Source organism: Lepidochelys kempii, chromosome 1 (assembly GCF_965140285.1).
Source record: "Lepidochelys kempii isolate rLepKem1 chromosome 1, rLepKem1.hap1, whole genome shotgun sequence".
In the NCBI taxonomy this organism is placed as follows: domain Eukaryota; kingdom Metazoa; phylum Chordata; order Testudines; family Cheloniidae; genus Lepidochelys; species Lepidochelys kempii.
In genome coordinates this window covers 192,230,640-192,291,640 of record NC_136380.1, presented here as the reverse complement: position 1 = coordinate 192,291,640, position 61,001 = coordinate 192,230,640, and the positions used below count along the sequence as shown (strand labels likewise).

General features: G+C 44.2%; 1 protein-coding gene and 1 long non-coding RNA gene across 2 annotated transcripts; one reads left to right on the top strand and one right to left on the bottom strand.

The window, feature by feature from the left end:
- Positions 1-4,975: 4,975 nt before the first annotated feature.
- LOC144929163 (uncharacterized) lies at positions 4,976-23,387 on the bottom strand. Its single transcript, XR_013634464.1, has 4 exons — positions 23,193-23,387; positions 16,873-16,922; positions 5,700-5,734; positions 4,976-5,018 (listed from the first exon to the last, which is right to left on the bottom strand). It is a non-coding gene; the product is annotated as an uncharacterized LOC144929163 (long non-coding RNA).
- A 5,650-nt stretch (positions 23,388-29,037) lies between these two features.
- On the top strand, positions 29,038-42,856 carry LOC140895656 (OX-2 membrane glycoprotein). The gene is made up of 5 exons (XM_073305905.2): positions 29,038-29,119; positions 30,780-31,115; positions 39,470-39,775; positions 40,314-40,459; positions 42,522-42,856. Exons 1-5 carry the CDS (start codon positions 29,071-29,073, stop codon positions 42,624-42,626), a joined length of 942 nt encoding a protein of 313 aa, XP_073162006.1. The 5' UTR covers positions 29,038-29,070; the 3' UTR covers positions 42,627-42,856.
- The last annotated feature ends 18,145 nt before the right edge of the window (positions 42,857-61,001 follow it).

Below are 61,001 nucleotides of genomic sequence, written 5' to 3'. Positions count from 1 at the left end.
TTTGCACTGCTGCTTGGTCCTGTGATGCATTGTCTGCGGTGACTGTACCTGCCCTTGGGCCCTGCAGGGAAGCAGCACAATTGATAATCTTTCTTTGCCTGTTTTCCACCTGGGTTCGGTGAGAGGAGCGAGAGCAGTGTTGGAGTGAGAATTAATGGGAGACTCACCACTCTCCAGTCCTCCCCTTATCCCAGCCAGCTTTGCCATACTTGGAGAAAGGAGTAGCTCCCAACTGTTGTAGTACAGAGAGGGGGAGTTGGGCCAGTAAGAGTGCTGTGGGGGAAATGCACCAGGATCCTAACATGGAGTAAGGCTTATATACAGTAAACCTGAAGGGCTGTGCACAAAAGGGGCTGTCAGCAGTCTTCACACAGTCAGGCCTCCATTATAAAATAGATCCTCCAACTGTGCACTTCATTTACATGAGTAACAGATTTTTTTTTAAAATGATCTTTACCTTTTCCTTTGAGTTTAAGTTTAAACCATACAAGACAATAACAGGGCAGATGAATGGGTTTTAATGTTATCCAACATGAAAATATACAATAATTTGGCTAGTATATTTTTTAAAATGCTTTACTAATTTGAATGTAATGTCCAAGATCCTGGAACCAAAATGAAAGGGGACGAGAAAATTTAGTCCTGATAACTCTGTCTATTGTCCTCTGTACAACAATCAATGGTAGCATGTTCTCTACGGTGCTCTAAATGCAGCTCTCCTCTCTGCTGGTGTGCAGAAACTCCAGATGCAGATAAGACTGCCTTGCCTTAGCAATGTCTGTGCCATGCTGGCTGAGTTTCCATGACTCATGAGTCCTAGCTGTCTTTCAAAGAAGTAGCACGGAGATGTGACAATATTAAGATGAATGAGCTGCAAACGAGGGAGGAGTTAGGCACAGAAATGCTAGAGGTATTGTCAGCAGTTATGTACATGGGAAGTTCAAAACCAGAAAAAAGACACAATATGTGTTTTTCCAGATGTGTTCTAATACAGAATTTGAAGGCATTCAAATGTCCAGGCAAGGATACAGGGGGCTTAGTGTCACAGCATTAACTCTTCTAATCTGTTTAATACTTGGTTTTCAGTCTCGCTGAAATTGCAAGACAAAATGAGTTCAGCTGTCTCATCTAGTTGACTGTAAACCTTTATCCATCTCAAAAATGTCATATTTGTGTGTCTCTGGAAAAATCCCAGGACTGGAACAGTAGGGAGGTAGGGCTTCTGCTGGCCAGGACTAGTTACATTTTCAAAACTGCGGGCAGAAGTTATGACTCCATCTGTAGGCTGTGCTGCAATATGCAAATCTGCAATATGGTGCTGCAAGCCAGGAGTGCAGTGAATTGCAAGAGCTGTGTCCCAGCGGAGCTCCTATTGGAAATGACAGGGATAGCACATGTGCATTTGAAGGCAGCATTAGGTTCCATGGTAAGACTTCATCTTCTTTTAGGTGGTGGCAGTGAGTATGACTAGCGATAGCATTATTTGCACATGAATCCTCAGCAGTGTAATTTTATTTCTTCATTCAAATGCAACTTCATTAAGACTTCTCTGAGATCTGGGTCACAGGTTGTAAAACCACTGTACGGATGGTCAAATTAACCACCACAGCTCTGTACCCACACCATCCTACAGCAAGATCAGCCAGTGCAAGGGCACTCTAGGTCTTTGTTTTATAATTTAAGTAAACAAGCATTCTGGTGAGGTTTTACCAGAGTCACTGAAATTTTCACCAACAGTTGGGTCACTGGAAATGTTCACTAGTCCCCTTCTAAAATAAATTGTGCAATTATTTAAAACTCTGCAAAGAGGACTGAAAGCCTTAGCAGCTTCTAATAATGAAGCTCCTAAATTACTATACCATCTTGCAATGGGCAGATATTGTTGATTTGTGTTGCTTTGTTACCCAACTAGTCCCAACATCATGTTGTGTAAATTTCATTGTGTTAAATCTTTTATGGTAAAGTGTCACTTGAACAGTGAATGGCAGGACTACCCCAAAGTGTAGGCTGTGTATGTTAAAGGGATGCCCCTGGGTTTATTGTAACTGTTGATGTTACTGGGAAAATGGTTTGGAAGACGCATCCTAGTTGCTTAGAATATGCAGGCTCCTTTGGTGCAGTAAAGAGAGGAGCAGATTTCCTAACTTATCAGGACATAATCATATTCATTGTCCTGGTGACCGGTAAAAGTCACTTTCTTGGCAGGCATGCAGATTAAGGTATATTCAGTTTCATGGTTGCTGTTTATCATGGGGAGGTTTTCCTTAAGGCCATGATTGATGGTGGCGTAGCATATCTCATTAGGATGAGTCAAGTCTCTTTCTTCAAGATTAGCCTGATAATGAGAAGAGAGAGCAGTATTGAAAATCTCTTGCCCTGCACTGAAACTGAAGACTATACAGTGAGTGAGACTCATGTGGTAGCCCTGTTGCTAGCCCAGTACTGAGTGACTGACAACAATATTCACTGTTGTGGCCAAATCTGCAATCACTTCCGTATTGTGTAAACTGCAGCTTACCATGCGTAGGAGCATCCAATTATGCATGCTTGTTGTCTAATGGAATGTAAAATTGCAGACCTGATCTTCAGGGTCATTAAAGTTTCCCATCTTGTTTTGGGGGGCAGTCAGACAGTTACCCCCAGTGGTAAAGAGCTCAATTGTGCTTCAGAAGTAGTTGCACTTGGAAGACTATTCAAATACTGCTTATGCATATGCAGGGATAAATTCAGAGGTGAACACAGTCTAAGCTGGTGTAACTTACACCATCTCTGTGTTCCCCACAATCAATATATACATTAGCCTAACTTACACTTAGTCTAGGGGCCATTTAGAATAATTTAAGAGAGACACACCCATTTACTAGCATCTAACATACACCTAACTCCTTTACACATCACCTCTGTGTTTGACCTTCTGAGTACGGGGAAGCCAAAACTGGTGCAGCTTGCAGGCTGTTGTGCAGAGGCTTGTGCTATAAGTTATTCAAGATTACAAGAGTCTAGCTGTCCCTGTAACACAGAACTGCTTGTACAAGTCAGCAAAAGTCAAGGACGAAGACTGACTTAATCCAAACCAAAAAGCCTCTTGATGCCACCCAAGGACTGGAGTGAGATCAAATCAGGTAAACAAGAGGAGTGTTGGCCTGGAAACCATGTAGGTGTGTCATAAATTGGACCTAGCTAGTAGACAAAATAATGAAGAGATGGGTATTCCTTCCATCACTCCTTTCAGGGTTGTTAATAAAAGGATTTCAGGGGAAGAATCAAGTTGGTGGACTGGGAGGCAAGGAAGGAGCAAACTTCACCATAATGACTACGATCACCACCATCTCCTGGGACCCCCAGGTCTTTGTTGTCCTGACCAGATTGAGCCAGAGGGAGGGATACTGATGATACTGCCACTTGACTGGCTCTGGCTAAATCCCAGACGCCACCTGGAATGTGAGACTTTGGTTCCTGCTGTCCTCCATTCCCCCATGTGTCCTTTTTCTTCCCCACCTTGTTTCTTCTCTTTTCTAGCCCTCTTCTTTTGCCTTCTCTTTGATAAGTCTGGATTAGCTGGCCACTACTGCATATTTTGGAACATTTCTGTAAGCTTATGACAGAGAGCTAAAAGTAATGCCCTAAACAGACCATTGCTGGTATGAGTTTTCCAGATCTTGGAGTGGGCCTACGGGGCCTATGTTTGCTTGAGTAGTGAGAATGAAAGTAAGTCAGTACACAAGACAAAAGCTGCATTTTTCTCTCTTTGCTGTTCTTTTTTCTCCCTTTTTTTGGTGTGTTCTTCTTGTGTGCCTTAAAGGATTGGACTTTACAGCAACAGCTTCAGCCCATCTCAATTAACTTCCTCTCTTTTCTCCCCAAAAGGAGTTATTTGCCCTCTTTAATTCCATCTAAGAGCCTGTCAGGCAGGGGATTTTCCTTCTAAAAGCTTTATACAGGGAAAGAGAAAGGGAACAAGGGCTATTAACATGAAAGCCTTGTTTAATACTTCAGTTAAGGCCTTTGTAATACGTTTTTCTGTATCTTAAATAAAAGATTAAGGTTTTTAATAGTATGGTGGCCATGGGAGTAAGCAGGCAGAGGTCTCTGTGCTTGGAACTCCAATCTGTTTAACTGTTTAGTGTTGTACAGCAACAGGGTCATGTTAGTACTGTTGACTGGTTGGACTCATTAATTCTATCAAAATTAACTTAACAAGGCCAAGGGACCGGAAGAGTGAAGAGAAGCAGGAAAAGCCACTAACAAGAGAACAAAAGGCGTAGGTAGAAATATCACTTGCTCCTCCTCTGTCTATTCCGCATGCTCATTTCTCTGTGTGTAAAAAGAAAAGGAGTACTTGTGGCACCTTAGAGACTAACCAATTTATTTGAGCATAAGCTTTCGTGAGCTACAGCTCACTTCATCACGTGCATCCGATGAAGTGAGCTGTAGCTCACGAAAGCTCATGCTCAAATAAATTGGTTAGTCTCTAAGGTGCCACAAGTACTCCTTTTCTTTTTGCGAATACAGACTAACACGGCTGCTACTCTGAAATCTGTTCTGTGTGTGTGTGTGTGTGTAAACAGATAATAGATGAAAGAGGTTTAACTTATCCCAGGGGGGATATGTGAGGGGGCAAAAGTATTCAGGGCTGGGCATTGCGGGGAAACATATTTAGTTGTAAACGAGATCTGAAATCATTAAGCAGCACTAAACATGGACCTCTATGGTGCCAGTTTTAGTCATTTGTATGACTAGAACTGTACTTAAGTAGGTCCTACTCAGTTAGGTGCTTTCTGTAGCCACCCTTTATATTATAGAGATAGAATGGTAGTCTGTCCTCCACTATGCTAATGTCTTCAAGGAATCATCCTCCATGTTCTCTATCAACAGGTATGAACTGATGAAGAAAACACAATCCCTGAAGGCTTTCCTAGGTTTTATACAATATTGGACACAGAAGCGGATCATCTTTGTGTTTGTACAATACCTACCATAGCAGGGTCTTGGTCTGCGACGGGGGTTCCTAGATGAGACTGCAATACAAATAATTAGTAGTACATATTTGGTTAAGAGCTACTTTTTACAGCTACTTTTTTGTTTAATGTAGCTGTCTGACTGGATTGCACATGCTCAGTAAAGTTGCTTCCCTAAATGGGTACTGTGGCAGAGTGTATTAATCAGAGGGTGGCTGGAATCCGGGACACAGTAAATTATTCTCTTCGTAGCTGGCTTTGTCTGGTAGTGTGAAGACTGGAAGCAGCAGCAGCATGCCTCCTGCTTGACTGTGAAATGAGAATATGCAGATTCTATGGTACCCATGAGTCATTATCACCAAAACCTACAGGCTTTTTCCTATACTTTCTCCTCTTCACCCTCAGCCCCCTGATCAGAATATCAGCCCTGACTAATTCTGCATAGTAATGTGAGATGGACCAGTTCCCTTATGCTTTAATCCAGCTGTTTTCTGCTCATCTGCGGAAAACCTACTGAAGGGTACAACTTCAACCCATCCTTCCCCATGACAAGGTTCTAAAGACCTCCCAGATCTGGTCTGTTTACTCCCCTTTTCTCCCACCTTGGGTATTAGGGAAGTCCTACCAAGGATTTAGCCAGCCACTCAAAGATTTCATACTTTACTCTTATACTGGAAGGTTTAATCAAAAGCTTTCCAGCTCCAAGGCATTGTCTTAAAACTGCAGAAAAGCTTTCATTACCTTACTGGCAGCTAGGTCACTTCTGTGGGCCTGTGCTGGAGAGAGAAAAGCAAAACGTGTAAATTTCAAGCCTTTGGCACAGGCACATCATGGAGGCAGGAGAGACAAAAGTGTGAGAGACTGGCTATCAAAGGGACAAGGAGAACTCTGTTCTATAACAGGACTCTCACAGATACAGACCTTGCTTCATCAACACAATCCCTGGAAAACTACCAACCTGTGTGAAACTGACCGTGGAAAGAGATTAGAAACTTGTCACAGACGGATGAATAAAATTCACATGTATAAGCAGTTTTAGTTACCTTTTTCTGAGCTTAGTGTGGACTTCAGACTGCTCTCACTGCATTATAAAACACAGCTCAAAGCCTTTTGATGCTTTCCCTTTTGTTTTTGACTGGGCAGGCTCAGAGACTGCCCCTGATAGAGATGGGGATCCTCTGTACTTTCCTAGCTCAAGTGATGCTCTGTAGTTCGTGTTGCATAATCTTGTCATCCTCAGTAACGCAAGATTGTTCCTTTTGACTATATAGTTTTATCCTGCCTACGTTTGTGTAGTAAATATGGATCTAAGCCTGGTAGTGTATGGGATGTTCTATATGGCAGTGAGTATGTTAGCCGTTCTGCACAGTGGTTTGGTGGACTGTATGCAGAGTTCATCCTGGTGACTGTTTCTGTTCCAATTGTTGATGTATAAATGGGGAATTGTCAACATCATCTTTATCAACTGATTTACACTTCAGTACATGTGGTTTGTTTCTTGTTCTTAGGCTTGCTAGACTATTTGCTGTTTCTGTAAACTTGGAAAGCCAAACTTTCAGTTTTGGGCACCTAAAATATACATCAAGTCTAGTATAAGTCAGTACAGTATTAAGGCACTGAAAACAGGTATTTAGGCTCTGGCATGTATCTTTGAGTGGCTTGCTATATCCTTCGTAGGACAGGCTAATGTTTTCTTTCTGATCTCCTTATACTGTACTCACTTTGGTGCCTACATGTGGATATCTTCCCCCTTTGAAATTTGGTTTCACTGTGTTTTATCAATACTAATATTTTGCACTTTAGCAGCACCTTCCATCTAAAGATCTCAGACACGTTAGTAATATTACTATTAGTACTTACTTGCTGAGCACCAAATTGGGGTTGCCACTGCACAGAATTAAGTGGAGACATAATTTCTGCCCTCAGCAATTAGTCTAAGTAAAGCAGTAAGAATTCCAGTGCATTTGCGGTGGGGAAAGATCATGCCTCTTGAAAAGAACAGGTAATAGATTTCAGGTAAGTCATGTAACCTCACTATGTGTCAGAGAGAAACAGTGGCAGAGTCTGAGCTGAAACTCAGATGATCTGACTCATGTTCGAGCCACTAGACAATTCTTCCCCTTTTCTACATTTCAATTATGAAAAAATGTTACTCAGAGACCTGATAGTCTGTGAATCCTCAAATGATTTTGATTCTTAGAGTAAGGTTTTGACCATGAGACTATTTTGTCCAAACCTAAAATTCAGGGAATCTCACTTAAAACTCTTTTTTAATTGCATCTTTTACCATGCATTCCTTTTCAGGACCTGAAACTTAACTTTGGTGCCCTTAAAAGTCAACCCATCTTAAAGAAAAGGTTTTCATAACACCGTGAGTCATCAACACTGTGAATTTTGTCCTGTTTAGGGGTTTGTTCTAAAAGACTTGCACAATTCTAAATGTGCTCACATGCTGACATGCATATGCTCAGGCATGTACTTAAAGTGCCAAAACACTCATCCATATTTACAGTAATATTAATATCACTAGCTCTTGTGTAACCCTTCTGCCCGTCAGAGTTGGCAGCAACAAGGGCCGGGTTCAATATCTAGGGGTTCCATTCCAATAACACAATGCAAACTGGCTCGAGCCCCCACCCAGTGACCTGGGACAAATATATACCACCCCCGCTGGGCGCCTCCAAGAGGCAATACTTCCCCTCTCGCAAGCACATAGTCTGAGTGTAGCAAAAGTCTTTTAATAACAGAGAGAAACAATGTGGCATTATGTTGGGGAAACACCACCAACCGGATTCATAACACAACCCATGAGCAAAAACAACCCACCCCAGGCAAATCGGGGCATGCCCTTTTCCCTTTGGTTCTTGAGTCCAGCAACCCCAAAAGTCCAATGCCCCAAAAGTCTCTGTCCCTGGTCAGGGCAGCCCCAGAGTTCGAAAGTTTATCGGCGGAGCTTTACCTCCCAACCTGGGTGGAAATGGGACGGGGGTAAGAGGCACCTTACGTGATCTGAAGCTGACCGCCCCATAGCTCCATAGCGGCGCTCCGCTCCGCTCCGCCAGCCGCCCCACAAAACTCCTTCGCGCAGCTGCACTCCGCTCCACCAGCCGCCCCACGAACTCCTTCACTCAGCTGCGCTCCGCTCCGCCAGCCGCCCCACGAACTCCTTCGCTCAGCTCCACGGCCCACAAGCAGCTCCTGCCATCCACACACTGCTCCGTGTCGAACTGCTTCGCCAGCCGGCCCGCAAACTGCTCCACAATATATCTTCAGGCTCCCCCACTACTTAACACAACACTCAGTGATTTCAGCGCTTAGGTGAATTCAGCTTATAATAGGGGAGCCCCAGTGCTGGTGCACTGTCAGCCCAAAGTGAGCTCAGCAGCCTGTAACTAGACTTCTAATGAAATCAAAATTAGCTCTGATATTCCACAGTGGAGAGAGGAGGAAGTGCAATTAGCATGTAAGGCCCTCACCAAGGGGCCCATGCCACCAAGTATTAATACTTGTCCCCAGCCTCTCTCCATTCACACAGTTTTGGAACCCATGACCCTTGCCTAGCGAGTGCTACTTAGATGATGGTGAATCCCTCCATCGTAACAAAAGGCCACGTACAGTTCCAAGCACAGTTCCCATAATCAGGGTAATAACAATTTATTCTTCCTGCCCCAATAACAGAGACACTGGGGATCCCACAGCAGCCAAAGTGACCATTTGGGCAGCTATGGTCTCATTCTAGGCGTGGTGGGTGTGCCTATGCAAATGAGATCGGCCCCTGAAATTCTTTTCCACAACTTGCCACACCTCACCACCAGATGTCAGGGTGGAGCTCATCCTGACACTGCTTACATCCTCCCCCCAGCCGAGACTTTGTCGTCCCGACAAATCACACTCCCTTTATACCAACTCATTGGTTTCCTCCAAAGGGCCTCAGGAAGCCCACTTTAGCTTCCACAAGCCTGTGTGCTAAATGTATTGGCTCCTCACTAGTCACCCCAGGTGCATCATAAGTTAACCGTTTCACTGGTCTTATCACCCTGTCTCGTCTATTGAGAATCTCTGTTGCCGAAGTAAGGGGAACATCCTCTTGAGTGACGGATGGAGAGGCTTCCCTGGAGGGTCCCTCGGCTACTGGCGTAGGCCCCTGCACTCCTAGTTCTAACGCTGGAGGGTCCAAGGTGCCCAGGACATCCTCTACCTGTCTGTCCCCATTGTCCAATAAGCTGTGTGTGTCATCACAGGGGGGTCTCATCAGCAGCACCGGGGTATCAGAAAGGGGCCTAAATAGTTCCGCCATTGGGTTTAGGGCGGAAGAGGGAAAACTCTCGTTTGGTTCAGCTGATCGAGACTGAAATCTTGTCTCCATCCCAGGATACACCAGGGTTGTGTCTTCCTCCTCAGACTCACTCTCAGATGTGCAGAATAGGGGTAAGTTAGCTGCAGGGGGCCCACTGTCTGTGTTGGATGGCGGCTTTGGTCTAGCACCTCTGTTCTGCCCGGCGGCCCTGCCGTGGCCCATCTCACAAGGGGTGCTTACCAATTCCCCCACAGGGAGCAAAAGGTTTCTATGCACCGTCTTTATTTGCCCTGGACCGTCTTCAGGTTTGATCTTGTAGACCGGCAGATCTCCCAGCTTTTCCATCACCAGGTAAGGTATTGCCTTCCATCTGTCAGCTATCTTGTGTTTGCCAGCAATACCCAAATTTCGCAGCAGGACTCTGTCCCCCGGCTGGAGCTCCTGCGAACGCACTCTAGCATCATATCGATGTTTGTTGCGGTCTGCGTTCTTCCGAGCCGCAGCGGTAGCTAAGCGATAAGCATCCCGCAGCTTTTCTTTTAGTCGGGATACATATTGCTGATGAGTTTCATAGCTATCTCCATCCTCTGATACACCAAAGCACAAGTCTATGGGTAATCTTGGTTCTCGCCCAAACATCAAGAGATATGGGGTGACTCCCGTAGCATCGTTCTTTGTGGCATTGTAGGCATGCACCAGAAATGCGACATGCTGGCTCCAGGTTGCCTTCTGCTCTGGTCGCAAAGTTCCCAACATATCTAATAGGGTTCGATTGAACCTCTCTGGCTGAGGATCACCTTGGGGGTGATAAGGCGTTGTCCTAGACTTTTTAATTCCTGCTATCTTCAGCACCTCCTTCAGAAGGTGACTCTCAAAATCCCGCCCCTGATCAGAGTGTATCCGAGCCGGGAATCCATAGACTGAGAAATATTTGTCCCACAATACTCGAGCAACGGTGGTGGCCCTCTGATCACGTGTGGGATATGCTTGTGCATACCGTGTAAAATGGTCAGTCACTACTAGAATGTTTCCAACATTCCTCTTGTCTACCTCTACAGACAAGAAATCAATGCATACCAACTCCAAAGGTTTGTTGCTGGTGATGTTCTTGAGATATGCAGCCCTCGTGGGCAGAGTTTTCCTTTGAACACATCGAGCGCAAGTCTCACATTTCCTGCGAACATCTTCAGCCATTCGGGGCCAATAGAACCTACTACGAATAAGTTCCAGGGTCCTCTCCATCCCTAAATGCCCAAAGTCATCATGCAGGGCCCTCATGGCCAGGGCTCTGTACTTTTTTTGGCAGTACTAGTTGTGCTCGTTGTTTTTGTAAAGGGTCAGTGGTCATTCGGTGTAGCACTCCCTGAATCAGTTTTAGTTTGGTCCATTCTCTCAATAGTAGTTTACCCTCCGGGTTAGGTGGGACAACCGCAGTTGGGCTTCGCCCCTCCCTTTTGGCAAGTAGTGTATCACGAATGTCAATATCTTGCCGCTGGGCTTCTTGCCAGTCAGCCGCATTGAGCATGGGCAAAGGAGATTGGTCTAATGCAATATAGTTCACCGAAGCAGAAGGCATGCATTCAGGGGGCAGGCCCAAAGCTTCTGCAACACATCCCTGAAAGTCTTCACGGGCCTCTGGCTCTCGGCGACTCACACTGCAAATAGCTCTCACTCCATCTGTGGGTATCACAGCAACTTCTGGAGCCTGCGGACGCCTGGACAATGCATCTGCATCTACATTGCTTCTCCCTGATCGGTACTGAATGCTGAACTCATAGCTAGCCAAGGCGGCCACCCATCTCTGCCCTGTAGCATCCAGCTTAGCACTTGTTAACACATAAGTCAGTGGATTGTTGTCTGTCCACACCTGGAACTGAGCACCATACAAGTAGTCTCGAAATTTCTCAGTGATGGCCCATTTCAAGGCCAAAAACTCCAGCTTGTGGGTGGGATAGCGAGTTTCACTATCAGACAATCCTCGGCTGGCAAAGGCTACAGGTTTACATTTGCCTTCCACTTCCTGGTACAGGACTGCTCCCAGACCCTCCAAACTGGCATCAGTATGCAGGATAAATGGTTTGCTTGGGTCAGCAAAAACTAGGACTGGAGCATGAGTTAGGCAAGTAATGATTTCTTGAAAAGCCCTTTCACATCTCTCATCCCACCGTGGCCCAAATGGTGCAAAGGGGCCATTGTGTCTCTGCACAGGAGGCTTTGGGGACCTCCCCTTATTCTTGGACTTAGATTTGTTCTTGCTGGACTGATGTCCCCTGGTAAGATCATTCAGAGGCTTTACAATCGTAGCATAGTTTTTCACAAATCTGCGGTAGTAGCCACTAAATCCAAGGAAGGTCTTGAGTTCTCTGTAGTTACTTGGACGTGGCCATGTAGTGAGTGCTTCTATTTTATCAGGATCAGTACTCACACCTTCTTGGGACACAATGTGACCCACGTACTTCACTGAGGTTCTGCAGAACTGGCATTTGTCAATTGAAAGCTTCAGACCATAATCCTCCAACCTATCAAGCACTTTAAGAAGTCTTTCTTCATGCTCCTCTAAGGTTCTTCCAAACACAATCAGGTCATCCAAATAAACTAACACTTGCAGTAAATTCATGTCTCCCACAACTTTCTCCATGAGACGTTGAAAGGTGGCAGGTGCTCCAGAAATCCCTTGGGGCATGCGTTCGAACTGATAAAACCCTAATGGGCAGATGAAGGCTGTCTTCTCCTTATCTTCTTCTCCCAGAGGGATCTGGTAGTATCCACTTCGAAGATCCAACACAGAGAACCACTGGCTTCCCAGCAAACAGTCTAAGGCGTCTTGCACTCGAGGCATAGTGTACTGGTCGACCACCGTACGGCTGTTTAGGGTGCGGTAGTCAATACACATCCGGATTTTCCCATTCTTTTTGCGGACTACCACGATGGGTGAGGCGTATGGGCTGCGGGACTCTGTAATGATGCCATTCGCAGCCAGCTCCTGAAGATGATGTCGCACATCTTCCATCTCAGAGAGAGCAATCTTCCTAGATCTCTCCCTGAAAGGTCGAGAGTCATGTAGTCTGATATTGTGCTCTACTCCTTTTGCACATCCCACATCCCACTCATGCAGTGAGAACACCTTGGATCTTTCACAAAGTTTCTTCCTCAGGCGATCTTTCCAGTCCTCGGACACTGGTGAATCTCCAAAGTCAAACTTTGCTGGGTCTATTGCCGGAACTGGAGTTTCATACTGGGGTTTTACAATCGACTCAGGCTCAAAGAGGTCTGCTATCTTTTGTCCTTGCTTCACAAAAATATCACGACTCGTTTCATTAGCAATCAGTATAGTCACCCTTTCCTGGGCTTCAGCAGGTAGGGTTATGACTCCACTGGGGACCAGCACTCCTTCAGGGAGCTCTCCTCCCATCGGCTGCTCTATCATTGCTAACGTCCCTTTACTGCCTTTCAGACAGGTACTCATGACAAGCACTTCTTGCTCCGTCCTTGCAGGCACTACTAAGGGGGTTGTGCCCGCGTACTTCAGTGCCCCAAGCGGTAGCTCAGATGTGTCCCTTTTAGCGCTCTCAATTTTCCTATAGGCTTCAGCACAAAGCGTATGGATCATCAGGGTATTCAGGTACTGGTCCCCAGCCCGCCTTCTGCAGTAATCTGCGAGTACCTTGAAGAGACTGGAGTTGGTCCCTATCAGCACAGACACATCAGAAGTCCCTTTAGGGTCAGGGCATATTAAGGCAGCTGTGTCTACCTCTTCTCTCACCCCAGCAACCTCCTCTGGGAATTCCAGGTGCACTATGACATACCCTTGATAGGGGTATTCATCCATGCTGAGGCCACATAGGCCAAGGCCAGTCAGTGGCTGTATAGGCAGGTGCCTAAGCATCTGTTGGTAGAATGACTGAAATATAATAGTCACTTGAGATCCAGTGTCAAGCACTGCTTTACACTCCACCCCTTCGATCCTCACCATGACCTCTGCTCGAGGCCCTATCAGTCCTGCAGGGATCCCAGCTGGACAGTCTTTTCTGGGGGAATCTTCAAATCCTGCAGACCTGGGGGGTCCCCGTCCCCAGACCCTCTGGCAGCTACCGGATCTCTCCCAACTGATCCTCAGCTTTCCATACACTAAGGAGGGGTTTTCTTCATTACGGCACTTGGCAGCACTGTGTCCATCCTGACCACATCGGTAGCAGAAGAATTGACCTTTCCCCCTTCGCCTGGGGGGGATGGTGGCTCTAAGTGCGGGCTTCTCAATCGCCACAGTTTGAGGCTTCTTATTCCTAGAAGTCTTAACTCGGTCAACGGTACTTTGCAGCTCAGCTATCCATTCCGTCAGGACCTGTATTTGTTGGGCAAGTTCCTCTCTGGTGCTCACCATCAGTACACTGGCCATTTGCAGTGGTGTTGTGCTGGCTGGCTCCGATGTTTGGGCTTCCCAAAACTCACTGGCAGCCTGCCTTTCTTCCTCCTCTCGGACCTCTTTTATCAGCTGGGAGTAACTTGGGGGATGTTCCCGTCGTTCTCTTAGCCGGAGATGAAGTAGAATCGGGTTCTGATACTGAGTTCCTCTTACAATTTGAGCCAGTCTGGTCTGATCCATCTGCTCAGCAGTCACTGCTCCCCTCATGACAGCTCTCTGAAGCAGTCTCTCCAGTCTCTGTATGTAGGCTGAAGCCTTCTCGCCCTTTTGTTGTCGGGAATTAAGGAACTTACAGTAGCTGTCTTCAGGGCCCTCTACGCTCCCAAAGTTGTGTTCAAGGGCCTCTAGGCAGTCCTTCACACTGACCCCAGGGTCAATGAGCTTCAGGGTGCGAATCACATCTAATGCTGGGCCGCCAAGGCTCTCTATAAGGCATCTTCGCTTTTCTGCATCTGGTACGGCCCACTCTTGCAGCATTTCAGTGGTATGCTCTAACCAGGGTTCAAACTCCTCCTCCCCAGCAAATAATCTTAACTTACGACAAGAGTCTGACTCAGCATGGGGCAGCACAACCTTTTCCAATATTTGCCCCAGAGCTTTTGTCCAATCATCAGCCGAGGCTGCAGCCTCCGAGCTAGAAGCTGCTGAGCCAGGGCCCAACAAACCTGACATATTAGCCATTATACAAACAGTAATTTCCTCAAAATATAAGCACAAACAAAAAAAATATATAAATTGTTTCCCAATGTAGTGGATCACTCAACAGGTGCTTGCGAGGGGTACTGACCCAGGCGATCCCGGACGAGCCCCCAAAAATGTAACCCTTCTGCCCGTCAGAGTTGGCAGCAACAAGGGCCGGGTTCAATATCTAGGGGTTCCATTCCAATAACACAATGCAAACTGGCTCGAGCCCCCACCCAGTGACCTGGGACAAATATATACCACCCCCGCTGGGCGCCTCCAAGAGGCAATACTTCCCCTCTCGCAAGCACATAGTCTGAGTGTAGCAAAAGTCTTTTAATAACAGAGAGAAACAATGTGGCATTATGTTGGGGAAACACCACCAACCGGATTCATAACACAACCCATGAGCAAAAACAACCCACCCCAGGCAAATCGGGGCATGCCCTTTTCCCTTTGGTTCTTGAGTCCAGCAACCCCAAAAGTCCAATGCCCCAAAAGTCTCTGTCCCTGGTCAGGGCAGCCCCAGAGTTCGAAAGTTTATCGGCGGAGCTTTACCTCCCAACCTGGGTGGAAATGGGACGGGGGTAAGAGGCACCTTACGTGATCTGAAGCTGACCGCCCCATAGCTCCATAGCGGCGCTCCGCTCCGCTCCGCCAGCCGCCCCACAAAACTCCTTCGCGCAGCTGCACTCCGCTCCACCAGCCGCCCCACGAACTCCTTCACTCAGCTGCGCTCCGCTCCGCCAGCCGCCCCACGAACTCCTTCGCTCAGCTCCACGGCCCACAAGCAGCTCCTGCCATCCACACACTGCTCCGTGTCGAACTGCTTCGCCAGCCGGCCCGCAAACTGCTCCACAATATATCTTCAGGCTCCCCCACTACTTAACACAACACTCAGTGATTTCAGCGCTTAGGTGAATTCAGCTTATAATAGGGGAGCCCCAGTGCTGGTGCACTGTCAGCCCAAAGTGAGCTCAGCAGCCTGTAACTAGACTTCTAATGAAATCAAAATTAGCTCTGATATTCCACAGTGGAGAGAGGAGGAAGTGCAATTAGCATGTAAGGCCCTCACCAAGGGGCCCATGCCACCAAGTATTAATACTTGTCCCCAGCCTCTCTCCATTCACACAGTTTTGGAACCCATGACCCTTGCCTAGCGAGTGCTACTTAGATGATGGTGAATCCCTCCATCGTAACAAAAGGCCACGTACAGTTCCAAGCACAGTTCCCATAATCAGGGTAATAACAATTTATTCTTCCTGCCCCAATAACAGAGACACTGGGGATCCCACAGCAGCCAAAGTGACCATTTGGGCAGCTATGGTCTCATTCTAGGCGTGGTGGGTGTGCCTATGCAAATGAGATCGGCCCCTGAAATTCTTTTCCACAACTTGCCACACCTCACCACCAGATGTCAGGGTGGAGCTCATCCTGACACTGCTTACACTTGTGAGTTGATACAAGTGCCTGAACGCATTTCCAAAAGCACAAGCATGGTTCTGTACTTGTTGGTATAGACCGTATAAGTGGGCATGCCCAGACAGTTGCACAGGAACACTGCTACGTCCATGACCTAATGCAGTAAACAGCCTCTCTTTCATGATACCTAGCAATCTGGAATTCTTCCTCGATTATCATGTGTGATCTTGGAGGCCTTAACATTTCACCTCTCGTGTAAGGTGGCTTCCCTAAGTTCACAGTGAATTCCCGTAAAAATGATTCTCCCTTCCTGCAATGGTATTTCCAGGCTAGAGTGTAACTGTTAGTGCAAATAGGCCAAATCCACCATTGTTGTAAATGGCAGATACTCTTTGGGTATCAATTGGTCAGTGAACAGGAACAAAGTAGTTTAACTTGCATTCTCTGGGCATGCCAAACCAAGGGTAACTGAAAAATCAAGGTGACTGGGGAGGGTTTAAGATAGAGCCGGCACTCTTCCAGGTTTATCTTATCCTCTGTTTCTAGCTGTTTATGCTACATGTGCGTCACAAATGACACTCATTTTGCATACCCGTGCGATTCCAGATAAATTCAGGCTATGCTACTTTATATCTTTCACAACTAGGATGAAAGCATAACTGCCAGTTAAACTGTGGGCCTGGTATAAAGCTGACAGTTGTAGGCGTGGGCACTATTCAGCATTGGATGCCAGGTGTTCCAAGACAAGTACTAATTCTACAGCAAATTAGTGTTGAAAACAGCCCTGACTATCCTGCATGTTGTTACTGTTTCTTTAGTGTGAGTCTGGCAATTGGTCTATGGACTGTGGCAAAGGGGGAGTATATTCCCCATCTGTGTTGAGTGCTTGTGCGTGGACCTGTAGCCTGACTAGGATGTGAAATGCATGAGAGGTTTCCCCTATGTGTCGTAGTTAATTATGAGAATTCTGGGATACCATGTTGACAAAGGCACTGCACTGCAAATGGCTAAATGCTTCTTCCAGTGTTTAGGAACGGCTGGTCCTGCCTGAGAGGGGAAATCCGCTGAAGCCACAGCCACATTTTGCTTACCATGCTGGTGTGGGCGTCTCCTCCTCCTGAGGTCGGCACATGATTCTAAGCTGGAAAATAAAAGGAGGCATGTTAAGCTTGGTAGTGATGAGAGAGGTGGTCAAAAATGTTGTTCGAAAGACTTTTGACAGTTTCTGTGAGAATTTCAGTCTTGCTTAAAAAAAAAAAAATAAATAAGCCACTGGGGAAAATTAAAATGTCTCTCTGGCTGCCTGCTTGGAAGGCTGTAGACAATTTCACTTTGCCACAGAAAGTGACAAAAGCTTTTATTGAAGGCTGCTAAGGGAGAGTGTTGGGGCACTCTGCCACCCCTCCCTTCCCCCACAGTTCTGAGGAAATGAGGCAGAACACAGAGGCCCTGGTTCTGGTGAGAGAGAGACATGAGACTTGTCCCAGAAATTAATTCCCTTTTTTTCATCCACTTCTAGCTGATGGTCCCCCACAGCATTCACTTTCTCCAGCCAGATGCACACAATCTGTGGGGATGGCCTGCTCTCTTCTCCCCAAGATAGGTTGACGTGGGTTATCGTCCCCAGCTTCTCCCCTCTCTCACTTTTTTTTCCATCTTGCCCTCGCTCTGTGAGCATAGCTCCTGACACATGGAACTGTTAGGAAGAGAGGGAAGAAGCTACATGGCTCTTTGTCTATGGTGGGCCTGACAAGGGAGGAAACAGGAGCACTAATCCTGGCCCCCATAGTGGTAGTGTTGAATGGCCATAGCAGAAGGAGCTGAGAGCCACTCATGCCTGCCTACAGTGGCAAGTGGGCAGAGAAAGAAACTAGGAGATGGCAGATTCTGATCACATTTCATGGTTGCTGAAACCTGGGGTCTTATCCCCAGCCTGGTAGCAACTCCCTGGAGATTTGCAGCAAGGACATACAGCTCTGGGCTCCTGCAGGTAATCTGCTCCAAGTTCTGACTAGTGAGAAATTGCTCTAGAAAGTTGGTAGTGACCACAGGCATTTAAATTGAGGATGTTGGAGAAATGCAAAAGGTGCTATAGGGGCTGATTGTAGCCGTGAAACAGGAGGTGGCTGGAAGACACAAGTCAGTGACAGCCCAGCCCTAGTGCATGTAAAGGGAAGTGTTCCATCATTTTTGATATAATTCTCAAGCACTGTCTAAATCCAAGTGCTAATTATTGTTCGTCCTAATTAATAGCATTACAACAGAGTCATGCATTTTTAGGCACCTAAATGTCTTTGAAATCTTCCCCCAAAGCTGTTTTCAATTTGGTGTAAAGAAGCTGCTTGTAGGACTAGTGCTCTGTCCTACAAGCCTCCCAGAGACTGTTACAGATGCAGGAAGTGGCTGAGTCAAAAATAGATATGTACAGATTAAAACTCATTTTGATGAAGACAAAAGGCCAAATATGGGGTTGGGGAGAATGAAAAGCAGAAAATAGGGTCAAGAAACATAATAGTGGAGAGCTGATGGGCCAGTGGATTAATAACAGGATGTGAAATCTTTAAGCTCTAGGTTACATTTCCCTGCTTCCAGCATGTGTTGGTACCAAAGAGAATATTACTCTGGTAACTTTACTGTGGCTTGGGAGAAATGAGTTCCTGATCTCATTGTAGTTCTTAGTCGATGTACATCTCAAAACCCACCGCTACAGTTGGTACTGATTGGCACCCGCTTCAGTCATCACAGCAGGGATGCCAAGGACTGAATGGACTTAAATGTCCCTTTCGTTCCTAAATGGGGGCTTCCTTGGTCAGTGTGGCAGCACATTGATGGGTAGAGTTGCAGCTGTGTGGGACATTTAGCCTGCTGTTGCATGGTGCAGACCTATTGAACATAATATTTTTAAAGGGCCCTGATGTGTCAGCTGCTCTTCTGGTTAATGATGATTAAAAGTTTCAGGATAGTGGAGTTCATTATGGAGTTACCCACCTAGCATGTTTCATTTTCTCTATGAGATCAACTTTCCCAAGGTCCTGAAAATGTATTCTTTGCTCCTGGCCAGCACTTTGGAACAGGAAACATAGAGGCAGCTCCGCAGATGCCTTCCAAAAAAATTACACAATGCTGAATGAGTGTTGGGACAGGACAGAAAAGTCTACACAGCAACTAGACATCCCATGGCTGGCCAGTGTTAACTGACTTGGGAGTGGGCTGCTTCCTTGCTGTGTAGGCTATAGCGCTCGGGCTGGAGCCCAGGCTCTAACACCCTGCGGGGTCTACACAGCAATGAGACAGCCCCTCAACTCAAGGCCACAAGCCAGAGTCAGCTGGCACAGGCCAGCCACAGGTTTTTCTTTGCTGTGTAGAAGCACCCTAAGTGTTCAGTGGGATCAGTATAGACTTGATGATGTACTGGATGGAGTATCAGACCTTGTCAAGAGTGCATGACTGTTCATGTCCACAGGCTGACGACCTGTAAAGACACTCAAACCCTAATCCTAGTACAGTTACTGAGATAATTCTCTAGCCCAAATGGCAGCTACTTATGCTTTCAAAACAGAGGAGCTTTAGTTCTTCTTTGGTTCCTTTTGTGATCATGAAATGCATGCAGCCAGGCAACCTCCTGCCAAATAGGATGAATTTCAGCAAAGCTCTAGACCTTTGCCATAATAAGGAGTATTTAACATGTTTATTCAAGCCTTGTGTAACCTGGGATCAGACTTTCTCACTGTTGCAAGTTGTCACTCTAGTCATTTGCGGTGGTGAGGGAAGTTAAATGATGGATCAAATAGATGTGGATTTGTCAGCATTCAGGAGGTTATAACAGACAAAAATTATCACAGTCAGGATCCTTCCTGCCATGTGAAAGCAATCTGACGAGCCTTGACAGTCAAGCTGAGTCAGGTCAGGTGGTGATAACAGCAATTATAAGTTGTGCTATGGAATCATTAAATACAATCTGTCATGGGTAACAGAGAGCACATCCATCTAATGTCCTTCCTATATTTCCTTCATCCAGCACTTGTTCACCAGAGGAAGAGACTGGTACAGAGAGGGAAGCAGGCATGAACTGAGATGCAGAGCTGCATTTGGGGTTTAACTGCTTCTCTGCTGGAGCCTCTTCCTCGCACCTCGTGTGGGACTTACTTAAATGGATGGTTTCATTTGCTGTATCATTAGACAGTGCAAATGTCTGCATGGGCATTCAGTTTTCCCACATTTTTCTGATTGAATGCTGCTTGGAAGCATGTGTATAAAATTTTTAAGAATTTAAGTCCCACTTTTAAAAGTGATTTAGGCACTTCTGCACCATAGTAAGCATTGAAAGTTAATAGGGTTTCAGTTTTTAAATGCCTAAGTCATTTTTGAAAATGAGACTTAGGTGCTCTTAAAAAATTTGTCCTGTTTTTAACACTGGAATTAGACAGGTGTAGTAAGGTTATTGTTTCTTCCAGTCCTCTCATTACTCAGAGTAGTAACCAAGTACTTTGTCCAAAAGGTTGAATTTTGGTTTGAAGATTTTGACGGCAACAACAAAGGGGCTCATTTGGCTTTCCTAAGGCATAAGCTGACTCTGAGCCATCAGCGCATTGTGAGGTAATCTATTTTTGATCTACTAAAACCACAGCCAAAAAACCACCAAGGCAAAGCCTTTTCCCCTTAAAAACTGCTTCTGTCAGTTCGTGCCGACATGTGCATCACAGAGGAAACCACACATCTGCCCCCTACGTCTTGTTTTCTGACAGCACCTGCCACTTTCTGTGAGGTGTATGAAACAAAGAACAAGAAGCCTGGCTTGAAAGATAATAGCCATTGTGGTAAATGGGAATGGCCTTGAGGAAGTTCATGTGTGAGAAACGACTTCTAACTTTTAGAAGACTGGCATATCCCAGCCTGTGACCCTGGTGAATGACTAAGTTCAGCAAACGCAAATTGTGGACAGTGGCTAGCAAGGCCAGAATAGTGAAATGCAGTTTATTGCCAAGTACCATGGAAGTCCTAAACTGCCCCAATCCAGTGTAGTTTGCAGACTGAAGTTCTCACAGGGCAAACCTCTCTTTGTTGAGTGAAAAACAATTACTTCCATAAAGAAGTCTCCAAAAGTTATAATCCAGTGTATTTGGGTGACCGAATGCACCCCTAGATTGTCACCGTACACACCATTCTAATAATATTTTCTACAAAATATGTCTTTTGAGGTATCATTTGAAAACTAATAACTCACTGGTCAATAATATGATGAAATGTGTGTAGCAACATTATCTGTAAAGTTATGAATTCCCCCAGAGTAATGTTGGTAGCACATGTTCAAATCCATGTAGCCTCAATTAGGTAGGACTCGTCAAGCAGGTCTTAAAAAAAGGAATGTGTGCGTACCTGAATTTATGTATAAGTGGTAAACGAGGTCCTTGAAACAGCAAGAGGGAGACAAGGCAAAACTGCATTTTAGCAAACAGCATGAAACCTCTTTCATGATGAGACCCCCCCCCCCATGTCTCCATGCTGGAAAGACCTTTATCTAAGGATTAACCTTCAGGAAAATGCATTTCAAAGGGTGACAGAACTATTAAAGTGAGGGGGCAAAACTACCCCATATTATATCTCCCTGTCCATCTCTCTCTCTTTTCCACCTAAGAAGACAAAAGACACAGACTATGGACTTTGGGAGCAAATCCTGCCCTGAAACTTGCTAAGCAATGTTGCTGGGAACCTGTTGTAAGAATGTTACCTTCAACCAAGTCTAGTTTGTGAAATTTAGAAAGTGTTTTATCTCTTGTAACTATTTCTGAGTTTAACACTTTAATACTTAAAAAGAAAAGGTGTACTTGTGGCACCTTAGAGACTAACACATTTATTGGAGCATAAGCTTTCGTGAGCTTCAGCTCACTTCATCGGATGCATCGGACTAACACGGCTGCTACTCTGAAACCTGCTTTAATACTTGAACTCACTTAAAATCTATCTCTTTATAGTTAAAGGAACTTGTTTTATTCTTTAATTAAAACTAATCTGGTGTTGTCTTTAAACCGAATGATGTGAGTAGCAGACTGTTGTATGTTGATTCCCTTAGAGGGGTAATGGACCTAATCTATCTGAACTGCCCAGGAGAGGGCCAGACATCACAGAACACGCATTCTTGAGAGGAAAATCAGGACTGGGAGTATGTTGGGGTCACCCTGCAAGTAATAACCAAGGCTACTGGAAACCAGAGCATGGCTGATGTTTCGTAATAGGCTGCTGGGGTCAGAGTTGCTGGACCATGGCTGTGGCTGTATATAGACACTCTGGGTGTGCCCTGCACGCTGTTTGTCTGTCTATGAGCAGCCCAGGTGGCAGCTGTTGCAGCAAAGCATTGTGAGGCACTGCAGGTTGCAGGCAGGGGTGAAATATCCCCTTGCTGGTCTGGATTGCACCCCGGAATGTCATCGGGTGACTATTTCTACTTTTATTGAATGAAATCTGTATTTCTATAGTACTGTGGGAACAGCCCCTTGAGACAGTTTTCTTGGTGGTACCATAGCTACAGATATAGTATGGAACAGTGGCACATTGGGATGTGATTAAACTCTAGAAATATCCCATAAGTTCATCTGCCAGAGCTAGAAGGGGAACATCTACGACCATCTCCCACCTCTTTGTGACATCAGCTGAGAAGTTTGGCTCTGAACTGGCATCAAACCTTTTAGAAACCATTACCCCCCATCCCCTCCCCGGCAGAGCTGGACCTGCAACTTGTTGGTGCTAGACATCCTATGTATGCCCTATGAGAAACTAGGTGATTTTAAATAGAGTACTTCTCTTACTTGATACAGTGAAGGGATCCCAAGAATCTTAAACAGCCAGTGTGATGTCTTTTCTTATGTTTGCAGCCTGCTATCCAGTATAACTGTACAAGACACTGTCCTTAAGGAACACATGCTAGGGATAGAAGACAGGACTGAGACTCAAGATCTGGGTTTTCATAGATTTTTTTAAGGTTCGAAGGGACTGTTGTGATCATCTATTCTGACCTCTTTTCCTGGCTCTGCAACTGACCTGTGTGACCCCAGGCCAGTCAGTTGAACTGTGCCTCATTTTCCCCATCTATAAAATGGGGTTGTTACTTACCACGTCAGTGAAGTGCTTTGAGAGTTACGGATGAAGAGCTTTATATAAGAGCTAAATATTATAATGAGGTAATTTTCTATCTTTAAACATATTGAGTACAATTTTACTTGGCCTTGATTAGCAGATCATCTCAGTTAAGCAACAGATTTCTGATGGCCCCTTTAAGTGATCACATAAAACAGGTTCAGTCTTGGGTGCCATTTGTCCCTGTTTGTTCCTACGTTTCACAAAACATCTATCAGCTTTAGCCCTTCTCCTTAGCCTCTTACGCCAATCTTTGAACATAAATGGATATTGAACCTACCTCATTTTTGGTAGGCAGTTCCCCATCCTTTCAAATAATCTCAGCAGCTCTGGAAAGCAGGTAGTTTCTTCTTTTTGACTCCTGTTTTAGTTGTATTTTCTACCAGGACTTTTAGAAATCAAAAACCTAGTGGGCAGGTAGAATCACTTTATGACACCATCTTCATGTGCACCCAAATTCAGCATACCAAATCTCCACTGCAGATCATCTCTTTTTGACAAGTGTGGGTGTGGACAGGAAGACAGAAGGGAAGAATGACTGCTGTCACTTCCTGAGATGCTGGAGTGAGAGAGAAGCCAGTTTGTTGCTCATGGCCTCTACCCTCAAACAAGGAGAAGCTGAGTTGTTACTGAGATGTGAGACTAAAACATCACTGCTGGGTTTTCTTACCAAACAGAAACCACAGTCTCTTGTTACCCAGCTTTTTCTGAGAAACGGAGCGACAAAAGTTAGTTTAAAAAAAAAAAGGCAACAAAAAACCAAAACTCAACATAAATACTGAATCTCAGCTATATTTCATTTTTGCTTTCTTTTTATGATTCCACTAGGAGAGCAGCACAAAAACTCTCCTTGCTTTTATTTGTTTGCTCAGAGCCTATGGAGTTACAGGAAAGAATGAGACCTCTGAACAATGGAGGAACCTGAAACAAAATCAGTCAGAGGGGAGAGCTCAGGGATCCAGTGCTTCTTAAATAAGCCATTTTATCGTAGATATATTGATGGGGGGGACACTGATAAGACGCCAGTGGTGATGCAATAAGGCATGAAGCACTGCAGCAGTGTCACCTGAAGTGCAGGTCTAACTCGCAGAGCGTGGTTAACCAAAGAGCTGACTCTGTCTAAAGATGATTTCACAGCACATGCTGCAGGGTGCGCGCTTGTGGCTTTACAGGTGAACACGTTGCACTGTGAGAGATGTGGCAGCTAAGCAACCTCTCTCTCAGTCGTTTATCTATGCTACACTTGCTAACTGTGTGTTTACAGTCTTAATTAACAGGTGTTAACTGTAGCCTACTCTGACAGAGGGTTGTCCCGGTTCACGCCCCCTGGTAGCATGGCATGGTTCTACAGGCACCCAGCCCTCCACTCCCTCTGGAGCCTTGCAGTAATTTGCTCATAGGCTAGAATAGTTAAAGGACAGTTCCTCCTTGTGGGATTTTATTTATTATGCCTTTCCAAAATACAGACACTTTGGTCTCCTTATCCTGGTCATGTTGTAGGTCTCCAAATCCCAGCATGGATTTAGAGGGTTTACTATGATACTGCAAGTGCTGTGCCTCGCTGCTTCCACGCATTCGGTCTACCAACACTTGAGCATGACATCAAGGACCTTCATTTGGGTACCAGGATCCTTTACTTCTTCCTGTCCTAAACTGTTGCATGGGGTTGCAGTTAAATGGATGTTTGCCTCACTCTAGGAATGGCTGAAATTCTGTGGTGGATGAAGTGAGAGCCTTGTTTTGAGTCCAGGTTACTGGCAGCTCCTTGAAACTAGACACTGAAACCCCAGTAATGCGTTACATAACTCTCTGCTTCATGAAACTTGTCTATGCTGCACAGGTACAAGAGCTGAATGTATTTGAATGTGGCTATTTGTTCGGAGAACAGATTGTGATTTTTTTCCTGAACGTATTCATTCTGCAATATTTTTAGTAGTTTCATTCGTGGCCTGGGTTGCTTAGGTGGGATAGTTCACATGAATCCCACAGCATTGTTACTGTTCCACGACTGGGTTAGAATAAGTCTGAAGTCTTCTGTTGAGTTACTTTGAAGTGGAGAGAGAATCTAGATCATTATTAAAAGGATTAGAATGTTTAACTGCATATTAAATTAGGATAGCAATAAGAGTCAATGTGTCGTTTCTCACATAGTGGCCCCTGTCAAACTCTTACAGCTTTGCCTTTGCATAGTTATTACCACAGTATTCCAATGAATTAGGGAATATAGGCTTCTTTGTACCAGTATAAGGAATATAGTAAATCAGTGTTATAATAACACTACACCAGCTACAATATCTATCCTTTACCATAATGTTGAATGGTTATTTTTATTCTTCTATAAAAGTTTATTCACTCTGGGTGAATAAAATTTTGTGAGGCACTGAAGGCGGAAACTATGTATTTGGGTTGTTGTTACGACTTCAAGCCAGAGGGTTCCAGCACCTATGCTTCCTGCAAATAGCAATTCAAACTCTTAATGGTGACCATGATAGAGTTTTAACAAATAATAAAATGAAGTTCCTGTTTTGATCACTGGATGGTGCAGTTCAGCTGGAAAAGCTTCAGTTAAATATTATAATATAATAATTATATAACACTGCTAATTGAAGAAACTGCATTAGCTAAGCCTGAAATATATCTGGGCTTTTCTCTCTACAGATCAGTATCCCATTAGTGAAAAATGTGGGAGCTAAGGCCAGACTTGATGTAAGTGCATGCATGCATGTAAGTCAAATTTCATTGACTTCAGTGGAGCTGTGCTGGCTTAACGCAGGTATGAGAAATTCTGACACCTTGAGAAATTATAAATTTGATATTTTGTAAACTACAAAATTCACCTGTTCAGAACTACAAGTTCTTCCTGTCACTTGGAATCAGTATTCCAGTGTTTCATTCTGCAGCTAAAGCTATCTGAATTTCTAGCATCTGGAAAATTGTGCTGGAAATCTCACAAGGACAGTCTTTCTTAAATTTCAAGTACTTGATATTTTTGGTTGGGCCAGAAACACTGCAAAGGGAGAACAGCTTCCTAGCAGGAATCAAGCAGCAGAGTGGGACACTGAAAATGATAAATGTTTTAAAAAAATAAAGAAAGAAACCACACTGTCAGGATCTCTTTAAAAAGAAAAAAGAAGTATGAAAACATGAAGTGATTTGAGTTTCATTTAAAGTAGCAATGAAATATTGAGAATATGGTTCCTTCTTAAATCCAGGCCAGATTACTTGTTCCTGGTAGCAGTGTGATATGTTTGTCTTACAAAGACACCCTAGAGAGCATATTTAGGTATTCATAAAACAAGCAGCCTATCCAAACCCACAATAAAAATATTTTTTCTAATCATATAGTAATACTGATACTTAACCCTTTACATTCTTATAGCATTAATGAATTAATCCTCAGAATGAGAGCTAAGACACAAAAGGAAATGCTTTTGTGAACATTTTGGAGAATTTGGAATAATATTTTGATTTGGGCCTGCTGTTTTTGTTTGCCTTTCACAAATATTTGTGCAACTGAAAGATTGTTTGAATATTCATACAAGGACCATAAATTTCAGGCCTGCATCTAAGATTTGCTTAATAAAAAACAATTTTTTGTGTGTGTCATAACAGTTTATAAAAGGTCATCCAGTCAGGAAACCGAAAGAACACCATAGGATTCAGGTAATCAATTGACGTCTAAGAAGCAAATTCTAAATAGAGAGTAACTGAGTGAAGGCTGTTTGTGAGCAATTTACAGGCTGAGATTTGCTGGCTTAAGCTACTGAAGAATTTGCATTATCAACAAATTAATACAAATAATTACCTGTTTACAGACAACTGACAGTGAGAATAATGGACTAAACTAATCAAATGAAGAGATTCATAAAAATAACTCTAAGTTCTACCCACAACATCCAATGACGTAGGTTTGTATTACTCCTGTTGTACAGATGAGGAAATTGAGGCACAGAGAGAATAAGAGACTTGTTTAACTTGTTTAACACCACCCAGAAAATCAGTGGCAGGGATTAAAATTTGGGAATACCTAGCTGCCAGTCATGTGGTCAGTCTACCAGACCATGCTGCCTCTCTAAGTTTTAACTATCTTTTATGTGCATTCTGAACCATTAAAAATTAGAGTAAGAACTATGGCCAGAATTGTCAAAAGGCTTGGTACCCACAATTACAACCGTGTGAACCAAAAAATGAAAAAAAAAATCATTGTGAGTAAAATTAAACATTTTATTTGACTTGAAACCGAACATTCTGTTTGGCTTTTGAGTTTAATATTTTTACAAAATTGCAGTAAAAATCCTGAACAAAACGTGGCATTTTCTTCTTGAAAATGTGAAAATGAAACATTTAGATTTTTTTCTGATTTTATTTATTTATTAGCCAAAATTAGTTAATGAATTTGACACAAATTTGTGAAATGTTTTGGTTGACCCAAATCTGCATTTTTCAGCCAAGAAAATGTTTTGGACAAAAATTTTCAGCCAACTCTACCCACAATCTATACCACATTGTCAAGAGTTTTTGGCGCCCATTGCGTTAACGTTGAAAGCTGTTGTATGAGCACTTAGGAAATTCTGGCCTTTCTCTTTAGCTGCCTGCATGGGAGCAGAGCTCTTCTGAAAATCTGAGCTTGAGCTTGTCTGAAAGTCTAGTGTTCTGTCTTCAGGACTTTTCAGAAAGTGTTACATGGAGTTAAACTTCAGGGCTATTGTATATAAAACCCTGATTAATTAGATGCCAGTAGCTGACTGCCAAAATTCAAAGAAACAGTACCATACCATTTTGTAGTAAACAAATGTAATGTACACAGAAAATGTTATAAACAGATTTGGAATATTCCCCAGTGTTCAGTATTCACCAGTTTTCATAGTGTTGCCAACTCTCATGATGATTTTGAGTGACTGGATTTTGGCAGGGGCTAGCACCCATCGGACAATGACACGAGACCCTACAGCCCCCAGGAGAATTTGAGCCATGCTGGGGAGCAAACCCTCTCTGAATGGCTGCCTGCCCTACTTGCCAGCTTCCTGGGCCAAAGCAACCAATCAGCAGCTACAGGCAGAGCTCTCTTCCTCTCCTCAGCAACCTGACGCCATTCTCATGGGGCGAGGGGGAACAGAACACCTCCTCTGCCTCCTCTGACGTCTCTGCTCCTCCCACCTTGTAACACCTGGCCTTTAAAGGGGAGTGAGGGACTCTGCTGCATCACCCAGGCCTGGTAGGTGGGGGGAAAGGGGCGGCGAAGAGCCTCGGAGAAGCAGAGCTGAGGCTGGGGGACAGACTCGAACCAGAGACTGAAGAGACAGGACTGTTTGCTGGGCAGGAAACAGACAGATGTGGGGGTGAGAGCTTCTGCAGTTGGGGCCAAAATCACGTTAACCCAATAAATTTGAGGGAAGAGACAGCATTAATTGACAAAGAGAGGGAGAGCCAGGGGATGGGGAGGAGGAATTGGAAGATCAAAGGACAGGCCAAAAAACCACAAGATAATCTTTTTTGAGTTTGGCAATACTTCCTGCAACACCCCTGCTATTCCCATTCACCTTAGTCCTGATTTCCAACAAACCCTCTTTTGTCTTTTTAACTCTCACTCCGCTCTGTCCATACATCTCCTTCAAGATTGACACTACAGTCGGCTATTCCAGCCCATGTTTCTCTCCAGTAGATCATGCAGAATTATGGAGTGTTGGGATTATGCTGGAGACCTTCAGAATAATATTCCTTGTTATCAACCGGCAGATTGAAAATTAGATCCTCCAACATGCATCCACTCGTGACATCTAACCTTCCCTTTCCCAATATCCCATCTTTTAGTTCTCCTTTATTTGTAGCCAGATGAACACACATACACACAACTGCATTTACCTTTGTGTTTAAATTTCCATGAGTGCAGATGAAAGATCATCCATATTAGCTGCCAATACTTGTTTTTCTGAATTACAAAGCAGCAGTAGTCATCAGTATATCCAGGTTTCAATGGGAATTTCTCTTAGCTGCTCTACAAAGGAAATGTACTGTTATTGCGGAAGGGAAGAGTCTAATTATATAATTTACAGTAGATGACGAACTGGCATGTCCCAAAAGGGAGTAGTGTATAAAAAGGGAAGTTCAGAACTGAATGCCTTCTGTTGCCTGCTCATCTAGTTGATCGCACAGCTGAGATGATATTCACATGCATTTTCTTCTCTTGGGTCTGGGCGATAGCAGCAGGTAAATTTTCTATTCTTTGGCTAAAATTGTATGTGAAACTTTGTTGACCAAACATCCTGCTAACCTGGTGATGTACAGCTCTTATAAGATCTTTGCAGAACCCCTTGCTCCTCATTTACCACCTCCTGATTAACGCCATCAATGATATAACACTTCTGGCCAGACACACAGCTGTGTTGTGCTTGGTGATGTGACCTGGAGATAAGCAGAAATGAGCTTGATAATGCTTCCTGTGCTGTCACTGCATTATTCATGTTTCTGATTTTATTTATAGTGTCTTTAGTTTGATTTAAAAGGAGTGTATCCATTAGCTCGAGGTATGTGGACATATTTATTTTCAAACTACAATAAGCAAACGAGCTACCTAAACTACGACTGCTTTCAGCTTACGTTACGACAGAGATTTTGGTTATGGAGTGTAAATGGATTCTTTCTGGTCAAGATGGGGTCGTTTGTAATGACTGATATACAGGCTAATTGATCCTTGCCACACTGCCCTGTGTAAAAGAAATATAGCCACATCGTATTATGGGACAACCGTCTACCTCTTCAAGAACACTATATGTAGTTTCTCATGTGGATTGTGAAGCAGCAGTTAATGTACAAAACACTCTTTTCAATGCAGTGCCTGTTGTTGCTGGCATCTTTCTTCATATGCTGGTGTATGGTACACATACTGATGTAAACTAACCAAGTAATGTTAACTTTGGCTTTGTGAGAAAAGTAGTGTTGAGTGAAAGATTAAGACTGGAAATCTCCCACTTGTCGCCTTAATGGCATTTCAGCCTGCTTCTATTCATTTAAAGAGAAGAAGGACAATAATTTTGCATGGTGAGCTCCACTCCCATGATTCTCTGGCTTCGAGAGACAGGTTTTCATGGGCATGTCCCCTTCTAACTGATAAGCTGTAGCTCACGAAAGCTCATGCTCAAATAAATTGGTTAGTCTCTAGGGTGCCACAAGTACTCCTTTTCTTTTTGCGAATACAGACTAACACGGCTGTTACTCTGAAACCTGCCACTAATACTGGTTCTCAGAACATTTTATTCTACGAGCTGTCAGAAAGGGCTCTGCAGGTGGCTAGTGGTCCATGGACTGTGGTTGGAAAATAAGTTATAATTGAAGCATTCGCTCTAAACTTCAGTCTGACTTGACCTAACCTTTCTGGTCTCTGATAGATGTGTATGTAGGGGATGTCAAAATGTGTGTTAAGGGCAAGGTGGGTGGCTAGGGCTTTATGAATTCCCTTCCAATTGGACAGATGTCCACAGGGTCCAGAAATCATTAATATAGTGGAGCTGTTCATTAGCTTAAGAGTAAGTGTTGTGTGAGTCAGATTGAGCAGACAAATGTCCTCATCACAAATAATGTAATTGCCCTTGTTCTTGTGATCTGAACTGGCTTTCTTGCTGGAAACTTGAGCAGACAGGCCTAGGATTGAATGGGCTAGGAGTTGCTTTATTCATCGTGGTGAAGTTTAATGTCCCAGTCTGATTCACAGGGAATCTCTTTATGGAAGGTCTGCAGGCAAAGCATGCCAAGAATTCTCACTCAGAAGTTGCAGAGGGGTGTTGCCTTGGTAAATAATGGAATTTCTGTTTAGTATGTGCCATGGTGAATGAAAGGGAATCTCAAAATTATGTGTCCTGTCTGCCCACAGGCTCACTGCAGGTCGTTCATAGGAAGGTCCAATTGTCCAAGACTGGAGAAAATGTTACTTTCCAATGCCAGCTTGTCATGGATCATGAAGTGCTGCAAGTCACCTGGCAGAAGGAGAGTGGAGAGGGCAAAGGCAACATAGCAACCTACAGCAGGATTAACGGACACAGAATCCTGGGTAACTATAGCAGCCGTGTGAACTTCACCCAGAGTGAGCTGACGGTCTCTGCCATTACTGTTCATGCAGTCACCCTGCAGGACGAAGGCTGTTACAAATGTATCTTCAACACATTTCCCATGGGATCCATCACTGGCAGGACATGCCTCAAGGTTTATGGTAAGACCTCATCATCACAAAGGGGGGCTTTGACCTTTCAGAAACTCCAGCCTTTCCCTAGTTTGTGATTGTCTTTAGTGGCAGCGCTGGTTAATCTCTCTCTTTCTCAGTGGGAAGGTGACCTAATTTTCCCTTCCTCATTGGTTTTTTACCTCTGATAGGGAAGCAGTGGTGAGCAGAGTTGTGTGAATAATGGATGGTAATTAAAAAAAAAAACAACCTAAACCAAAACAGTTTGGGTCAAACCAAAAATAATTAAAAAAAATTTTTTTGGGGGGGAAAATTGTAAAGTAAAAACAATAATTCATTTGGGGGTCAAACAAAAGGTTTAGTTTTGACAAAATGTAAATGTTTTGTTTAGATTTTGACCATTTTAAAATGTTTTTGATTGCTTTTATTGAAACAAAAGGAAATTTTGACACAGTCATTTTGAACTGAAAAACCAAAATATTTTGTTTAGAAAGTCAAAACAAAATATTCAGATGTTTAAAGGTGGTTTTTTTTTCTTCCTGAAACAATTCTGGAAAACTGAAGGAACAAAAAGTGTGGAGGAGTCGAAGGGGCTAGGAAGAAAGGCTTTATCTTTCCGGTGGGAAGGAGACAAGTGGACCCATGACTAATTCCTAAACCTAAAGAGACAAATTATGGGAAGAAGTCAATTTAACGTTTTAGGTAGTGGGGAGGGAAATGTGCTTTTAAAAAATACTGGGTTGTTTGCTACAGGATAGCATTAAGAATTGTGTACAAATATCTTTTCTGTTTATCCTGTAAACTCAAGAATGGAGGCCCTGCACATCCAAGTCCTTTCTCTTACCATTGAAACCAGGGAGATTTTCTCCAAAGTCTACAGAGCACTCAGCCCTATATTCTGCGTTGCTCTGATCTGCCCAATAGCAAACTTCTCCTTTTGAAAAGTACTTACTTTCTGCGAATGCACGTGCTCTCAGGAACATTTGTTTCTGTGGTTTAGGTCATAATGTATACAGTCTAATCTCACCGTTGTTCACTTCTCTAATTGACAAACGTTAGTGTTTGGAGTTTCTGAGAGTTTTCTGGTGGTTTTGTTCTACTTTTGAAAAAAAAACGACTGGCTGAATGTTGTTGTTTGGTCTCATATGAGCGAGATGTCTTTGTTTTTAACATTATACTACTACTTTTACATAAAGGGTGAAGTGCTGTTATAAATAAATTAAACAATACTGGTTAAAATGGATGATGGTGGGTCTTGCCATATGGAATGAGACTAATAGCCCTTCCATGGTAGCTGGTAGCAGATGCTTCAGAAGAAGGTATAAAATCCATATATGCAACAATTACATCATAATATGCATTTGGGCTAGGAGAAACCTCCCCACAAGCAGTTAGTGGCTGGTTGTGAAGCACGAGAGTTGATATCCCTTTAAAATCTTAATTTTATTATTATGTAACTGAGGAAACTTTTATATCTGCAAGTAACCAGAGACCTCTTAATTATGTTGGTGACAAATGTTAATTATAGTTTGGGGATAATCACAAGTCTCATTCTTACTGGAATCCCACGTTTCCTTTTCTCCACACTAATTAAAAGCTAAGGTTTTTGTATGGAGAACTTAGTCAGAGGATACATTCCAGCAAATGTGTGAGACACACAGTCTGAGGGCCAGAGGTCGCACTCAAGTACAGGAAAGGTGAATTCTGCTCCCATGTAAATGTTGGCTCTAATGATGGAAATATAATGGGTGGAACTGCTGAATCAGATCCCAGGTGCATTAACTTGGCTCTTTGTTCTCAAGTGAACAGATTGAATTCTATAATGTTTACTGCATGTGGGTCTTCCAGATGAAACTGTAAAAGCCCAGGTCCTGGCTGATCTATGTGGGTGTTAAGATCCCAAGGCATTCTTGATAAGAGCAGGGATTTGTCCTGATACCGGTGGCCAAAATTCTCTCTCTCCTCACACTCCTGTATGTAAACCTTATGGTTACCATCATCTGCTACAGAGAGAGCTGCATTTCTGAGGAGCTTTTTGTACCAAATAGAGTTTATAAAGTACTTCAGGATCCTGTAAGGTGAGATAACATCTAATTAAAAAAATAGCAGTAGGGATTGTGTTATTCTGGTTGGTGGGACTTCACCCTCACAGAGTAAATATTGTTCTACATCACTCACTTGCCCACCCTGTGAAGGAAGAGAGGTCTGAGGCTAAACCAGCAGGTGACTGTATTAAAAAAGATGTTGGAAAAGACTCTAGTTATGTTCATAGGGCCACTGACCTAGGGCTGGCAAATACTGGCTATTGTCCAGGCAGTTTACAAGAACACTTAATAATTCCAGACAGGAACAGGCCAGGGAATGGTTTGTTTTAAATGTTTAAACTTTCTAGGTGCTCAAATAAGACTGTATGACATCTCCTTATCAGGGATGTTAGTTATTGATGGATCACACACACAAGGATCTTATCACTGTTTAATACACAAGGCAAACATACCTTTTCTGAAATATAAAATAAGATTTAGCACTTGGATGGATTCCAGATCATATCTAAGATCCTTTCCCTTTGTTTCGCATCCAGTGCTATCCTCAAAAAAATATTTTGCACTCTCTGTCCAAATAGATTACAAATCTTTTAGTCTGCACTGGGTGTCCCCAGCACAGGCACCTCATTTTGCACAATTCATGTGTCCCTGTCTCAAAGCTACTTAAAGCCCTGATTTATGTATTTATTCTCGTTGCTATTAATGGGAGTTAACATATTTTAAAAGGATGGGGGGAGTATTCCTACTCTCTAGGGACATGATATGAGAATGGACCCAAAGGGTTTCTGAAACCCACAGTCACTCTCACAGCAAGGTGCAAATCAATTTATGGAGATCCCAGCTTGAACTGAAATTGTCAGTTTACTTGCCCTGGAGGGGTTGGTGGGGATTACAAGGGAGTTTACCTTCTAGTGATTGCCAGGTAGTTGTGACCTCTATATTTCATATGTGCGTTATTTCCTGTGTTGCCACCGTAACTTCTTTCTACCTGTTTAAGGGAAGTGAAGTCAAATCAGGTGGTGTATATCATACGTGCAGGAAGCATAGATATGGGGGAAATGGATAGGTTTTCAGGTGGGAATTTCAAAGCTGCCTTGCTAGAACAGGAGAGAGAAACCTTGTGAAAATGATAGTGTGTAGGAGACACTCCCTGAGTTTAAAAAAACCTCCAAGCATCCCCTCCAACATGTTTTTTATTACATGATATCCTTCAGAATTTAAGATCTACAAAATATTACGAAAGAGGAATAAATAGAAGTTGCCGAAGTTTAAATCTGAGGGAGAGAAACAATTGTTAACTAGTGGCTAGTTTAGGGAGAATCAAGATTGGCCAGTTTACAGAATCCTTTAGGAATTTGTTCATGTGTATCTAGATATGTTATAAATAAGTTACACATAGATGGCACCAGCCCTCTGAAGATCTCAAAGCATGATGGATAAGTACTATCCCTATTTCATAGATGGAGCAAGTGAGGTGCAAAGAAACTAGTTACTTGCCAAAGGCCATGCAGTGAGTCAATGGCAGAGGCACTCCCAATTCCTGTCTACATCCACTGATACAATTGTAAGCCCTAAAATAAGACCCAGTCCTGCTCTCATTTGAAGTCAGTTGCAAAACTTCCACTGATTTCAGTGGGATCAGGTTCAGGCCCTTAGAGTAGATTATATTCTTTATATCTGAGTGTCCTTTGTATTATTTAATAACAGACAATAAAATTAAATACAACCAAAGTTGTCAAATGTTAGTAAAGATGAATGAAACATTTTTCATCCTCTGTATATTGAAGTTGGAGAGCTAATTAGGCAGAGAATTGGTGAGATCTGCTGTATATGTCTTCTGTGGTGATCACCCTTTGTTCTAATATGGGTAGGCAGAGGACGGTCTAGTCAGAACTGGAAGGAAATGAGATTTGGGACAATAGTTCTATTTCTGCAACGTTCCACTGGGAGGGCTTTAGTGGAGCATTTACTGCCATTTACTCGTATGTCTACACAGGAAAAAAGTACCGATGGCGGCGAGTCTCCGAGCCTGGATCTACAGACGCAAGCGCGCCCTATGGCACTAAAACGAGCCATGTAGACTTACCTTCCCCTTCCTGCAGCAGCAGAGCTTGAGCTCTAGCCTGAGCCGTAATGTCTAGGCAGCTATTTGTGCACCGTAGCGCAAGTCTGAGTCCACAGCCTGAGGCTCTGAAACTTGCTGCTACCTTAGTCTGCCCCTGTGTAGATGTATGTGACTTTAGGCAAGCTCCGATACCTCTGAGCCTCAGTGACTGCTCTGTGACTTGGTAAAATGATTTGAAATGGGAGGTGTCATATAAGTGCTGTGTATTAGTAAACATTCTTGTAAATGATTCTTTGCTGATGCTCCCCTAAAGCCCTCCCAGTGGAACGTTGCAGGAAACATTGGCCTGTGTGATCTGTGTAGGTTTTGCTTCTCTGTTTCTGGATGTCACAATCCAGTTTTGAAGCCGATGCGTGGGCGGAGGTAGTCAAAAGCTGTTATTTTTATGTACCCAGTGAAAAAAAGAAGAAGTTCAAAGGGTTATTTGTGAACTGAAACAGAATGCTCTTTGTGTGACTGAGCCCTTCGATTTCCAGACTTACATGGGAGACTTTGAGAAGTTCCAGCTGAAATCCCCATTGGCTCTGACACTGCAGTTTTAAGAAAAACGCTATTGTAATTTATCAGCACTATCAGTTGGGTAATGTGACAGTCCCTCTCTTGATCAGTGATGCGGGGAAGTGAGAAGCTGATGGTGAAGTCTCATGAGCAAGCACAACCACTGTAAACAAATTAAGTACAACTTAAAAAAACTGCTCATGCCATAGAATCTAATGTACGTGAAATTCATTGTAGGGAGAGAGACATAAGATAAAAAATAAGATCAGCTTAGTGTTCCTGTCAAGGTTCCTTCCCCACTCTGAACGCTAGGGTACAGATGTGGGGACCTGCATGAAAAACCTCCTAAGCTTCTCTTTACCAGCTTAGGTCAAAACTTCCCCAAGGTACAAAATATTCCACCGTTTGTCCTTGGATTGGCCACTACCACCACCAAGCAAATACTGGTTACTGGGGAAGAGCTGTTTGGACACGTCTTTCCCCCCAAAATACTTCCCAAAACCTTGCTTTGGACAAGGTTTGGTAAAAAGCCTCACCAATTTGCCTAGGTGACTACAGACCCAGATCCTTGGATCTTAAGAACAATGAACAATCCTTTCAACACTTGCACCCCCCCTTTCCTGGGAAATGTTAAATAAAAAGCCTCACCAATTTGCAATTAGATTCAAAACATAGAGAACCCCTCTAGGCAAAACCTTAAGTTACAAAAAAGATACACAGACAGAAATAGTTATTCTATTCAGCACAATACTTTTCTCAGCTATTTAAAGAAATCATAATCTAACACATGCCTAGCTAGATTACTTACTAAAAGTTCTAAGACTCCATTCCTGGTCTATCCCCGGCAGAAACCAGCATATAGACAGACACACAGACCCTTTGTTTCTCTCCCTCCTCCCAGCTTTTGAAAGTATCTTGTCTCCTCATTGGTCATTTTGGTCAAGTGCCAGTGAGGTTACCTTTAGCTTCTTAACCCTTTACAGGTGAGAGGATTTTTTTCTCTGGCCAGGAGGGATTTTAAAGGGGTTTACCCTTCCCTTTATATTTATGACAGTTCCCCTCTAGAATGTCTCTGTCTCCAACTCTGAGTACGGAGTGGCTGTAGCCTCTCCATTATTTAGGTTGCCACATGATGTCCTACTTTTGCCCTCCTACCACTATGGCTTGGAAAATTCATCCAGTCTTGTCAGGTGCATATTGAATGGTACAGCTATCTGCAGGAGCCAATATAAACTTGGCTGATCCCACACTTTCCTTTAAGTTAGTTTCTCGTCTGTTCCATGAATATGAATTTTTAAGAATAATATCGTCATTTACCTGTGCAAGAGGAAGCAATGATTTATAAAACACTCATAAACCTGGGAATTTCCAAAAATAAAAATGTTTGTTTAAAAATTGGTACAGTTGCTAATGATGGCAATGAAGTTATCGATCACATCACTCACAAGCCCAGCACTTCAAAGTTAGGTAATGAATAGTTCATCACAGCATAAAAGTTGCATTGCCCACATAATATACTCATTCATCACAGCAGATCTCTTAGCTCTGACTCAAATTAAATTAGAGCTGCTGTGGCTGCAATTACATAACACTATGGTCAAGATTTTCAAAAATAGGTGGCTACGTTTGGGCTTCTAATCCCATATTTAGGCTCTAATCCTACACAGATGCATCACTTAGATGAAAGAACAGGAACATTTTCCACTGTGAACATTTTCCACTGAATGCATCCGATGAAGTGAGCTGTAGCTCACGAAAGCTTATGCTCAAATAAATTTGTTAGTCTCTAAGGTGCCACAAGTCCTCCTGTTCTTTTTGCGGATACAGACTAACATGGCTGCTACTCTGAAACCTGTCACTTAGATGAGTGGTCGCACCGAACGTCATGGAACTATTCACATGTGTGAAGTTACGTGCCCACATAAGTCTTGGCAGGATGGGGGAATCTGAATAAGTGAATTGGTTTTCACAAGTGCTGAGCACCCATCAGCTCCTGTTGCAGTTAATGGGAGCTGCTGGATGCTCACTCAGCACTTGTGAAAACCAAGCCTCTGGTTTCTAAAGCCATATTTTGCCACCTAACTTCAGGAACCCATTTTTGTAAATCTTGTCCTTAATAATGATAATAATCTCTAAATATAAACACACCCTAAATGTCATGTAAAAGAAACAAAAAAAATGTGCACATTATTGACAGACACTGATCAGCTGCAGTTACATGACCACATAAATATGCAGTAAATGTTATCATACATTGATTGGAAGTTGTCTGTGTGGGGAAGCTTGCACTACTTTTGTATAAACAGAGGACTTCAGTTGCAGGACTGAGAGCCCCAGAATCTTTCATCTAGCAGTAATTCCCCTTAAAAAATTAAACAGAAAAGAAACAGAAATCTGGCTGAGTGGAGACGATCACCAATTTTAGAGCTACATTTGATTTCTTACTTCCCATGTACACCACCTGCTGCTTTTTACTGACTCTTTTGCACTATTGTTGAAATCTGATAATGATGTTATTGAGTCTTGGTCTGTGACACCCACGTTTCTATTCTCCCCGCCTCTGATTTGGCTGCTTTCTTCTTTGAGGAATGTGGGAATTTGGCTAATATTTTTATTATTCCGATGCATGCTTCAGTTTCCCTCTGAAGTTTGAATTGCTATGTACCAAGCACAAAGAGTTTAAAAAGCTGCTTTTGAGGCAGAGCAGAAGATATGAGGTGCTGGGTCACCTAACTGTCTGGGGAGGTCTGAATGGGTCATTTAAGGACAGGCTGAAACCGGCCAAGATGGCTTCTACAGCAGCTTGGCTGGTTAGAGCCCTGACACTGGCCAGTCTGAACTCTGTCTTGGCCTTTGCACCTCTATACTAACCTAAGGACCTGGTAACGCTGTGTTCTAGTTGGCTAACAAACCCTACTCTGTTTTGGAAAGGCTGCCTGAGATCACTGCAAATACTAGCTGAGGTGCATTGATCCCAGAATAGGACAAAAAGACTCCTCTTCAGAGACCATCTCAATTGGACTTGCGGGGCAGAGCTCAGGGTGTGAAACAGGTGTGCTGGAGCCCAGAGGCTCAGGCTATGTCTAAACTAGAAATGACACAGTGGCACAGCTGGAGCAATGCAGCTATAGAGCTGTAGTGTACACACAATACAGCAACGAAAAGGATTCTTCATTCCCTGTAGTAAATCCACCTCTCTGAAAGGTGGTAACTAGGTTGACCTAGTGCTGTCTACACTGGGGCTTAAGTCAGTTTAACTATGTCTCTCAGCGGTATGAATTTTTCACACACTGGAGCAATGGAGTTTGACTGACCTAACTTTCCTTGTGTGGACCAACCCTCAGTCTTGGAGTCGTTGAGGTTCTGTGGGAAACCCTTAAGGAAGAGTGAAATCCCCCTGGGAGTCTGGTGCATTGAAGGGGTTCTTTTAAGGGATTGTTTAAAAGCTATGGCCTAGTGCAGACCCTGTGCCTCCATGACTTCTTCATTTTGGCATTGTTGTCTGACATTTTGAAAGTCCATGTATCACAAGCTGGACCCTGTCAGGTTGAGACGATAGACAGCACTGAGCAGTAAAACCGAATGCCGTCCTTGTTCTCTTCAGTCAACAGTAGACACAGGCACCAAGTTCCTCTTTGCCCAAGCATGCTCGCTAAGCTACCATAGTGACAGAGCTGCAAGTGTTAATAACAGGTTTTCCTTCTTGTGCTTAACAGCAATATCAGAGCCCATAGTGGAGGCCAAGCTCGTGTCCAGTGCAGACAATGGTGAGGAGGAGGTGCTGGAAATAAGCTGCTCAGTAACAGGGAAACCAGCTCCAGTGATCAGCTGGAACCTGTCCCATCACCTTCAGCAGGAGCCAGGACAGTATCTCATCAATCACTCAGACCAGACTGTGACTGTTATCAGCAATTTCACACATGTCCCCTCCAGGATTCACTGGGAGAACCCAGCTGGCTGTGTGATCCAACATCCGCTCTTAAACGTGACACTGACTCTGTCCAAGGATGGGCAGGTCCAGGGTGAGTGTGAGCTTGGTGTGGGGAAGAGGAAAAAGGAAGCTGTGTTCTCTGATACAGGAGGGAGAAGAGAAAGAGGCAGTTCAAAGGAGGGGAGGCTGGGGCAGAAGAAAGGGAGGTGCTCCCAGAAAAGCTGGAAGAGAATGATGGAACTCTTGGCGCAGGAGGGAGAGAGGACAAGGACCTTTGGGGCAGCTGAAAGAAGTGGGGAGGTGGGTCTGGTACACATGGGAGAGAGAGAAGAGTGACTGGTGGTGACACTCACCTAACACCAGGCCACAGAAATAAAATGGCCCCCACAAAAACCTTGGGCACAAACTGTTGTGTATATAAACAGTGCATGAGGCCCCGGTGAAAGGAATTTTGTTTGGAAGTGCCCCTCATATATGCCACTGCATGTTTGCCCCTCTCCCTTCTCTGTCAGACCCCTGTACCCATATCCTTCCCTTTTTCTTCTTTCCCTTGGAGAATGGTGAAGGAGTGTCTGACAGATAGTTATTCAGTGGCAGACCATGTTAAAGGCTTGCTGATTTCCCTACAGGCCAATCAGCAACAGTCGATGCTGTAACAATCTACGTATTGGTTGCTTTGATTCCCTTGGGGCTCTTGTGCATCTGCTTCTGCATCTTGTCCATCCGCTGGAAGCGACAACACCAAATGGATAGAAACAAAGCTGATCTCTGTTGGGTGAGTTTTCCCAAAATACCTCTTCAGGGGCTAGTCTGTGCTAGTAAATAAACTCATGGCTGCTACACTGAACCCAGACTTTAAACATTGGGTTTGTCAATACTTGTCAAACTTGCCTCTGAGTGTTTTGTGATTCCTGTGTAATCTTGTTTGAGAATATGACAATGCTGCTGTAACACAGTCAAACTCAGGCTCCAGTCTTCGAAGTCACAGGGTTCTTCTGGTCCTGATAGTACAGGCGCCTGTAATACAGAGCAAAGAGAGACTCAGGGGTCTGTGTGGAACAGGGCTCAAACTAAAATGGCTCAAAACCAGTTTAACATGTGTGACAAAGCTATGTCCTTGCCTCCGTGGGTCCCGCATTTCCTGGAGGATTTCGCTAGCCTCATAGTCTCACTGTGACCCTCCACGTAACCCTTCTTTCTCTAGAGACAAGGGTCACAGTCTACTGAGCCATTTTCATCATAAGCCAGCGAGGGAGGTGAGGAGAAGTTATCCTTCCTTGCACAGTCTCTGTTGTCTCCCAGTCTCAGTGATTAATCAGGGGGCAAAGGTGGGGAGGGGGGGAGCCCAGGCCCACCCTCTACTCTGGGCTCCAGCCCAGGGACCCTAATAGTATCAGCTATGGTAGCTGACCTTTTAGAAACATGACATGTACAATTCCCTGAGCTACTTCCCCCACAGCAGCCCTCACTTACTCAAGCTCCACTTCACCCTTACCTCAGGGCCTCCTTCCTTGTGCCTGATATGGTGTGTATTACTCAGCCTCTCCAACAGCTCAGCTTCCTCTCACAGCTCCTGACAGGCACACCCACCTGACTGGCTGGGAGGCTTTTAACTAGTTTCAGCCAGCCCCTGATTGGCTTCAGGTGTCCCAATCAACCTAGCATTCTCCCTGCCTTCTGGAAAGTTCTTAATTGGCCCCAGGTGTCTTAAGTGACCGGGAGCAGCTGCCATTTCACTTATCCTGGTACCAGGGATTGGTTTAGCCTGGAGCTAATATATCTGTCTCCCACTACTTTTCTATAGCCATCTGGCCTTGCCCCATCACACATGGCTGAACAACTTGATTAAATAGCCTAATAACACTAAGCCACTTGGCTTAAGCCTTTTGCTCCTTTACAGTGCTCTGTGCCCATGGCTTGGCCTAACATAGAGTAAAACAACAAACTGAAACTACGGTTTTGTAGCCACATATTCCTAATACTTTGAACCATTTTAAATTGAGGCAATAAATGTTTTAGAACTCTTGAAACCATAAACTTATAGCACACACCTGTAATGCAGAGCAGAAGGTGACTCAGAGATCTGTAGGAAATAGGGCTCAGATTAAAATAGCTGCCCCTGTACCCGAGCCAGGATAGGGAGTATCTAGAAATTACCCCATCTATTTGTGTGTATATGTGGCAGAGGGGGGTGCAGGGAGGGAGGTCCCAAAAATCAATCACTGTGTAAATTTCACTATCAATGGAAAATCATAGCACTCCCTTTTGTGCATGCCTTACGCTGCTACTTAGTTCTTGCCTATGACCTTTCATTTTTATATCTAAGCATTTTGAAAAGGATGGTGAATATCATTAACTCCATTTTCAGGTAGGGAAATTGAGGCACAGAAAAAGTGAAGTGACTTTCTAGAGATCATCCAGATCTGACTCCGTCCGTATCCACCGGTCTATGATGCCTATCTTGTTGGAAGCAAGCCTCAGTTGTGTTTTGAGAAACAAAAATGGAAATGGTTTAGTCTGATCTACAGTATGGTCCTTAAACAGTTTTCAGTACAAAATCAGGGGAACCACTGCTGGAAAATACTTTCAGCAACAGCTCAACATTGTAGAGAAAGCAGCACTGTGCAGAGAGGCTAAGATTAAAGATCGCTTTTGGAGGCTGTACTGCTCTAATCACTAGAGTCCCATTGGTGGGACCATGTGGGAGAAACTTGTCCTCCATCTCTGGTACAGGCAGAAGCAGTCCATCAGCAGACAAGGCAGTCAGCCTTGCGCCTTACTCCAGCACCAAAATCATTCACATTTTATAAAAAAGCAATGTTTTTCTCTTCTGCCAGGTTCTTCCCATATGCACCAAGGACATGAGGCATGGACAGCGCACTAAAAATGATAAACAAGGCCCTGACAAGCTTCCTCCCTTTAGAGAACTCTTGGACAGATGAACGCATGGTGTTGGGAGAATTTTGCCTTACAGTGGTGAAATGAAAACAGTGCTGGGTTTGGATGTGTGAAACTGATGTCTAGCTGTATTTGTAACATCTCAGACTTCCACATGAATCACATTACGTGCAACTTGCCATGTTTTATACAAAAAAAAAAATCCCACAAATTTTTTTTATTTCTATTTATGTTTGAATAAATGAGCCAATAAGCGTAGTTGTATATATAATGCAGTAGGTATTTATCAGAGACTGTTAAATTATAGTTTTGCAGATCTGCACAATAAAACACAAGTTTTGTATTTTCTAACATCTTTGTATTATGCGTATTGTTTGTTGTTGCTTCTAATGCCACGAACCCGAAGGCTGTTTCTTCGAGGCCTGGGGGGCTGTGCTGTATTTTATGATGCTGGGAGTTTTGAACTATCTGAAAGAGGGAATAGATAAAGCAAGAATTAACTTTGTGGTGGGTACTCCTCTGAGAGTTGCTGCGAATACAGTGATAGAGAAATAACACTGAGAGGAGCCAGCAAAGGAGCAGCCACTAGTGACCCCTATAATAAGCTTCTGTAAGACATGGGGACTTGAACCTCAAAGCTCTTAGAGATAAACCCAAAGGCTGCAGCAGGGCCAGTAGCTACCCTGAGGGACTGGAGCCAGGAGCAGGCCTTAAGCCACAAACCATCAGTAATGGGAAATCTGTTAACTGGCACTAACAGGATCTTGGGGCTTTTCCCAGAAAGAGAAAATGTCAGAGGAAGGGGAACCTTTTGTTCTCTTCTCCTCATCCCTTCTCCATTCCCCGCAACTAACTTCCCTTCTTTCTGCAGTGTCCTGCTCTGACCACAATTGGTTTCTCCACGTGCCCTGACTCCGTTGCATCATAGTTGCAGGAAGGAGTTTGGAGGAGGGCATTGGGGGTAGGCGATAAAGGGATACTTAGCCCAGCAGGGAGAAGAGGCCATGCACCAGATGTTCATTATGGGGGCAGGACAAAGGAGGGGGAGACACTGGAGAGTGGAGAAGCTATGGCTGGGCCTTGAAGCAAGGGAACATGGGGAAAAGAAAGGGCTGATGCTTGAAGCTAGCCAGCATGTCAGCAGAATGAGTCTGGACAGAGGAGGGAAGTTAGGACAGGAGAGGATGTAGAAAGAGCACTCTCTGCAGCAGCTGTAGGGGCTGTGTGTGGTGGAGGGGGATTATGAATAGGGGGAAGGAAAGAAAGGGGGAGCTCAGGAGGCAGAGGCTGAAGGGTGTCTGTCGTGGCGGTTGTGGGTAGCAGAAGGGAAAAGCTTAGAGAGCAGCTGGGTGTGGAAGAGGGGCTCAGACCCCCTTCTGGGCATGGAGGGTTCTGAACAAGGAGAGAGGGGAGTTAGGTCAGTAGGAGGCAGCAGGTTTCTGGGAGTCCTATGGAAAGGGGGACATGGAAAAGCTGGGGCTGAGAGGGTGCTTGTGGTGGGGGGAAGATTGCTAGGTTGCGGGGGGGGGGGGTTGAGGGGGTTGGGGAGGGAGGTTGGAGCTCCAGGAACTTCATGAACACTGAGCACATCTTCTGAGCAAGAGAGGAGAAAGCTGACAGTTGGGTCTATGGAGCAAGTGTTTCTAGAGCTGCCAGAGTGGTGTCTGAAGTTGTGCAGGGGATCATGGGAGGCTGCGATGGGAGGTGTCCAAGAGGCAATTTCTCCATTAAGAGGGGGATCTACACTATAAACAAGGTTGAGACCCCCTAGAGTAGCACATTTGGTGGCACTTTGTCTAACCTGATGCAATCTTTTGTTTACAATCTTGTGACACTCTTTGGGAGATGATGTGCAGGGCTGATGGTTGGAAGAGAAGGCTCTGGATAAGCCCATGGAACTGGGTTTGGATGGGTTGTTGGATGGGTGGGAGGGGTTAAGTGCCATGCTGTATGGACTGTCAATTTGCTCTGGTAAAAAACAATAACCAGTGCATTTAATTAATGATTTTGGGCCATATTCCTCTCCATCCTTAATGATGCACAGTGTTCTGGTAAAGCCTAAAATTACAACTGTTGCAAAGCAGAATTTAAGTGGGGGAAAGCAGAGTAAGGGGACAGATAGAGTACATGGGTGAGTGAATACATGGTACAGGCAGCATTTTGAAAAAGGTAGGTTTTTAAAAAACAAAACCCTCAAACAAAATGTTTTGTTCAACCCAAAAGAATTTCCCCCCTTTTTTGGCTAGAAAATAGGGGTGTTTGTTTTTTGTTTTTTTTTTCTCATTTTTGGGTGGACCCGAAATGTTCTTTTAAATTTTTGTTTAGCTGCCGAACTGAAAAATTGGTTCTGCACATTGTTCTAAAGTCAACTCGCACAACCAGAAGTCGCTTCAGATTGGTAATTAGTGAATCACTTATAAAAGACACCAAATCCTATGTCAGGTTTCAGAGTAGCAGCCGTGTTAGTCTGTATTCACAAAAAGAAAAGGAGGACTTGTGGCGCCTTACAGACTAACAAATTTATTTGAGCGTCGCTTACTGAAAATGCACATCCAGAGGGGGAAAAAAAAATAGTAAGAAAGAATAAGCCACCAAGATGTTGGTGTGGGGACTGAAACTGGGCTCTGTGAGCTCTGGAATCTCCCCTTGCTTTGGGCGCCAGGTGAGCGCAATCTTTGTTTCGCCTCACTTTTGTTTCTCAGATACATGTTCCGAATGATTCAGTCCACACTAGAGCTGCAAACAAACAATATAAAATGAAAGTGTGAGGAGGAAAGAATGAATAAATATAGTGTTATCATACAAGCCTTTATTAGTACCATTATGGTTAGTAATAGCATAGCTTGGCGGTGGCTGGGGAAAGGAAACCAAAAAGATGCAGCTGGAAAACGCTCGCAATTGGGGAATTTTTCATTTTTCACCAGTCATAATTCTAAAGAATTTGAGAAAAAGAAAACTAATTTATCCAAAACTTCCCAGCACTTACAGCTCAGATTCTCTGCGGAGTTGAGCTAATAAGACAAAAAATTAAAGTTCTGGTGGGCAGAAAAAGTTGGATGCGCTGGAGAGGACAGAGTCCAAATTCTGAAGTCCCTGCTCTCCATTGGAGCTCTGCTTGATTAAGGACTGAGAAATTAACTGTGCAGTCCATTAGTGAGCCAGGACTGGTTTCTTTGATTCATAATTTAGTATTTTTAATAAAACAAGCTTCTATAAAAGTTAAGATGAATGGAAATATTTCCCCTTTTTAATCTTTTGCAGAAATAGAGAAGGTTTGGACTTGGGCAGGTGGCAGAGGAGACAAATAAGACAAGTCAATAGATAAAATATTTAATGGTACAAAAGGGAAATCAGGTGATCCTATCAAATGGTACAGAGAGGGTAAAGCCAGTGTTCCAGCTTACCCCTCTCATAATACAAGAGCAAGAGGCCATAGAACAAAATTGAAAGGCAGCTAATTTAAAACTGATAAAAGAAACCACGCACAACCTGCTGGTAGAATTTTACTGGCATGAGATTTCAGGGAAGCCAAGACTTTGGCAGAATTTAAAGGATAGTGTGATGAGGGGGGGGGAACGACAAGCAATATTCATCAAAAAAATATGTATTTTTGCTCCGGCCCCCAGCCCTGGCCACTGCTCTGACGTGCCCCTCCAAAAGTGGTGAAATTCAAATTCCTGCTCACAGCCCTGAAATGGATACAAGCCTTTCTGTGTCGGGATACAAGCCAATATCTAATGGAGGATGTAAGGAAGACACTTCCATTATAGGCCGATAATTTAATAATTACCCCCTTGGGGTTTCTTGAATCTAACTTGTAAGTATCTGATACTGGCCTCTGTTGTTCTATTGATGACTATTCATCTGAGCTGGAACTGCATTACTTATATTCCTACTGAGGTCAGGGTTTTTGGTTTTTATTTGGTTTTTAAGAAACAGTCCCCTGCAATGTTAGCAACCCAATTTTTGCAACCCTTTGGCTAGTGCCTGAGAGCTGGAAAGTAAAACTGACTGGAAACAGAAGTGATACAGTCCAAACTATTTTTGTGATTTGAGGTGAGTGACATGCAAAAAGCAAACTACATACATGGTGAAAACCATGAGATTTTCAAAATCCATTCCATTGTAATAATCTAAGGGTACGTCTACATGGGGATAAGAGCCTTGTGGCACAGCCACAGCTGGCCTGGATCAGCTGACTCGGGCTTGCTGAGCTCGGGCTGCAGGGCTAAAAATTGCTGTGTACACATTTGGTCTCAGGCTGGAGCCCTAGCTCTGGTACGCTCCACCCTTGCAGGGTCCCACAGCTCTGACTCTAGCCTGAGACCAAACATCTACACAGCAATTTTTCATCATGCAGCTCAAGCCCAAATCAGCTGAGCCAGGCCAGACGCAGGTGTTTCTTTTTTTAATCCCCATGTAGACATCCCCTTAGGTGCTAGCACCTTTAAAGAAATGTACTTAAAAATATGATTCTTTAACCAGCGTCCCTCAGTGAATTAAAATCCCAGTCCCTCATGGGGGATGATGGGAAGAGGCAGTGTAGTCCAGCATTACTTGTGGTTCCTATAGCTGCTGAGCTGACCAGAGCAAGGATTAAGAGCAGTGTGATTCTCAGACACACAGCAGGCACGCTTCAGCCTGGTTAATGAGTTGCCCTTAGCAGGGGAAAGTCTTCCAAAGGAAGAAAGTCTTTTTTGGGCTGCAGACGCATGACTCTCCGGTCTCAGTCTGAGAGTTCTAACCCAGCGGTTCTCATACTCTGGTCTGTTCTCACAGGATCTAGGCGGTTTTTAAAAAAAGATTAAGAGAGGGTGGGAGGGTGGGGAATTTTGGCATTTGTTAAAGACAGAAGGAAACCTGGTTAAGTTAGCACAGCTTTCTCCAGTAGAGATCACTGATGCATAGAAGGGGAAGACCCAGGCGGAGCCAATGGGAAGGGAATGCCTTGGCGGGGAAGCGACTGCCGTGGGGAGAAGGGGACTGGGCAGCCTGTGCAAGGGAAAGGAGGAAAAGACAATGAAGTGGTGAGGTAGTGCATTCACATGATCAGAACGGGGGAGGGGACCAGGCCAGGGGGAGGAGGAGATGCAAAGCACTTTTCAGAACTTAGACAGCTAAAGTTACCTAAATCCTCCCCTTCCTCCCACACCTTATTCCTCTACTAAATAAGGAGCTGTCACATGAAAGATGGGGGTGGGGAGTGTTATATGGGACAGAAGGTGATTCCCGTGATCAGGAAAAGGAAATGAGGTGACCAGGAATCAGTTACTCTACAAAGGGCTCCAGCTCAAATTTTACCTTGAGTCTTGCTATATCTGGTGTTTTTCTTAAAGCCCCAGCTCCCAGAGCCATGTGATTTCAAGAAAATATTTTTATTATTATTATTTTTAAGGTTCTAGTCTTTGGTGTTGTGGAGAAAAGCTTTAAAAAATTAACTCGAATGCACCTGGACAGTTCAAACCTGAGAAAGCAAAATAAAAATCTGATTTTTAGCCATTCTTGTGACTGACTTCTTAAATACTAGAGGTTGGCAATACTGTTAGGAAAAAGTTGTAGAACCAAGCAGTCTTGACTTGCTTTTTGCAAACCCAACATAGAGCTCAAAGGTGCTTGAGGGAGCTCCCACTGCCTGAAGATCACTTTCTAACTTTGCCTCTGAATTCACTGCTTGGTGTCCAGGATGGGCTTTCTGGGAAGAATTTTCATTTTGTGGCCTCTAGGCTTATTGCAACTTCTGAGCACCTCTTTGTGAGCCTCTTCCACGGCATTGAGCTCTGTCATACCTGCTGCCATCTCGTGTCTGCATAGAGTCATTACAACTTCCTTACTTCTCACTGCATGGACTGAGATGTCTGTAACAATTCTAAAGAGTGAATTAGAGTTTAGGAACAGTCAGTCTAGGTGTAAATTCCAGAAGGTTCTCCACTGGGCCTATTACTTTGGTAATAGAGCTTGCCCTCATGCTGTGTTGATTTTTATTTTTTTGTCATGGTTATAGCACTAGTTGCTCCTCTCTTGTCTTTCTGAGCGCACCCAGCTCAGGTCTTGGACCTTTTGCCCTCACCTGTCTTGGGGTGTAATCTTGTGTAATCTTGTCTTTAGTCTCCTAGTCCAGTGCTCTGTACTGAGGACCATGCAGTCTCCCATAGCTGCACCCAGGAAAGGGGCTGTTGGAGAAGTTGTGATTTATGGTGAGACTACGAAGCTGCTCTGGCTCAAGGAGAAGTGAGGTTTTTTACAGAATAATTGTACAGTGGAAGGGACGGGCGTGGGAAGGCAGAAGGAGAGGCAGAGAGAGGGGCTGACTTGAATCAATGTAAAGGTTAGATTCTTCAAAATTCAGCATAAAATAGAACATATCCCCCTCTCCATATGATGATTCCTGCCTTTGAGTTGTGTGCATCTGAAGGGGAACTGTATAAGTATAAGTAGAGGTTAGTCTGTATTCGCAAAAAGAAAAGGAGTACTTGTGGCACCTTAGAGACTAACCAATTTAGCAGCTGCAACTAGGAGAAGAGGAGTGGGAAGAGAGAGAGCGCGTGCAATTGGATGCAGGCAGGGAATCTCACAGAGGAATTTCAGCCGTTTTGAGCTGTGGCCAATCAGACAAGATGAGTCATAAGCAAGAAAAAGGTGCCACATTCAAGTCACCCTTTGAAAGAAGCTCCTTTTGCAGATCCAGGGGGAAAAGGGGAAAAAAATCCATAAGAATAAAATAAACTAAATAAAATGCTCCTTTCCCAAGATGTTTTTGAAGAGGGTTTGGTGGCCTGAACTCTGGCTCATTCTGCTGTGGATACTCTGCCTGCTTAGAGCTCCATTCACAGGTGAGTGGAGTTTCCCTTTATCCTTTATCCTGTTTTGTATATCAGTTGCATGGTAGGAATCACTGGATGAGTCAGTCGTAAACAGAGCTGAGAACGTGCAACATAAAGAAGGGAGAGAGTGAGGGAGAGAATGGACGGATGGACTGTCCTGTCAGACAATTCTAAATTGTTAATAATGATACTAGCAAGGGTTAGTAATTGCATGTTTTGGCAGGGGAAGTGAGAGGAATTTTTTCTTTTTTACTTTATCCAATAATTCTATATATTCCCACTTATAATAAATATAAACAAATTAATTTTAAATTTCCCAGCAATTAGAGAAAAATGTCCTGATCAGTTTAACTAATAGGATAGAATCAGAAAATTCTGGAAGGGAAAAAGCATGTCCTCTCAACTAAGAATGCAACAGTCAATATCAAATTCCCTCCCAAACTCGGGTCTGCCAGCTCCCCACATCCTTACTGTCATGAGTTCTGCCTGAGAAAGCCCTGAGAAATTAGCAGTGCAGGTGATGAAAGACACTATCAGTTCACCTTGGCCCCACATTTTTATCAAAACTCAAGACTAATGCACATTATTAATGTGATATATATTTTTTGCAGAAAAAGGAAGCAGTTCAGAAACAGCCAGTAAAAATAATTACAGGAAAAGCTGGAGAAAACTTCAATATTTAGAGAGAATGAAAAGATTGGGGCAAACAAGAGTGGCCACGATAATGGTTTGGAGAATAATGAATACTACAGAAATCAAGTACTCCTCCTTGTCCTCTCATCATACAAAAAGGAGACATTAAATAAAAAGGAAAAGCACCCAATTTAAAGCTGACAAAAGGATACGCTTTTTCACACAATGCACAATAAGCTTGTAGAACTCATCCCTACAGCATACTGAGGTCAAGAGCTTGGCAGGATCCACCAGAATTGGACAGTTAGCTGGATAATGAGAACATCCACCGCTATTTATTTAGGATATATTTAAGTGTGAAATAGATATACATTTTCCCACTTTAGTGTTTTAGCTAACCTCCAACTGAAGTTACAAAGAAATGCCACTGTAGAGAGGTGATTCTATAAATTCCCACCAGGGGGTTCCTGCCCCTCCTACTCATCGCAGTCAGATGGGCCATTGATCTGTTCTAGTATGGCAATGCCTGTGTTTCCAGTTTCAGAATAACAGCCACAAAAAGAAAAGGAGTACGTGTGGCACCTTAGACTAACCAATTTATTTGAGCATAAGCTTTCGTGAGCTACAGCTTTCGTGAGTTTCCAGTGGAATTTAGGTGTTACCAAAATGGACAGTCCCCTGCCGTGTTTGCAACCCTACATAGTAGTCCAAACATTGCAGCCTTTCTTGACAGCCAGAAAGTTAAACTGATTAGAACAGAAATGGAACAGACCAGTTTATTCTCATGTCCAAGTGAATGAAAGTGAAAAAGCAAATGGGAGAAAGTGCATTTCATTTATTTTAAACTGTGTTCCATGTTGTTAATCTGAAGTGGTGTTAGAAATTTGGTCTTAACAATTTTATTAGCCAAGTATTGCTTCAAGGGCTCAAAATCCTATTCAGTCCCTCGTTTTTAGGATTACAACAGCTACTAAACACGACCTGAATGAGGACTAGGAGCAGTGAAATTCACAGAGAGAGCAGAGTGCCTTAGCATTCACAGCAAAAATCAAAGTCTGCTCTCCTGCCTGGTTAATGAGGGAGTGGGGGAGGTGTCAGAGGAAGAATCTGGGATCACCTGACAGACTGTCCCTGCAGTAAAAGAGGGAAATGAAAGAATAAATCCAGAGAGAACTCCCCCGACCCTAAGATGTTTGTGAGCTGGGAGCTCATTTCTCTGCATTATCCTGTCTTCATCTTTCCAGGCTCCGGTGATAAGTAACAGGAAATGCCCTTTTCTCCCATGCTCTACCTCAGTTTTGCTGGCAAATTAAATGTAAATCAGGTCCAAGTGCTCTTTTGGGAAACTAAACTCACCTGAGTTGCTCCTTGGGTCTGTGACCACTTTGGGGTTTTGTTTTAGATCATATTAATTAACCAAGAGGGAGCAGGGAAGAAAGGTGGACAGTCCAGATACATGTCACAAGTCTCTTCTGATGACATGAGTGGAGGAAGCATTGCTAGCATGCAGGTTGGATCAGTCTCATCGATATCCTGCATGATTCAGCATGTAGTATTTCTCTGGCCGTTCAATTCCTCTCTCTGTGCTTCCCTAACTGCTCTGTCTCCCCTCTCCCCTTTTTTTGGAAGTTGTGTACACTTGAGGAAAGCTGAGAGAAGGGGACAGCTCCAGGGAACAATTATTCCCCCTCAGCCCCCAGAGTAGACACACACCAAGAACAGTTTAGATCTCTTCAGGCTGCAGAAGTGTCACTCTCCTATCTGAACACACTAACCCAGCAGCTCTCATACTCTGCACTACAGAGCCTTGGTCTGGCACATGGTTTTGTGTTGTCTGTCTTGTTTCCAGATACTTCTAGAAGCATCGTTATTTAAACAATAATTAAAAGGTGGTGGGAAGGGCTCCACACCTCTAAAACCTGAAGGAAACAAATGAGTCAGCATTGGGTTCTCCACTGGGAAGGGAAGAGCCAGGAGCTACTAGTGGGAGCGTGATGTCCCCGGAGAGAAAGGGACTGGGCAGGATAGGGAAAGGACTAGGTGGCGGACAATTAGAAGGGAAGAGGGGATCAGACCAAAGAGGAGAGGGAGAGGAAGTGAAGAGCAAAGAAACTCTGTGATAAACTTCTCCTTAGACAGCCGAAAACTCTCACTAATCCTCCCCTGCTGTTCCTTCGTCAGGTGAGGAGTTGCTGAAGCTGTGCAGGTTAATGGTGTAATGACAAATTTGATGGAGGCTAATTCACATGCTACAGAATGGAAGGGGAGGTGCCTGTGAGTCGATCTCTGTAAGATCTGGCCCACGCTAGAAAAAGGTTTTAGACCCCTTAAATCTGGCACTACCTCGATGAATCTGAAACAGAGCTCAGGAAGTGCATGAGGCTGCGCTCGCTGGACAAAGATCACTGTCTAAGCTTGTGTTTTATTTTATCCCTTCCCCTCCGGGGAGGATTTCAGTGAAGAATTTTCATTTTGCACCCTCTGGGCCAGGGGTGGCCAACCTGAGCCTGAGAAGGAGCCAGAACTTACCAATGTACATTGCCAAAGAGCCGCAGTAATATGTCATCAGCTCCCCCACCCTGCACCTAGCGCCTCCCACCCACCAGCAGCGCCGCTGATCAGGGCCCCCCTCTCCCTCCCCACACTTCCCAATCAGCTGTTTCGTGGCATGCAGGAGGCTCTGCAGGGGAGGGGGAGGAGCGAGGGCACGGCAGGCTCAGGGAGCGGGTGGGAAGGGGTGGAGTGGGGGCAGGACCTGTGTTAGAGCCGGGGGTTGAGCAGTGAGCACCCCCGGCACATTGGAAAGTTGGCGCCTGTAGCTCCAGCCCCAGAGTCGGTGCCTGTACAAGGAGCCGCATGTTAACTTCTGAAGAGCCCCATGTGGCTCTGGAGCCATAGGCTGGCCACCCCTGCTCTGGGCTTATAACAGGCTAAATAAAGGGCTCCTTTGTGAACTTCCTCTCAGTTCTGTGATACCTGCTGCCATCTTGTGGCTTTGTGAAGTCATTGCAGCTTGCTGTTTTGTCACGGATTCCCCAGACAGGAAAGAGGCAGATGGAGGGACATTTCAGCAGGCTGTCCAGAGGACCTATTTCTCCTCGTGTTACTTGGGCAAAACAAGGATCATATATAGCATTTCCTTTTCTAGCGTGCCTATAACCAGCTGTTAACTTAGCCTGAAAAACCTCATGCTGTGTTAATTATTACTTTCCCATGACCACACAGACAAGGACAGTGTGTGACGCTTGAAGTGTATCTCTCACACAGAAGACCAAGGCAGCTAGTATCATCTGAGCTGCATACAGTATCCACATGGTGGTCCGGGGACTATGTAAAATACATACATGCACAATGTGGTGTTCCAGGGCTGTCATAGACATTTCCTTCGTGGACGTTGCCATCTCTCTTTTAAAGTGATCCTTGATGTGGCTCTATTTCCAGGTGCCAATGAAGCAGTGAGCTGTGAGAGAGTTCCTGCAGCAGCCTTAGGTGAAGATGTGACGTTGAAATGTAACTTCAGACCCTCTTTTGATTTTTACAAGTCACCTGGCAGAAGCTGGAAGGCTCTTCATTCAAAAACATAGCTACCTACAGCAAGGCACATGGAACTAAATCCATAGGGCCTTTCAATAAGAGAGTTTGTTTCAATGATACAAGTCTGAAAGCATCATCCATCACTCTTCATAATGTGATACTGGAGGATGAAACATGTTATAAGTGCATCTTCAACGCATTTCCACATGGCTCCTTTGGCAGAGAAATTTGCCTCATTGTACAATGTGAGTTTTAAACCCTTTTTCTCTAATGGTGCAGTACCCTCTAGTGGATTGGACCCAGCATGTCAGTGTAATTTTCTATTGGACCATTTTCTGTTGGTGAGAGAGTCAAGCTTTGGAGCTACACAGGGCTCTTCTTCAGGTTTGGGAGTGTCACAGCTAAATAGAAGGTTGAACAGATTGTTTAGTATAAGCAGTTAGTACATATTCTAAATCTAAGGGACCATTCAAAGTCCAGTAACCCATTAACACCCCTGTAGTCATAGTGGGTTACAGATTGTTAGAATAATTAAGGCCACACTTAAGTCATGGGATACTTGTCAAATAATTGCAACTGAGTTGCAGACAAGACATGGAAAATCACAGAAAAGTAAAAATGGAGCCATATTATTTGCAGTAATTTGGAAAAGCTAACCTCGGGATCCTCACTCTGCCCGGGAGGTCTCCTGTCAGAATTACAGTGGAAGCCTAATATTGTGGGATCTGCAATTTCTGCAACATCACAAATTAAGTAGGGCCTTAGAAATAAGCCATAAATGCATTGTATTTAGTAAGACCATGATTTTCAGTCTCTAGGAAAGTTGTGCTAAACTGCCTATTCAACCTTGTTGTGACGGGTTCCCCGAGGTGCAGCCTTGGACTGCGGGACCACTGTACCCCCCTTAACTGTCTCCAGCCTAGGCTGTCTCTCACAATGCCTTGCTAGTGACAAGCAGCAAACCCCTCCAGGTGCTGTTATCTCTCAACACAACTGCATGAGGAGCCCCCAAAGCCAGCTAGATTGTCTGAATTCTCCCAGAGCCACTCATGAATCACACAGAGAAAGGCACCAGCCAAATCCCCCCAGCTCCCAGCACTGTATCTCAGGAATATACCATCTTGCGCTTCTCAGGATGGGCAGTGCAAATGTATTAATTGGTTTGACACTTCATCAATGGAAAGTGGATATACACCAGACTTTGCAAACCTTAGCAGATTACCAAACACTTCATACAAACTCGCTGATAAAGATAAACAGTCTAAACTCTCAACCCTATAGACTGGACAACATCTAGCTCAGAGGCTCTCAAACTGTGAGAGCTCCATTCAGGTGGTCCGCGGATAGTTCCATCTAAGGTGCACACCTTGGCAGCTGCACACGAGAGAATGAAGGGCCACCCACCTAATTAGTGGAGCTATGCAGGTGTGGCTCCACTAATTTGGTGCCTGACCCCTGGTGAAGATGCACATGTAAGGTGAGGTGGTGGCCTTGGGGGGAGTACGGGGTAGGTGGGAGTGGCAGTGAGGTGAGAAGAGGGAGTGGGGGGAATTTGGGATGTGCAGGGCTGCGGCAGCCAGAGAAAGAGGCGACTTTCCCCAGCTCCAGGGCTGCAGCTGCCAGGAAGAGATGGCCCTCCTTCTCAGCCTCAGCTCTGTGGCTGCTGTGGTGAGGGAGAGATCCCCCTCCTTCCCAGCCCCAGCGGGAGACAGAAGGCACATCCATTGCATATTGATTTCATTAACTTAAAAATATATGTTGAGTATACAAACTCTTTCACAAGAACTATTTCTAAACATGGAAATGGTTTTTGTGGTATCTCTTACTAAATCTCTACCATCTAGTTAGGTGGTTTTTTTACACGTTCTGTGTTAAAAGAATGTTATGAAGGTTGCAAAGTTAAGCACACAAAAGTTAGAAAATAAATTCTGTGTGTATGATCACCAAACAACCTTAATTCTACCCTCTTTTTCTCCCCTACCCACTACACTGAAGGAGGCTGGGGTAGTCTGGAAAAAATATATGATCATATAATTAAAAGTTGTATCATGTATAATGCCCAAGAAGGTACTAATACAGTTAAATAACTTTTCTCCAATGTAGTCTTTTAGTGTAATTTGATATGTTTACTAAAGGACAAGGTTAAAACAAATTATCTTAGGTTTACCTGTAACAAGCCCCTATCATGTATCATCAATAAGATTGGATCCCTGAGCCTTTGCTGTTGCACCAGACTGCTACCTCCACAACACTAACTGGCAGCCGGAGAAGGCTGCTGTTCCAGAGGGGGAACGGCTCATTGGCACTATGTGCTAGGTCCAGAGGTTGGAAGCCAGCCCTGCCCAGATTTCTCTCTTCCCTATCCCCAGGAGACAGGGACTCCTCTTCCATGCTGGGGCAGCAAGTCTGGGAGAGATGAGATTCAGGGCATGTTCCTCTGTCTAGTCCAGATCTCCCCACATTCTTCTTGCTATAGCTATTCTCACAACAATTCCTAGTTTGGTGCATCTGCTGCTGCTTTGGCAGTGGTGTTCAGTGTTCAAATCTTTGATTATTAATTTGGCAAGCAAGAGAAAGGGAATGGTGATCTTTAACTGTTGAGAACTCAGCTAAACCTGAATGGAATTTCATGGGACAAAGAAAAGGCACTTCTCCAGCTAGAGGGCTTTCCCCCTGCTGAATTTCAAAGGGTTGCTGCAAACCAGGAAGGTTTTAGAGCTTCTAAAAACACATTATTCTTTTACAAAAAAAAAAATTACACAACCTAAATGTAGGGATTGCTAGCACTTGACCTGATAATACAAAAGGTTGTGAATGTATAAATACAGAGACACAGGATCAGCAGAGACATGAGATGAAATAGTATAAGATGTTCTAATGTACAACAATATTCAGCTATTAGATCAGTAGAAGAAGCCCATCCAAGTTTGTCATAAATATAAAGGGAAGGGTAAACCCCTTTGAAATCCCTCCTGGCCAGGGGAAAGCTCCTCTCACCTGTAAAGGGTTAAGAAGCGAAAGGTAACCTCGCTGGCACCTGACCAAAATGACCAATGAGGAGACAAGATACTTTCAAAAGCTGGGAGGAGGGAGAGAAACAAAGGGTCTGTGTGTCTGTCTATATGCTGGTTTTCTGCCGGGGATAGACCAGGAATGGAGTCTTAGAACTTTTAGTAAGTAATCTAGCTAGGTATGTGTTAGGTTATGATTTCTTTAAATGGCTGAGAAAAGAATTGTGCTGAATAGAATAACTATTTCTGTCTGTGTATCTTTTTTGTAACTTAAGGTTTTGCCTAGAGGGGTTCTCTATGTTTCTGAATCTAATTACCCTGTAAGATATCTACCATCCTGATTTTACAGGGGGGATTTCTTTATTTCTATTTACTTCTATTTTTTATTAAAAGTCTTCTTGTAAGAAAACTGAATGCTTTTTCATTGTTCTCAGATCCAAGGGTTTGGGTCTGTGGTCACCTATGCAAATTGGTGAGGCTTTTTATCCAACATTTCCCAGGAAAGGAGGGGTGCAAGTGTTGGGAGGATTGTTCATTGTTCTTAAGATCCAAGGGTCTGGGTCTGTAGTCACCTAGGCAAATTGGTGAGGCTTTTTACCAAACCTTGTCCAGGAAGTGGGGTGCAAGGTTTTGGGAAGTATTTTGGGGGGAAAGACGCGTCCAAACAGCTCTTCCCCAATAACCAGTATTAGTTTGGTGGTGGTAGCGGCCAATCCAAGGACAACGGGTGGAATATCTTGTACCTTGGGGAAGTTTTGACCTAAGCTGGTAAAGATAAGCTTAGGAGGTTTTTCATGCAGGTCCCCACATCTGTACCCTAGAGTTCAGAGTGGGGGAGGAACCTTGACATGGTGGCAGCGGTGGGACAAAAGTCAGTTTGTCCTCTAACATCCTTCTCCTCCTTGTGTAACACACAGGTTCTCAAAGACTATGTTGGTTTCATCACTGTAGACCCAAAGTTTAGCTGTGTTCATGATTATATAGCAGAACAAGCCCCTCCCCCAGCCTTGTGATCAAATCCACAGGAGGTCTCGAGTGAAGGAAAGTTTTACAAGGTTTCTCTTGTGATGTTTCCTCAGTAGTTTTCAGCTGAGGAGGTGCTGTTGCTACATACTCCCTGTTGCAAGGTGGAACACCCACTAGTATAGCACCTCCTGCTGGTTGGTGTGGGAATTAGCTTTTCCAGCTTTGGAGCGTCTCCTGCTGGCCAGTGTCTCCCTTCCTGCTGCCTGCTTCTCCCTTTTCTCCCCCACACTTTAGTTCAGGCCCCACATCCCTCCTAGCCTGTGGTGCCCCTTCTCTCAGGCACTGCCCCCAGTAGTACCCCACACTTAGGGGTCCTCCCCTCCCTGGAGAGCCCCAATTCCTTGAAGCCCACTTTGCCTCAGTGACTGACTGCCAGTCTTCATCTAGCCCCTTTTCTCAGGGGCAAACTGTAGTCTGAAATGGCTGCTCATCATTGGCAAGGGGGTTTGGACCTGCTGCCTTTTCCTGGCCTGGCTACCCTGCTGCAGCCTCAGTACCACCACAGGCTCTTTTTGCATGGCATCAGCCTGGGGGCTTGCCTGGCCAGAGTTCCCCAGCTCTGCCTGTCCTTCGCCAGCACTGCTCTGTTTGAGATACTCTTCTCTAGCCAGCAGCCAGGTCCTTCCCACCCCCCCACTGAAGTGAGTCTCCTCCTGCCCAGCTCCCAGTCCTTTTATCAGGGCCAGCTGGACCCTAATTGGGTGTGGCCACACCTGCGGTTGCCTACCCAATCAGCCTCCCTTGGCTGCTTTCAACCCCAGTCCTCTCTCCAAGGGCTAGCTTTTAACCCTTTCTGAGCCCCGCTGCACTCCTATAGAAGAAGTTAGTTCTTCCTCAAGTATTGCTGATGCCCTAAAATCCACTGAGGGTTCCACTGGGTTCATCAGTGTAGAGGCCCTGTGAACATACCAGGCATACCACTGATCTGCTTTATGGAGCTGAATTGACAGGGCTTTCCCTTCTGGCCATGGTTCTTGTATCCAACTCCCAAAGGGGGCTCCCATAGCATGGAGAATTTCCACTCAGAAGTTAATACAGCAATTTCTGAGTGGATTTTCTCCTGGATTGATGCAAGAGGATGTGTCTCCAGGCTTACTCCCAACTTTCCCCTTCCCCATATTTGGATCCTCCATTCAATGAAGGGCTCTCCTTGGATTTAGGGACAGGGAGATGGTGCCTCAAAAGTGTTTATCAGCACATTTTTTCCCATCACAGCAACAGGACACATGAATTTTCAGGGAGTTTCCTGTGGATCTGTGAAGAAGGTACCATCTGGCCCAGTTTTCTTCAATTTCCAGCCCTATGCCTCCTGCATAAATACACCTACCAAACAGTTAAAATATAATAATACACCATTAAAATTGTTGGATCATATTAAAGAAGTTCTGTATTAAAATCACAAATGAGTTTGATTCCCCATAGTTTAAATTCCAGGGTATTACTAATTAAGAGGTCTCTTGGTTTTTGATCTCTTGTTTTTACTGTTTCAGAGTAACAGCCGTGTTAGTCTGTATTCGCAAAAAGAAAAGGAGTACTTGTGGCACCTCAGAGACTAACCAATTTATTAGAGCATAAGCTTTCGTGAGCTACAGCTCACTTCATCAGATGCATATCGTGGAAACTGCAGCAGACTTTATATATACACAGAGAATATGAACCAATACCTCCTCCCACCCCACTGTCCTGCTGGTAATAGCTTATCTAAAGTGATCATCAGGTGGGCCATTTCCAGCACAAATCCAGGTTTTCTCACCCTCCACCCCCCCACACAAATTCACTCTCCTGCTGGTGATAGCCCATCCAAAGTGACAACTCTTTACACAATGTGCATGACAATCAAGTTGGGCTATTTCCTGCACAAATCCAGGTTTTCTCACATCCCCCCCACCCCCATACACACACAAACTCACTCTCCTGCTGGTAATAGCTCATCCAAACTGACCACTCTTCAAGTTAAAATCCAAGTTAAACCAGAACATCGGGGGGGGGGGGTAGGAAAAAACAAGAGGAAACAGGCTACCTTGCATAATGACTTAGCCACTCCAAGTCTCTATTTAAGCCTAAATTAATAGTATCCAATTTGCAAATGAATTCCAATTCAGCAGTTTCTCGCTGGAGTCTGGATTTGAAGTTTTTTTGTTTTAAGATAGCGACCTTCATGTCTGTGATTGCGTGACCAGAGTGACCTGGATTTGTGCAGGAAATAGCCCAACTTGATTGTCATGCACATTGTGTAAAGAGTTGTCACTTTGGATGGGCTATCACCAGCAGGAGAGTGAATTTGTGTGGGGGGGTGGAGGGTGATAAAACCTGGATTTGTGCTGGAAATGGCCCACCTGATGATCACTTTAGATAAGCTATTACCAGCAGGACAGTGGGGTGGGAGGAGGTATTGGTTCATATTCTCTGTGTATATATAAAGTCTGCTGCAGTTTCCACGATATGCATCTGATGAAGTGAGCTGTAGCTCACGAAAGCTTATGCTCTAATAAATTGGTTAGTCTCTAAGGTGCCACAAGTACTCCTTTTGTTTTTACTGTTTCTCTCCCTCTCAGTGTGAAACTTGCAAGCTGCTAATTGTGTTAGTACATCCTAAGAGGGAGTCTATTCTCAAAGCAATACTTTGTAACAAGTACTCACAGAGAGAGAGAGACTCAAAGCGATACTTTGTAACAACCGAAACAGCACCCAGAGACTCCCCACCCTTTTGTTGTATTTATCTCGCTTTAACAATTGTGATAAAAATAGAGATAGAGGATGTATGTGGATGGATGCTTGGTGTGGATAATAAATGAATGACCAGGGAGGTGCCAGCCTAAGAATCCAGTGTCCATCAGCCGAAGAAGGCGTCAAGTGGAAACAACGAGAGGACCCCCGGAGGGCATACTGGAATCCACCCCACAGCCTCAAGGATGGGAGAACCAAAGAACAAGATAACATCTGGCAGCATGGAGCCGTCAGGAATGTGCCAGCTGCTGATTGATTCAGCAACAGCATGATGAAGCAATTCCCATAGACTGGCATAGGAACAAATTCCTATAAAAATGGACTCTAGAAAGTGAGAACTTTGGGGTCTGATTCTGCAAACCAACTTTCAGGAGCATCAGATGTGCATCTGACAAGGCCCTGCTCCCTCCTCCTGTCCAGGCCACCTGGCCAGTGGCTTGGCATGAGCAACTCTAAGGCTGGTAACTATGATAACAACCTTGCAGAACCTGTGTGTGTGTGTGTGAATAAATATGAAATTGAATGGAATGTTATAGCTATAACTAACTGCTTACTTTGATTCTTTCTATATTCACAATAAATGTGGCATTTTGCCTTATCCCCTTTAATAAGATCCTGCTGGCTTTTATTTTATTGGTACAACAAAATCTAAGACTATAAAGGAACA

Bases quoted from the DNA above. Each gene is read 5' to 3' on its own strand.
- LOC140895656 (XM_073305905.2), top strand. From the start codon at position 29,071: ATGATATTCACATGCATTTTCTTCTCTTGGGTCTGGGCGATAGCAGCA. The intron at 29,120-30,779 runs GTAAATTTTCTA...GTCTGCCCACAG, and splicing joins GGTCTGGGCGATAGCAGCAG to GCTCACTGCAGGTCGTTCAT. The intron at 40,460-42,521 runs GTGAGTTTTCCC...CTCTTCTGCCAG, and splicing joins ACAAAGCTGATCTCTGTTGG to GTTCTTCCCATATGCACCAA.